At 34.3% G+C, this 60,948-nt stretch overlaps 5 protein-coding genes and 1 long non-coding RNA gene across 13 annotated transcripts in view; 2 read left to right on the top strand and 4 right to left on the bottom strand.

The window, feature by feature from the left end:
- Positions 1-4,645: 4,645 nt before the first annotated feature.
- Positions 4,646-12,054, top strand: LOC114183246 (P-loop containing nucleoside triphosphate hydrolases superfamily protein). Of its 2 annotated transcripts, XM_028070183.2 has the most exons (7): positions 4,646-4,943; positions 5,040-6,398; positions 7,020-7,160; positions 7,290-9,039; positions 9,309-9,592; positions 9,889-10,739; positions 10,843-12,054. In XM_028070183.2, the coding sequence occupies exons 2-7, from the start codon at positions 5,073-5,075 to the stop codon at positions 12,038-12,040; spliced, it is 5,550 nt and encodes a 1,849-aa protein (XP_027925984.2). In that variant the 5' UTR covers positions 4,646-4,943; positions 5,040-5,072; the 3' UTR covers positions 12,041-12,054. The 2 variants fall into 2 exon arrangements, with proteins under 2 accessions (XP_027925984.2, XP_085529816.1); XM_085673690.1 differs by having other exon boundaries at positions 4,646-6,398.
- Positions 12,055-25,518: 13,464 nt separating this feature from the next.
- On the bottom strand, positions 25,519-29,598 carry LOC114183595 (uncharacterized). Of its 7 annotated transcripts, XR_014994830.1 has the most exons (5): positions 29,225-29,598; positions 29,058-29,138; positions 28,287-28,500; positions 27,837-28,030; positions 25,519-27,391 (listed from the first exon to the last, which is right to left on the bottom strand). It is a non-coding gene; the product is annotated as an uncharacterized LOC114183595 (long non-coding RNA). The 7 variants fall into 7 exon arrangements; XR_014994827.1 differs by lacking the exon at positions 28,287-28,500 and having other exon boundaries at positions 25,519-26,637; positions 26,824-27,391; positions 29,058-29,598; XR_014994828.1 differs by lacking the exon at positions 28,287-28,500 and having other exon boundaries at positions 25,519-26,637; positions 26,824-26,987; positions 29,058-29,598.
- LOC114183594 (serine/arginine repetitive matrix protein) lies at positions 25,592-27,080 on the top strand. The gene is made up of 2 exons (XM_028070668.2): positions 25,592-26,173; positions 26,548-27,080. The coding sequence occupies exons 1-2, from the start codon at positions 25,592-25,594 to the stop codon at positions 26,959-26,961; spliced, it is 996 nt and encodes a 331-aa protein (XP_027926469.1). The 3' UTR covers positions 26,962-27,080.
- Positions 29,599-38,021: 8,423 nt separating the features above from the next.
- Positions 38,022-40,714, bottom strand: HCF243 (Serine/Threonine-kinase pakA-like protein). The gene has a single exon (XM_028072742.2). It carries the CDS (start codon positions 40,497-40,499, stop codon positions 38,277-38,279), a length of 2,223 nt encoding a protein of 740 aa, XP_027928543.2. The 5' UTR covers positions 40,500-40,714; the 3' UTR covers positions 38,022-38,276.
- A 9,174-nt stretch (positions 40,715-49,888) lies between these two features.
- LOC114185242 (GroES-like zinc-binding alcohol dehydrogenase family protein) lies at positions 49,889-57,422 on the bottom strand. Its single transcript, XM_028072860.2, has 7 exons — positions 56,993-57,422; positions 56,577-56,804; positions 54,203-54,276; positions 53,880-54,039; positions 53,114-53,233; positions 52,865-52,973; positions 49,889-50,338 (listed from the first exon to the last, which is right to left on the bottom strand). Exons 1-7 carry the CDS (start codon positions 57,212-57,214, stop codon positions 50,157-50,159), a joined length of 1,095 nt encoding a protein of 364 aa, XP_027928661.1. The 5' UTR covers positions 57,215-57,422; the 3' UTR covers positions 49,889-50,156.
- A 2,356-nt stretch (positions 57,423-59,778) lies between these two features.
- LOC114185196 (Polynucleotidyl transferase, ribonuclease H-like superfamily protein) overlaps positions 59,779-60,948 on the bottom strand; it is a 9,401-nt gene continuing 8,231 nt past the window's right edge. The window contains exons 6-9 of the mRNA XM_028072781.2: positions 60,804-60,892; positions 60,635-60,699; positions 60,463-60,541; positions 59,779-60,225 (exon numbers count right to left, since the gene is read on the bottom strand). Coding sequence (XP_027928582.1) covers positions 60,055-60,225; positions 60,463-60,541; positions 60,635-60,699; positions 60,804-60,892 — 404 coding nt within the window. The 3' untranslated portion in view covers positions 59,779-60,054. The remainder of the gene's footprint in view (positions 60,226-60,462; positions 60,542-60,634; positions 60,700-60,803; positions 60,893-60,948) is intronic.

Genomic DNA, 60,948 nt, shown 5'->3' with positions numbered 1-60,948 from the left:
CATTACTTCAATCACTATTAGATTTTCTACTTTGATTCTTTTTAATGATGTGATGTGATGATCTAAAGGTGATTAAAGTGGTGGGTTAAAAGTGGATGAAAAAAAAAGTTAAAATCCTTCATATATATATATATATATATATATATATATATATATATATATATATAATGGTTATGGTATACTTCATTCACCTTTATTAATACCAGAGTACTTAAACAATTTGAGCATTTTAATACTTGAAATTGGAAAATTTCAAATTTAATCTAAAGATTAATAATTTAAAAATTTATAAAAATATTTTTTTTAGATGACAAAATGTGTTATAGTTTAACTTATTTACATTTGTTCGATAAAATATATTTTCAAACTAAGTTTTAGAATTTTAAATTATTTAAATGAAATTTATTTTTAATTTTTTTTTCACATGATAAATTAATTAAAATTTAAGTTTTAAGTAATATTTAAAATATAATTTTTATTTCTTATTTATATACATTTTTTTGTCAACAAAAAATATATTAATACTAGAGCACTTGGGATCCTAACCTTTTACAAGATTATTTACAAAAATCCATAAATTAAAAGATTTCGTAAAAGACAAAAAAAATAAACGTAGCACTCCAAATATTCTTGTTATTAAGTTTCTACATCTTTCCACTTGTGGTCTTTCTCAATAGAGTGACCTTATGCCTCCTTCCTTTCCTTGCATCTCTTGACGTTTGTTGGTGCATCTTCATATTGATTTTTCCACTGTAACATGTTATTGATATCTTCATTATGGCAATAAGCATCATCCACCACTCTTTTGTGGTGTTCATCTTATAAATTAAAGTTGAAAAATGTTGAATTTGTCACAATCACTATCCCTACAAACTAGAATAACATTGATATGTTTTCTATAGAGTATAGATACTCTGAGTTAATTCTAAGAAAAACAGAAAAACAAGAAAACAAAAGACTTATGTGATAGTGACTTTAAGCATTAAATTGTGCATTCGTGCCAATCATTATATGAGAGAGAATGTTATGTTGGATATTTTATATTTCATCTATGTTCATGCATGCATTTGTGTCATACAATAAATTTCCTCTGAGTCTACCTTTATGTATTTAAATGTTATCTCATCTCTATGTTTCCACATTTCCAAGATAATAACTATCATATCCCTATCCATATTTGATTTTGTTTGTCATTTAATTGCATGAGGAGAAAATGTTAGAAATTAACTATATAATGATTATGATACACTACATTCACTTTTATTAATACTAGAGTACCTAAACTTAAACAATTAGAGATAGAATGGTTGTAGATACTCTCAGTTAACTCCAAGAAAAACAAAAGACTTATGTAATAGTGACTTTAAGCATTAAATTGCGCATTCGTACCAATCATTATATGAGAGAGAATGTTATGTTGGATATTTTATATTTCATCTATATCCATGCATACATTTGTGTCATACAATAAATTTTTTTTTTTGAGTCTACCTTTATGTATTTAAATGTTACCTCATCTCTATGTTTCCACATTTCCAAGATAATAGCTATCATATCCCTTTCCATATTTGATTTTGTTTGTCATTTAATTGCATAAGGAGAAAATGTTAGAAATTAACTATATAATGGTTATGATACACTACATTCACTTTTATTGATACTATAGTACTTAAACAATTAGAGCATTTTAATACTTGAAATTATAAAATTTCAAATTTTATCTAAATATTAAGAATTTAAAAATTCATAAACTCTCTTTTTTTAGGATGAAAAAATTTGCTTGTTTAACTTATTTACATTTGTTTAAAAATATATATATTTTCAAACGAAGTTTTTAAAATTTTAAATTATTTGAATGAAATATAATTTTGAAATTTTTTTCACATGATAAATTAATTAAAATTTAATTTATAAGTAAGATTTAAACTATAATTTTATTTCTTATTTACATACTTTTTTATTGGCAAATATATTGATAATATAGCACTTAGGATGCTGACACTTTTACAAGACTATTTACAAAAATTCATAAAATAAAAGATTTAGCACAAAACAACAAATCGTAACACTCCAAATATTCTTCAAAAGCTTCTATATCTTTCCACTTGTGGTCCCTCTCAATGCAGTTACCATATGCTTATTCCTTTCCTTACACCCCTTGACGTTTGTTGGTGCATCTTCATATAGATTATCTCACTGCAACATGTTATTGATATATTCATTCCAACCCCAATCAACATTATTCATTTCTCTGTTGTGGTGCTAATTTTATAAATTATAGTTGAGGAAGGTTGAATTTGTCAGTCATTGTCTCTGCAAACTAGAATAACACTTGTATGTTATTTATAGAGTATATATATACACTGTGGGTTAACCCCAAGAAAAACAACAGACTTATTTAATAATGACTTTCACCATTTTATTGGAAATTGGTACTAATCACTATATGAAGGAGAATCTTATGCCAAATAGTTTATATTTCATCAATATCCATGCATGCATGCATTTGTATCAAACAAAAAATTTCTTCTAGGTCTAACTTTCCTTATTTAATTTTGTTAATAATTCATTGCTAAAGTTTTTTAACCTAGCTTTAGAAAATTATATCTCTTTGGGATAAACAATTATACATGGTTGAAATTGTTTTTGACCAATACTAATTAGAAAAGTATTTTTAGTCAATATTTATTAATATTTATTGAAAGGTCAACTAAAGAATATTTCAGATGTGATGACAAGAAATAAAATAATGTTAGAGACTTAATACATAAAAAATATCAACCAAAACTGGGAAAAATATTACTAAGTATTTTTTTTATACTTGAAATTATTAAATATGCTTTAGTAATATAATACTTTTATGTTTGATGATAATTAAAATCCTTTATTAAGAAAAGAAATTCGATAGAAATAATGTTATCTAATTTAAAAAATGTTGCAACTTGAATTGAAAATAATTTAATTTTAATGTATTTTAATTTTCTTGAAATGATGAGATTCTTTGTTCAAATATATAGCTTTTACACAGAAGTAAACCAGTTATTATGTGGAACAAGCAATGAATAGTTGTTGAAGCATCCTTGATGAAAGACTTAACAGTTGAAATATTAGTTTTCAAAGCATTGTTTAACGAAACAAAAATTAGGGAGAGTTCGTTAATATAGCTAAAAATAACTGTTTAAAGAAATTATACAACAAACGTTTTTACCTCAACTTAGATAAAATATTTTCTAATCATTTGTATTAACCTGTAAATATTTTTATAATTTTTATTACTTTAGTTTTATTTATTTATTCATCATTGCAAACATATATATATTATACATACACACACTGGAATACAATTATGTAAATTTTGACTTCTAGTTGTATATATATAAAAAAAGTATTAATAACATTTGTAGAAAATTTTAAACTTTGACTTTTGTATCTTGACATTTCAAAATATTGATTTTAGTTCCCATAGTTTTATAAAAACTTGCAATTTTTCGAACTAAAGTTTGAATACTTTAAAAAAATACAAATTATTTATTCAATCACAAAAAGTAAAAAGGAAAAAAAATTAGATACAAATTATTTATTCAATCACAAAAAGTAAAAAGAAAAAACAAATTAGAGACAAAAAACATCATTAAGGAAAAGATATAAAACATTAACTTTTAGTCCAACTATGAAACCGTCTTAAAACTTATATTCTAAGAAAAAAAACATTGTATTTAGGAGGAGTAATTTTAGCTTTAGATAATATATCAAAAACAAAAATCCCCAAAAGTTTATTTCTTTTTAAATATTAAAATTGTAAAAGTATGCATACGTAATTAAAGTAAAACCAAACAAAGAAACATTATGTATTGCCTATTAAAAAAATGTTATAAATAGGAAAATGAAGCATTTTCAAGATGTCTATAACATCCAAACATATCACAAAACCAAGTACAACAAAAGTGGCAAAAAATAGGATTGTAAGATTTGCTTATTTTGGCAAGTACAAAGGTGTCATTCAACTTTGTTGGGATTGCTCATCTAACTCCTTTTGATCAATTTAAAGTCTTCAAATGATAAATATATTTATGAAATGTTTTTGCTTTTTAATTGGTGACCCTTGATGGTGTAATAATAATAATACACACCAAATCCAACACTTTCAATCACTTATAATTTGAATTTGATCTTAATGTTTACTACTATTGGCAATAATAATCTAAAACCTAAAAATGAAGAGAAGTAAAAAAAGTGAAAAATAGGGAAATACTCTCACACCATGCATAGTTGTCCCCACTAAAGTATCCAATACCCAAAATTTTAAATTTTTAAAGAGCCGTTGCCCTTTCAAAATCTTAACATTTCATGCATAACACCGATACCCTCCCAATTTTGCTTTTATATTTGGGGTCATGCAAACTTTCATATTGGCGGCAACATCGTGTGGAGAAAAAAGAAATTAAAACAAAATGTGTGAAAAATACACTATCCACACGCATTCCAACACCTCATCAGGCGCGTGCATCACATTTTCTTTCGGTTTTATTCAAATCAAGGGTCCTTGCTCCTTCAACCCGCACCTACCATCACGTGTGAATCACGGAACATTCTCGCGCGTGTGAAGAAGGATACAAATATCAGAGCCAAAACCCTCTTATTTTTCACTCTCACACGCCCTAGTCTCTCTGTGCACAGAAAACAAATTTCAGAGAACGAAGCACTGAGAAAACGAAGAAACTCTGGGAACCCCAAATCCCAGAAACTCAGTCTTCGCCGGAAAATGGAGAACATGCATTAATCGAACCGAAACCTCGTCGAAGAAGATGCGTCGCTGATTCGATTTCTAGGGTTTCGGTTTCTCTCCCCCGCCTTGGACCAACTGTGGGCAACGTTGCAACGGCCACGGTTTTCTGCCAAATCGGAGTATTTTCGAACACCCAATTGGACGGAGAAGGCAATCGGTGAATGCCCATTTGCTAGTTTCCGAGAGAGCCAAAAACGTTTTTCGTTTTTTCATTTTCCGTATTTTACATTTTTCGTGTAATTTCTTCTTCTAGTTTTCCGTGTGGTGGTTCCTGCGCTTTCTGGTCATGCGATCATCGCCGTCTTCATTGGGTTCGTCGTCTCGATCGGGTTTGCGGCTTCGTAAGAAGCACAAGAGGTTGGATGCAATATGTGAGGAGGAGTACACCCGGAACCATGGTGAGTTGAATGATGATAATGATGGGTTGAATCCTGATGCAGGAGTTCGTCGGAGCTCCCGGGTTCGCCGTGCCCCGGTGCTGCTTGACGCATCTCCCGCTCCGCCGAAGAAACGACGGAGGGTGCGGAAGGGTGGAATTGATGGTGGCGGGGAGAGTCCTACGAGTTTAGGGCGGGAAAATAGAGGTTCAGGTGGGGCTTGGAGTTCTAGGCTGAGATCAAGGGTTGGGAATGTAAGTTTTAGGGTAAAAGAGGAGGGGGAATCGCCACGTGGGAAGAGGAAGCTTTTTGAGGGTGTGGTGGGAAAGAAAGGTGACGATGAGGTTGGTAGGAAGGAGGAGTTGGAAGGTTTGATGCCGAAAGTGGTTAAGTCGAAGAGACCGGGAAGGATTAAAGCCACAAAGCACGATGAAGGGCATGCAGATGATGTGTCTCGTGGAAGTTTGGAGGAGAGTAAGAGTCAGGAAGTGGTGCTTCTGTCGAGTAGTGACGAGGAGAGTGATTCTGAATCGGAAACTGAGTTGTCGGGAGAGGATCAGATGGATGAATCAGATGAAAATGCCCCTTCTATGGTAGGAAGTGAGGATGGGGATCAGATGGCTGATTCGGATGGGAGTGTCCCTCTCCTGGTAGAGAATGAGGAGAGGAACTTATCCAACGATTTGCAAATGAAGGAGTGTGGCGATGACATTGAATCGTCGTCTCAGGTGGAACGTGAAGATAAAGTGGATTATCAGTTAGAGGGTGCGAAGGAAAGTAAAAGTGTTGGTAATGCAGCTGAACAGGTAGATAATGAAGGATTCGTTGGTAAGGAGGTTGATGATGGTGAAAATTTCTTGAAAGATGTAAATGTTGATAAGGAGGATGATGTCAATGAAAATGGCTTGAAAGATGAAAGTGCTGGGAGGAACGAGGAGTTGAAACATGCTTCAAATGACAAGCGTGGTCACCTGCGTATCAAAGAGGGCAGGCGGTGTGGTTTGTGTGGTGGAGGGACCGATGGTAAGCCTCCAAAAAGGTTAGCTCATGATAATGGTGAAAGCGAGAATGAAGCTTATAGTGGATCGTCATCTTCAGAGGAGACTAATTATGATATTTGGGATGGTTTTGATGATGAACCTGGATGGCTTGGTCGTCTGTTGGGTCCTATTAATGATTACCAGGGTATTGCTAGAATATGGGTTCATCTGCACTGTGCTGTATGGAGTCCAGAGGTGCGGTTTTAATTTAATAGTTTCTGAAACATGGCCTGCATCATGAAACTACATATTTATGGAAGATTTCAAAAAATAACATCGCCAACTGACTTGTTGATCACAGTGATGTTTTAGGCCTACTAAAATCTGAGTATTTCTCTGATCATTGTTAATGAAACATAATAAGTTCTAAACTGCTAATAGGTAATACATAGTTGTCTTATAAATATATTCCCCGTTTTCCTTAGGAATATAACATACATAAGGAATATGAAACAACTATGCCCTTTTACAGTTCTTGGCCCTGGTTGTAGGTTAAAACACTACATGCAATATAAGATGATTTTACAGTTCTTTACACTTTTTATAGACTTTTATCCTTAAGTTCTACGTGCACCATTTAAATTTAGTCATCTGTCCCAAAGGAACAGAGACCTTTGTTTTGACCTGAAAGTATAGATTATGTAAAATATTAAGGCTGTGTGATTATGTTATCCATCGTAATGTGTCGACATAGCTAATACACCAACACATACAATTTTTCGTTCCTATTAAATTTTATCAACTTAATTATTTGATGCTCAGAGTTGTCACACTCAAATTTAGCTTGGTAACTCTTGTGTTGACAAAATTTTGCAGGTTTATTTTGCCAACTTTGGATGCTTAAAAAATGTGAGGGCTGCACTTTTCCGAGGAAGGGCATTGAAGTGCACACGCTGTGGGAGGCGAGGGGCCACCACTGGTTGTCGTGTTGATCGTTGTCCAAGAACTTATCACTTGGTTGGTTACGAGTCCTCTTGTTAAGAACAATTGAAATATTTTGAACTCCCTTTATTTTGTTACTACAAGCAAGAAAAAAAATTCTTTTGTAACAATTATCAGAATTAACATTCTGTCTGGGTTTTGCAGCCTTGTGCCAGAGCTAGTGGTTGCATCTTTGATCATCGTAAGTTTCTCATTGCCTGCACTGATCATCGGCATCTCTTCCAACCTCGTGGTAGTAAATATTTAGCCCGGATAAAGAAGTTGAAGGCTAGGAAAATGATGTGGGAGATAAGGAAACGATCAAATGAAGCTTGTAGAAAAGATATTGGAGATGAAGAGAGATGGCTGGAAAATTGTGGAGAGGATGAAGAATTTTTGAAACGTGAGAACAAGAGGCTTCATCGTGATTTATTGAGAATAGCCCCAGTGTACATTGGGGGTTCAGACTCTGCCTGTGAAAATTCATTTCAGGGTTGGGAATCTGTTGCTGGGCTCAAAGATGTCATCGGTTGTATGAAAGAAGTTGTCATTTTACCTCTGTTATATCCCGAGCTATTTGATAATTTAGGGCTTACACCACCAAGAGGTGTTCTTTTGCATGGGCATCCTGGAACAGGGAAAACCTTAGTTGTCCGTGCATTGATAGGTGCATGTGCCCGTGGTGATAAACGAATTGCATATTTTGCCCGGAAAGGTGCAGATTGCTTGGGAAAATATGTTGGCGATGCCGAGCGTCAACTAAGACTATTGTTTCAGGTTGCTGAGAAATGTCAACCATCTATAATATTCTTTGATGAAATAGATGGTCTAGCACCCGTCCGCACTAGGCAGCAAGACCAGACACATAGTTCTGTTGTGTCAACATTGCTTGCTCTTATGGATGGTCTGAAATCTAGGGGTTCAGTTGTGGTCATAGGTGCGACAAACCGTCCTGAAGCTGTTGACCCAGCCCTTAGACGCCCTGGTAGGTTTGATCGGGAAATTTATTTTCCATTACCATCAATTAAGGACAGAGCTTCCATTCTCTCACTTCACACCCAAAAGTGGCCAAAACCAATTACCGGATCCTTGCTTGAGTGGATTGCAAGAAAAACACCAGGCTTTGCAGGTGCTGATCTCCAGGCTCTTTGTACCCAAGCAGCTATTAATGCGTTGAAGAGGAATTTTCCATTGCAAGAAGTCTTGACTTTAGCTGCCGAAGAAAAACATTCTGGTTCTAAGCCAATTCCTATTCCATCCTTTGCAGTGGAGGAGAGGGACTGGTTAGAGGCTGTTTTTTCTTCCCCACTACCCTGCTCCCGAAGAGATGCTGGAAATGCTGCCAATGATGTAGTATGCTCCCCTCTTCCAATCCAACTTACTCCTTGTTTATTGCAGCCATTATGCACTCTTCTTGTATCTCTACATCTTGATGAACGTCTATGCTTACCACTTCCCATATCAAAAGCTGTAACTGTGATAAAGGATGCTACGATTTCTGCACTGGACAAAAATAAAAAGCCTTTTGATCGCTGGTGGTTGCATATGGATGAATTTCTTCACGAGTACAACTCTGTTCATGAGTTAAAGAGAAATCTTACTTGTTCTGGTATTTTATCTGAGGTTGATGGCATTATCGGTTCTAATGATACTGCAGATGATACTAATGATAGCAACTTGAGGCTAGAATCCTCCTCAAGGAACCATCTTGGCATGCGTAGTGGTTTATTTGCATTGACCAACAAATCAGGATTTCGGATACTAATTTCTGGAAATCCTCGATCTGGCCAGAGACATCTTGCTTCTTGTCTTCTTCACTGCTTTATTGGAAATATTGAAATACAGAAGATTGATATGGCAACTATTTTACAAGAAGGGCATGGAGAAGTGGTGCAGGGGATTGCACAAATATTAAGTATGTCTCTTTTTTATAGTTTTGTTGATTTCTGTACTTTTGGTATCACTGTTGGCTAAGTATTATTAATGATAGCTTTGGATATCAAATAAGATGTTGCCAACAGCCTTAGGCTTACAAGATTATGCATTTTTTATTCTATCCACTGAAAGATGCCATGTGTGAGAGGAATTGAATTTGTTTGGTCTATACAAAAATACTGGTTCTCATATGTTTCATAATTGTAGCACTTCTGGTTCTGATACTCACAATTAATTTCTATGTGGCAGTGAAATGTGCTAGCAGGCAATCTTGCGTAGTATTCTTGCCAAAAATTGATTTATGGGCTCTGGAGAAACATTTTCAAGTCTCTGAGAGGACTGATTCGTGTTTAAAGACAGGTAAGTCTTACTTCTCACCAAACCAAGTTGTTGAGAAGGAAAGAGAGATCAATACTGAGAAAAACTCAACTGAGATGGCCAATGGCCAAGCCATCACAAAGGCTTCATTTGCTTGGATGTCATTTGTTGAGCAGGTGGAATCCATTGGTGTATCCACATCCTTGATGATTGTGGTATGATTTTTTTCTTGCTTTTAATATTAAAAATCTCTACGCAATTGGTGCTAGGTTTTTGCTCCTTCTTTTGAAGTTAAATGTTGATTTATGTTAGGGTGCTATTTCTTAATTGTCAGTTTAGAATGTTTTAGTATATAGTCATAGTCATATTAAGTAATTCTTGTGGCTTTTAATATTCATATACAAATATTTGTCCAGCAACACTGTCAGGCAAAATGATACTATTAGCTTGACATTTATAATATTTTGTATTGTTTAGCAGATCCTTATATTTTGTTTTTCATATATTACAGGCTACTTCGGAAGTTCCCTATAAAGAACTTCCTTGCAAAGTAAGAGAATTCTTCAAGAGTTATCAATCTAAAGACAACCAGTCAACTCCATTGGAGCATACTGTTCCTCGTTTCTCTGTGCAGATTGATGGGAATTTTGACCATGACATGGTGATTAATTTATCTGCACTTGAGCTTTTGAGAAATGTAGTTAAGCAGCTGGTTCAATTGATTCATCAGAGATCTCATGTTCATACGGGTAGCCAAAAGCGCCACAGAACCTGTGAATCAATAGAAATTTGTAAAGAAAAGGTATGTCAAAGAAAAGATGGATCAGCCAATGATAAAAAGAGTGAAATCCAACTTGAGTCCTTTACGAAAGTTTCACCAACACCAACCAGCAAGTCACTAAAGGGAAAGTCAACCCTGTTGTTGGCAATATCTACACTTGGTTATCAAATTCTCTTATACCCTCACTTCGCTGAACTTTGTTGGGTCACTTCAAAACTCAAAGAAGGTCCTTGTGCTGATGTAAGTGGACCTTGGAGGGGCTGGCCTTTCAATTCTTGTATAATTCGTCCTAATAATTCACACGACAAGGTTGTAGTTTCTTGTAATTCTGGTAGCATTAAAAGCAGAGAAGCATCTGGTCTAGTCAGAGGCTTGATTGCTGTTGGTTTATCAGCTTACAGAGGTGTTTATAGATCAGTTAGGGAAGTTTCCCTGGATGTAAGGAAGGTTCTTGAGGTCTTAATTGAGAAAATCAATACCAAAATTCAAGCTGGGAAAGATAGATATCAATATTTTCGTATTTTATCTCAAGTGGCTTATTTAGAAGACATGGTCAACAACTGGGCTTACTCATTGCTAAGGTATTTCTGCTTTTCCTTTACTATGCGTGGTTGGTAAGGTATTACTGTTTTTCCATGTCATCATTTTGAGTGTCTTGGTCTCTAATAATTCCTTCCATTTTAGTCTGGAGCAGGATTCCCATGAGCATACAACAAAGGTTACACCAGCAAGTGGTGGGTCGTTAAACAACAGTCATCTCATTAGTGAAAATCACAAAATAGAAGGTGAGGACTGCCATTTTTCTGCTGCTGGAGATGATCATGATTTGAAGACGTTGGAGGAAAGTCATAACGAAATTCCTGCTGAAATGGTGGGATGTATTGCATCTAATAACCAAAATGGTAATTTAGATATTGATTGTGATGATGGAAATGCTAGTTCTGAAGGATCTCTACAGAACCATTATTTTTCTGAAAAGCATATCAACAACTCTGCTGGTGCTGCTATGACTGCAAACCAACCACTTTATCCAGCTACAAGTCAGGAGAATGGAACACTATTAGTACAACGTGAATCTCTAACGGCTAGAAATAATGAAGAGGTGCGTGAAAAACTAGGGACTTCAAATAACTTCGGCAAATCCATGGGCACTCAAACTGTGGTTCTTTCTGAAAATGGAGATCACACTGCTTTGGAACCAGAGACACGGAATATTGAGATTGGTAACCGTGTCGTCTCTGATCAGCCACTTATTGTGTTCTCATCCTCGCAAGACATTAGTGCAACATTAAGTGATGTAAAATCTGATAAACCTGAGAATGTTACAGACAATGATGTCTCTTCAAGCAATGGTAGTGTTCCTGATGATTCGGGGGTTATTTGCTTGTATCAATGTTGCCCTGCATGTCTCCACAGTCTCCATCAATTGACAAAGAAAATGCTTCTTACAGAGTGGGGGATGAACGGTGACCAGTGGAGTGTAGAAGATGTCCATGATGCTGTTGAAACATTGTCTGTGGATCTTATTTCAGCAGTTAGAAAAAGCTTTGTGGCTGAAGATTTCACTGCTTCATCAAATAAAACCTCAAGGCATGAAAATCATGGAACATCTCTTGATTGTTTGAACCCGAGAACGTGTGATGCTGAAAACCAAGGCAAGGATGTTGTGCCTGCCGAATGTATTTCTCACTCTGCAAGCGAAATAGAAGATGCAACTGCAATTGAAGATAGGGCACTGAATGATCTTAAATTTGTTTTCAGAGATGGTGTACTAGTTCATATGGACCCTGACAAGGATGTCTCAGTTCACTGTAAATTTCAGAACTTGTGCCTTTGTTCTCTTAGAGAGTTGATAATAATGACAAAGCGATCTTTTGATTAGGCTCTTGATTCATAGCTTGAATTTCTTGCCAATTTTTTGGTGCTGATGCGGCATTTGTGTATAAAACCTTTTTGAGATTCAAATATAATTTTGACGCGGAAACTACCTTCAACTTTCAACTTCAAGTCAATCCTCTGTGGTCAGCCATGATTATTTCTGTAGAATCTAACCCCCAAAATTTGCTCTTCTCTTTTTTAGAATATTAAGTACTAAATCTTGTTTTTAATCCTGAAATTTGGGCTTAAACCTTGTTACAGTCTATCAAATTTTTAAAACATATAGTTTGATGGGTGTTGCATCCTGCACCCTATCACATTTCTTCGTCCATCCATCAAAATATCTACCGGAAAATCCGTAACAAAAATACAAAAATGGGTGATTGCTGTTCGGAAAAAGATTTCCGGAACTGGTTTTGTACTCCGAAAAATAAATTCGGGAAGTGCTACGATGTAGGAAGAAAAATGATGATGTGGAGGAAGGCAACCCTTGTGATTAGCTCTCCTCAAAATTTTCCCTATTACTTTTATCTCACTAAAATTTATTCATATTTTTTAGGCCTTTATTACTAATAATAACGATATGAAAAATTAGAAATAACCGTTTTAAATCTAATCGATTATAAAATTTAGGAGATAAATTTTGTCGTATCTATCAAGTTTTCTTTTAACCTTATTATTAACATGATTTAAAGGTGTTTTAATTCTAGAAGAAAAGGATATTGTAACTTTCTTTTGGAAAATATATTAAATTTAAGTTTAAAATTTTACATAGACAACGCATTTTATCTTTAGATTTATTGTTTTGGTACTGTGAACTGTTAAATAAAAATAAAATTTAAAGCTTAGACATTAAAGATATGTTTTAAGGAGAAAAGTGAAGAATTATTATTTTTTTATGTTAAAGTTCAATAATGGATTGATAATTCTGTTATAATTTAGAATATTTGGAATTAAAAAATATAATAGCTAAATATTGATTTTCGTTTTCTAATAATATTCCCAAGAAATAAATGCATTGATAGATGTAAAGTCGTTTTTACAATCAAATTAAACTATTTTATCGTGGAAATTATTATGATCAATCGTGTCCTTTAATAGTTGTACATCCCATGTTATCCTCGCACCTTTAAGTTGGCATTGCCATTGACTGAGCTAACTCATAAAAGTCAAACTCATTTGGACAAAAGATAGTGAGGCTAATTTTCTGAAGATGAAAATGATTGTGTTAGTTTTTTCTTTTATCCATAAATTTTAGTTGTTAATTTTTGTTAATAGAAAAAGTTGAATACAATTACTTTCATCCTACTCTCTTAACCTACAACCATTGTGTTAGTATTACTTAATCTCACCCGTATTACCTAATCCCACCAATAATTTTGAAGTTTTTGTGATGTATTTAGACAAGATTTAGGATGAGTGCTAAATGTATTGACTTATTCTTTATGACAACTTAGACAATTTAAAGTCAATTATCCAACTCATAATTTGAATTTAGTTGTAATTTTTGAAGTTTTAAAAATATGAAACATTAGTTTTAGAAGTGTTTAATGATTTGTTCAACCAGAATAAATTAAACTTAAAATAATGAAGAAGGCTAGATTTTTTTTTAAATTATGATTTTGATTTATATTACCATTTACTAAAACAAATATTTAGTTGAAGCTTTAATTCATCAATCATTACATTTTCTACGGTGATGGTCAAAGGACTAAAAAGAGAAATTTAAGTACTTGAATTTATGTATGAAAGTTAAACCAAATAGTCTATGATTTTGTATGCTTCAAATACCAAGTGAAAAAGTTAAAGATTAGAGTTGAAAAGAAAAAAAAGTAGAGTTTGAACAAGATCCTAAAGGAGTGATTAGATATAAAGGAACAATTTTTATACTTGAGGTAGATTATTCTAGAAGGAGTTCAAAGAGTATGTTAAATATTCACTTAGGTAGTTCCACCAATATGTACCAATATACCAAAAAGTTGTTTTGTTGTTCTATAATTATAAGGAAGTAACAAAATATGTTGTACCCTCCAAAGAGGGAAGTCTTACGTGGAACATCATAAATCATTTAAGAACTTTATCTTTAAACCTTCATTATGTTTTTTTATGTGTTTCACAATTATCTCACAAGGATATTTTCCTAATTAAAATCATTTGAAATTGCTACACAAGAATTGGAGTACAAGATAAAGGCCCGTTACCTATTATTTTCTTTGATAAACGAATTTCAGAAAAATAATTTTACAACTCTCACTTTTATTTTAAGATGATTTATAGTTATTTTCTTAATTACGGAGGAATTAAATTAGTGACATTAGGTGACTAATTATGAACCAAGTTAATTTCACTAAATTATATAATACAAAAATTATATACCTAAACAACAACTTAAAACTATCAACAATCTTATTATTTCACACACTCTTCCATGATATAATCATAGTAAGTAAACAAACCACAAAACAATAAAGGATAGGATACGCTAGTGTAATTATAACATATAATTGAAATTATAAGTTTTCTCATAACAATAGTAAATTTCACATTATCATAACCATCTAAACATATACAAACGAATCAAATATTCGTACAAAACTTGCACTCCCTAACATACACATGAAATCATAGTCCATTAGCTCTCAAGACTTAGACATTTTATTCTACTTGTAGAAGACATGTGATTGAGTAGACTCAAAGATTACGCACATGTCACTTCCACCCTTGTCTCACAGGGGCTATAAATAGAGATCTAGAGAGAAGACAAAGAATGGGTTTAGAAAAAAGTTTCGACGAAACGGTGATTCTTATAAGATGAAACTTGATGAAAAGAAAATTTCATTTATAATTTGAATTTTTAAATAATAAAATAATTTGAATGTCATCTCTTAAAACCTACTACTACTCTTAATTATTTTCTAGGTTCTCACAAGATCCAAACAAAATGATAGAATTGTATAGATTTTTAAATAAAATTATGTATTTTTTTTTCCTTTTCAAAGTATTTTTCTATTTCATATGACTAAATTTAATTAATTTGAATCAAACTAACCGTTTTAGTTGGATTTTTAAATTTTTAAAAATTTAAGTCAATTCAAATGAATGAAAATTCATTCATTTAGACTTTATATTTTTCTAAATATAATTCAAAAATATTCTTAAAAACTTATAAAGAAAACTATTTATTCAATCAAGAAATCCTCTCCCTAGATTCTTTCATTAATTTATTTATCTTAAAGATGTTTTTAATTTTTAAATAGTTAGTTGGTTTTAGTTTTAGATGACAGTTTTGTTTAGAATGGTAAGTTAACATCTTGTATTTAATACGTGATTAGTTATTTAATGTCATATTATAATAAAGATTAAAAGTGTCACTTTTCAATTTTAGAATAAAAAATTAAGAATATTTCATAAAAAAATAAAATCAGAACCACTCACATGTATTAAAATGTGTTCAATTTTTTAATTTACGACACCAATAAATATTTTTTAGTAAATTTGGCGTTTAGAGTTTTTAGTTTTTTTTATTGAAAATTGCTTTTACTTTAAAATAAGCTAATAGTTTAACAATTATTATTAAATATACACTTGTAACTACCGTATTATAATAATATAAATATTTGAATCATCGGAAAAAAACCTCATGATGCTTAGCACGAATTTATTAGAAGAGAAAAACAAACAAACAATAAATATATATATATATATATATATATATATATATTAAAAGTAATAGTATATTTCTATAATTTTTCGTTTTTTAAGTGGAAAACGATATTTTGAAAATTTTTTATTGACAAACTTCATATAGCTCATACGTGGCTTATGTTTAAATTTATTTAGTTTTAAATAATTCCATGTAATATGTGTGAAAGAGACAATCTCACTTCTCTTTGTTTCTTTGTGTGAAATTAAAAGTTCCACATCTTCTCTCACTTCTCTTCTCATCCCTTTTGTTCTTTCGCTTCACTTCTCTTCTCTTTCGTTTGTTCTCATCTCATTTGTTACCTGTGACGCTTGCGTTGGTTGTCCTCCATAGGTGGAAATTGCAAAACGACACAAACGTGGAAGAAAGTGGGCTTCCATTTATTGGGTGGCTTTTGTTCTTCCATCAGTGGAGTCTTTTGAAATATGAGATAAAGTTTCATTCTTTCTGTTTAGGGTTTATTTGTAATTTCCTATTTTTTTTGGAATCTGTTGTTGTGGTGTGGTTTGTGTTGATCAATATATCATTGGACAAGGTTATTATTGGTAGGGTTTATGACCTTGGTATGGAATGTTCACCTATTTCCACTACAAGATGAACTCAAACCATTTAGAGAACAATGTATCTATCACTGGGTTTTGGATGAAGAAAATATGCACAACGAATATATTCTTCAACGGTTTGATCTTGATATTCTTAGACATTGATGTAGTTGTATACTTACATGTTTTGCAATGGTCACAAATGATAAATGTATATGTACAACTTTTGGCATATGGATTATGTGATTAAAAATATATACCATCTTTGTGGATAAATGTTAATGTTTAATTGTATTTGTAGGAAAAATAGAAGGTAGATAACCAATCCTTAATTATATTATGAAATATAATCCCTAAATGCATGAATAATAATACCGCAAAATGTAAACTAAAAACAACTCTCTTCACAGAACCATAAATCCTTTTTTTTGTGTACATGAAATTGTTCCCCGCAAACAATATAGCTTACATTAACAACAAATTGCTAGTCAAATTGATTATTCACAAAGAAATGCCTCAAATTCAAGTAACACATGTAAAAGTGCCTCCAAATTGAAGTAAGGAACACATGTCAATAAGTAATATTACCATGTTGTCAAACTTCCTCCAAGGTCAGAACCCACTACACTCAATTGTGGTCAAGATTTGTCCATTTATATCCACAATCATGACTCTGAAAAAAAAAATCACACCATTAAAATAAACCAATTTACAAATTTACGACTTTAGAACTTCAAAAAAATTCCAAACATTGTACCTGTGTGGTTGCAACGTCATATTCTTGTACAACAATTTCTTATCGACATCCAATGAAACGCTTTTTGCTTCAACGAATGGAGCAATTGCTAAGAGACATGTATCTTCGTACTAACAAGGCTCACATACCAAAGGAGTATCTTCTTAATGGCACTATTGAGCATGGTCAACACTATTTAATGAATGGGAGCTTTGACCTTGTTGAGGGCTATGTTGCGAATGCGATGCATGAGGTTCCTTGAGCATCAATTTACAATGGAACTGTTTCGCTACATTAGCACTAAGTTTAAAAGGGCAAGAATGAGGTTTCGCAGAACCACTGGAAGATTTGAAAAAGTCTTCACGCAATTTCTTGAGTTCTCCCCACAACTAATCAATGCAGTTATCATTTCTTTGCACTTTCCTATTTGGGGAATGTGCAGAATGATTATCGCGGGGAACCTCCTCCTCCTGTTCTTCCACCATGCCTTCTTCAAAAACATTGAGTGCAACCCTAAAAAATACCATTGCTTTTATGTTCTTCAATTAGGGACCATTCCCAAATAATCTACAAAAAAAAATTAATAAACAAAGTTTCAAAAAAGGAAAACCTAATAAATATATCAACACAATCTAAAGTAGATAAATGTAGGACTAGTAAAAAACCTTGTTATTTTCAAACGGCAAATTGCAGTTCCATGTTTGGTGAGGGGTTTATAAGGCCCTGGGCTCTTCAAGTATAATAACTACTTTATACGGTGTTGGTCTATGTAGATTATTTTCAAAAAATCTATTAAACAAGAAGCACATGGTCTCTCAATAAAGAATAAGCAACTTCAACAAATTGTTGTTGGGGTTGGAGTGTTCACCCAACATTGGTCAAAGACCCATGACTACACTACACAATTTTCGTCCTCACTATTGTAGTAAAAGTATGATGAGAAAATAAATATGTAAATTCCTGAGGCGTGTTGGAAACATTGCCCTTAAGGATTTATCCGCAGTATATACGCAAATCCCCCAGAATACAACAGGAACATCTCAGATATATCTCGAAGATAGCATAAACTAGCAAGATAAGTACTCTTTCAAGAGTAAGTAACCCAGGATATAAGAGAAGAGAGATGAGAAAGGTTGTGTTTTGGAAGAGGATTTAAGCTCATATTTATAGGTGATTAATGGATTTAAAAAATCCATGCTCTATAACTGAAACCTAGTGTGAAAAAAAATTCCCATAAAATGTGGATGTGGGATCAACATGTGGTGGAGATCTTGCTACAACGACATGCACTATCCTGAAAAGGAGGGAGGCTTGCTAACGTTGCAACAATTGCAACGCTATTATTTTTGCAATATTATTATAAATATATAACAATTCCCCACATATTGTAAAAGATAAGAGATAGAAAGAAAGAAAGAAAATCATGGGTCTCAACTAAGATGTAATGCATCAGAGCTGGTATAACAAGCTATATGAACCAATCTTAGATTGGGAAACTTAACACACAATGTAGTTGGTATAGCAAGCTATATGAACCACAGACACTTGTTGTGTGTTAGTGGTTTATCAATCACAGTGGTTTATCAATCACACTAGGCCATGCGCGTGCCCAGTATTCATGAGTGCTCTAGAAATCATGCCAAGATCTCATACAAGCGGCCCCATTCAACACTCATATAGGTGATTTCATCAAGTATATGCTGCAAATCATACACCACCCGTAAAGGATATGAAAATCATTAAAACTTTGTTTAAGTTAAAATTCTTACATCTTAGAGAATTTTAATTACAAAGTTTAACCTCTCAATAATATAGTCTCTAGCACTTTCACACACATAAACACCATAGGAATGGGCGTAATTGATTAAAATCAATCAATTAATTTAGTGTTATCAGAACTAACAAGTGACTTGTTCTTACCCATATGAGCCTTATTCATGGGATCTCCAATCACAAAGGTTGGGTTACCATCACTTGTTTGTTTCAAGTGGCTCAAGTCTCATTCCCCTCGATGTTTCTATAATAATATTTCATCCTAGGATTTTGTCAGAGGATCTGCTAGATTCCATTTTAACTTCACATTAGATTCCATTTTGACTTCACATACTCAATGGAAATTGTTTCACTCTTCAGTAGCCACTGCCGATTGGCAATCACAATGTATTTTCATTCCTAGTGGAATATTAGCTAAAAAGTTCGTTAACTACTCAGCTTCACTATTAGCTCTTTTCAAGAACAACATACTCATATTTCTTGTTGATCTAGCAATATCATTTGCCTGGCTGATCTCCAAGGAATCACACTATCCCTAAGATTTTATCTCGTCTGAATCAGAGATTCAGTTAACATCAGTGTACCCTTATAGAACAATGGAAGAATCCACTATATTCGATGACATCTTCCATTGAATCTCTTAAGCATCTCATAAGTCTCAATATTCCTAATTAGAATATTAAGTGTATCTTCTTAGTTTACTTACTGCATAAACAACACATGGTCTAGAAAAGACCATCACAAGTAGTAAACTCCCAATTATTTGGGCATACTGAGATTGAGAAAATAATTCTTCTATATTTTTCTTTAATTAGTATCATAAGGAATATTCACTCAATTATAATTTCTAAACTTTCTAAGAAGTTTCTCAAGAACACTTTTGGGATAGTAATCAAGTGAAAAGCCATCACAATTTTTTTTCACTTAATTAAATAATATTACCTTAATTAGGTTCCTCGTACTTTAAAAAACTTTGAATTGAAAGCTGACCTTTACGATAGAAAAGGATCACATGCCACAACTTTATATTATCATCCCAATAATCAAGTAACTCTAAAAACATAACGCATTGCAGACAAGGGTTTGGAACCATCCTTCACATTTTGTCTCATTTAAGATGTTGGTCAGGTCCAACTCCTCTTTCACCCTCATCGTCGTTGTTTCGCCTTCCACTGCCAACCAGAGTCAGATTCGATGACACTGATATCTATTGGAAACATTGCCGGCGAAAACCAAGGGATGCGTGACCCCCCTATTTGCTTCGCCAAATTGCAAAAAAAAAAAAACTGTTGAGCTTCCCCATTGTGACACTCATCATTGTCTTGCTTCATATTCAAGCCGTTTTCGCTGTTAGACCCTCCCTAGAGTGGGTCTCCTTCGATGTGAGACATCGTGCGTTGCCTCTGTGCCAGCTGTTGCAGCCACCTTGTGCTTCCACGCCATTTCACTCAACCTTCATCTCCTTTCCGTGCGTAAGAGAACAGAACAGCCCCAAATGCAACTTCTTCCACAGTTGTGTTCCTTCGTCAAACTCACCCGCCCCTATGTTGTTGAACGTCGCTGCAGCCATTGTAGCCTCCCCACACGCGTCGTGAGGAGTTTTTGCTCCGTCGAGATGTGCACCAACACGGGAAATGTGATGATGGAAACCGCCTTAGGAGAGCTAAAGAAGAGAAAGGAGAGACACACAGACCCAACAACATCATGGTAGAAGCGTTTTATCAGGATGCCGTTGGCGGAGCATGCGCCTCTACACAAAAGAGATGCGAAAAATTAACAAGTGTTGAATATGAGCCCGACAATTGTGTTGACAATTGTGTTCGTTACAGCAACATCAGACATTTGAACATAGGGGTTTTGGTTCTAATCCATCCAGGTTCCTTTCTTTCCAAATTTAGATCACGTTCCCAAACGTTTTACGTAGCCCAAGTAGCCCAAGCAAAAGAAGCTAAGGTGAAGATAATACAGAGACCACGATCAGTTTGGAGTTGTAGTGTCCATCATTTCACAGAATAAATCCTTGAGATTGTAGTAAAAGTATGATGAGAAAATAAATATGTAAATTCCTGAGGCGTGTTGGAAACACTGCCCTTAATGATTTATCCGCAGTATATGCACAAATCCCCCAGGATACAACAGGAACATCCAGATATATGTCGAGGATAGCAGAAACTAGCTAGATAAGTACTCTTTAAAGAGTAAGTAACCTATGATATAAGAGAAGAGAGATGCGAAAGGTTGTGTTTTGGAAAAGGATTTAAGCTCCTATTTATAGGTGATTAATGGATTTAAAAAATCCATGCTCTATAACTGAAGCCTAGTGTGAAAAAAAATCCCATAAAATGTGGATGTGGGATCAACATGTGGTGGAGATCTTGCTGCAACGACATGCACTATCCTAAAAAGGAGGGAGGCTTGCTAACGTTGCAACAACTGCAACGCTATTATTTTTGCAATATTATTATAAATATATAACAACTATTCCCTGAAGGTTTTCTCCACGACAACACCTATCCCGAAAGTCATTAACACCTCCCTAAACTTTATCCTCCTTTACAATAACCATGGAAACAACATTCTAAAAAAAAAACTTACATCGTTGCAAAAACAGGGGTTTCAAAAACTGCCAAACCTTAAACCTCTTCAAAATACATAACCACTAAGAACAAAAAAATTGACGACCAAAAATGAAAACTTACCTCCTTCAATGGCTTCCAATTCCAACTCTGTAAAACCGCAATCACTGATAGAGATGGCAAATAAACCCGCCCTCGTGAGTATTGCTCGAACCTGTTCCCATTTTGACGAAGAATCCCCACATTGACTGCGTATGGGTATGGAGAATCCCCAACTTTTTCAATTAGATATGGGAATGTGCATATCTCCGCCATAATACTCATTCCCGCCATATCTCTGTTCTCGTTTAAATTATTAAAATATTCACAATTAATTAAGTAACCAAATATATATATATATATATACATATATATATATATATATATATACATATATATATATATATATACATATATATATATATATACATATATATATATATACATATATATATATATATATAATTTTTATTTTTTATTTCTTCTAATTATTTAGTTTGTTAGGAAACTCATTCGCATCTCCAATATATTTTTCATCTTATCATAACCTTTATGTAATTATGTTAAAATGATGTAAGTCAATTAAAAAAATTTTATGTCTCACATTTGAATATTTCTATTATTTTTGAATATTTTTTATTTATTATATATATTTTTTTCATATGAAAATGTTTAGTACTATCAACTTAAGTGTTTAATAGCATAAACAATGGGGAATCTTGGACCAATATTTTAGGGGTGCCAAAATTTTGGTTGAATTACTCTTTTGTTTCGTTTTTTGTTAAAAAATGTTAAGTTGGTCTTTTAGTTTTTTTAGTCTCAATTTGATATGATTTTTTTTAAAATTGATGCAATTTGGTTATTTTCGTTAAATTTCTTGAAGCGGAGCAAGGATTTTTCATCATGACTGACTCTAAGATTATGTCGGTTACACCAACAAAACAAATCATCCTTATTCACAACTTCAATTTTGATTAAAAAACCTTGATCTAATTCAGAAAATTTAACGAAAAATGACCAAATTGCATCATTCTTTAAAATACCGAGATCAAATTGGGACTAAAAAAATCTAGATGACTAACTTCACATTTTTGAACGAAAATAAAAATCAAAAGAGTAATTTCAAAATATTTATATAAATCGGTAAAAACACTGTATTTACTTTTTTTAAGATAATAAAAAGTATTAAAATTATAATTATTGTTATCATTATACTTATAAAATAAATACAAATAAATTTTATAATTTTACTATAATTAATTTTCATTTATAATGATTAAGTTTCAAATAAAAATAGTCAAATAAAAAGATGATTAAATTAAATAAGTGATCACTTAAAAGATAATGTTAATAAAATAATTAATTTTATTTTTAAAAATATTAAAAAGGCGAAATTGAAAATGTCAAAAAAAAAAGAAAGAATAGAAATATATTACATATAGATATATAAAAAAAATTAAAATATCAAATATATTAAAAATATTAATTTTTAAAATATATTTAAAATTATATATTAATTAAATTATGTAGAAATAAAAATTTTGGGGGAGCCATGACCCTCTGTGTCCTTTCAAAGGTCCGCTTCTGAGTATAAACCTTTCAATTACTAGGTAATATAAAAAAAATTCTTTACTTATTATTATTATTATTTTCATTTGAAGAACTCTTTTGTTTCACTAAAACAATTTTTGTTTCGCTAAAACAATTTTTGTTATTTCTCAACCATTGAGTATATATGTTGATATTTGAAAAGTTTTCTTAGATCTCTAAAGTATTTTTCATCTTATCATACCGTTAATTATACATTTGTTTTTCTTTGTGTGATTTCTTTCAATAGTCTCTCAAATTGTTTTTAAGACACACATTTGTTAACTTTTTAATATTTTTATTTGTTGTTTATTTTCATTATGTAGAATATTATTTCGATATATTTTATCTAATTATTTTTTATTTTCTAACTCATTATCAATCATACTATAATTTTTTCACTATAATTGTATAAATAACTTTTATTTACTATAATATAAAAATTTAATGTAATTGCTATGAATATTTTTTTATCACCATCCAACATATAGAGTTTAAAATATACAAGATCTATATCAAAATTTTATTATGATGTTTATTATTTGTTCTTTGTGTTATTTTGATCAAGTGATGTATTATAATTTTTATTAGTGTATAAAAAAAGAGATTCATTAGCATTAAAAAAATTAAAGTAAACAAACATTTAAAATATATTTTAATTTGAATATTTGTTTTCCTTTTATATTTTTTTAAAAAATATTTTTAAATTTTATCAACTAGGTTTCATTAATGTTTGCAATTTGCAAATTTAATAAATGTTTTGGTTCTCATAAAATTTTATTTGGTATTCTAATCTAAAATGTAAAAATTATAATTTATTTCACAGTATTTGATATCCCCTACTAAACATTATCATATTACATTGAAATTTTCTTGCAAATTTGTTGAAAAAATTTGTAAGAAAAGACTTTTTCCTTCTATTTTTTCTAAGAATTTTAATTGGCAGATAATTTCTTTGTGGGTAATTATTTCCTACAAAATTATAAAATTCGCAAGTATTTTCTACAAAGTTTGTTGCGAAAAGTGTTTTATACAAAATATTTTACAAAAAAATTGACAGCAATTTCCTACAAATTTTTTTCATAACAAAACTTATAAGTATTTTCTATAAAAAAATTTCAAAACAAAATTGGAAGGAAATATGAGTTTTTTTAGTAATGATCGAAGAAACAACCATCCTTTTAATATTGAATATTTGATAATATTATGTTTCCTTTACCGTAATTTTTTATTATTTTATAAAAATTAATTAAAATTAATATTGAAATAGTAAGAAAATGGGTATGAATATGGATATGAGATTATACTCGTTACCCTGTGGGGATTCATTCGAACAATTTATTGTCTTAATTTTTTTAGAGTTAAAAACAAAAGAATAAAATAAAAAAACATCAAAATCCTTTTTTGCGAATCAAACTCAATAATAGAAACAAGGTAGAGGAACCAATCAATTTAAGAGTAATTTTATCCAACAAGAATACACTTACAAATTTAACCAAATTGGTCAAGATTCTAGAGTGGTAAATCGATAGTTAACAACAGGTACAAGAAAATAATTCAGAGTTTTTGGCGTCTTCCTTAACTAAGCATCAACCTAGATTTGATTAAATAATTGGTTTCATTCCTCTACCAAACTCAACTAAACTAATAGTTTAAATCGAATTAGTTTTCTAAAAGCTCATAATATTTAGACAGCTAAGAACACCGATGGTGTGAATTGTTGTGGAACACAGCAAAAGTCATGAACACTACATATAGCCACACAGACACCTGGAGAAAAGAATGAAGGTCATGCTAAGAAGTATTATGATTAATGAGTTTTAAGATTTGAATATGTTTGAAGATATTTATTAAATCTAAAAGAAAATAACGTAATAATGGAACCTTTTCACACCATTACCAAATGATGTTGCAGTAGTCAAATAAAACCAAACACAATGATTAATTTAACTTGTTTGTGATGTGAAGTGGCTGCATAAACAAAAACCAGAGCACATGGGGATGTGCTGGCATGATAAAGGCAATCCCAAAGAAATCGTCCCTATCTATTATTTTTTGTTGTGAAGCTTGAATGCTCCATGACCCCACTTGCTCTCTCTGCACAAATCCATCTCATAACTATTATTTCACTTCTTGAAATGCCAAAGGGAGATCCATTTTTGTATTAAAATAACACTTGGTTTTTGGACACCAAGCACTTTGTACCTAAACAATGAATAAGGACATTTTAAGGCACATGGTGTCATATCTCACATGGTTTATCTAGAAAGCGAATTTGGATTCTCTTATGAATTTTACGTGCTGTTCCTGTGTTTTTAAAATATATTGATGGACACTGAAATTTTTAAATATATTACAATTTTTTTAAAGTATTAATATCAGTGTATTTTTAATATTCGACAAAAAATAATACCGAGAAACTCAACTGAGAATCTGAACTTAAAGAAAGTTCGGTTTGAGGATTTTTATTGGTAAAATCTTTGGCCTGTGTGTGCACAATATTCGGTTAATTTAATAAGAATTCAATGACTGCAGAAGCAGAAGTGTGCATATAAGCTGAGAACATATTAAGGGGTGACAGTTGGAAAAGTGGAAACTGATGGAGCCAATTGGCAACTCTTGTGAGTCTTCTTTCTGCAGAGATGAAAAAATGGAAGCTGCAGATCTTCTGGAAGAGTGCTGGTTCTTTGACAACTTGTTAAAGATAACACCAAAGATGACAAGGTGTCACTCTGATCCTTACCCTTCCACTGGCCTAATCAGCCCCCCGGATTTTACACTGAAGGACTCTTGTGTGTGTTCATACTCCTCACCAAGGAAACCACCAAACAATGGTGCTTTTGTTCATACCAAGAAGATCCAGAGAGCACCATCCATGCCACCATTGAGATTGAGAGAAGAAAAAGAAGAAGAAGGCCAAAAAGGAAGCAAATTTGTGCACCAGACACACGATCCTGTGGTGTCTCATTCAGCTAGTAAACCTCGTAGTGCACAGATGAAAGGACAGCATGAGAGTGATTGTAGTAGAAGGAAAAGCAAACTGCTAAGAACACCATCTTTGCCTCCATCCATAGGGAGAGAGGAAAAGTTCAGAGTAAATGATTCTAGAACTGGCAGATCCAACAAGCAAACATCAACACCTACCCATTATGATATCCTGCCCCCCAGGCAAACCTCTAAGGTACTTCAGTCATCTGCTTTTGTAAGATATTAAGAAATAGACTCCTTTTCATTTAAAGTCCAAATGTATAAGATTCCTGTCCCTTCTAAAGTTTATGATTGCTTTTAGTGTGGCCAGCACCAATCACAGCATGGCCAAAAAGGCCAAAGTTTTTGGCATAAATAAACTCATATCATAGGAAAAGGACAGGAAGCACACACACATATGTGTGTATGTGTGTGTAGCTTGCTGCTACAATGCTACTTTAAGAAAAGTCCATAGTTCTTTGCGAAGTAAAGTTCAAAACATATACATATACTTCCAAATTCAGATTGATTTGAAGGTGTTGATGTTAACTATTCAGTCCTCACATTATGTCATCTTTTCTTTGACAGACTTGTAGCATTCCAAGATGTAGACCAGCGAGAAAGACTGAGGTTGAAAGCTTCAACACAGAGGGTGTTATGGAGATGAGGCGTAGGTACCTGAATCAGAAAACAATGAGGAGAAGCCTGAGTGATCTTGAATATGAAGAGGTTCAGGGATTCAAGGATTTAGGATTCTCATTTGAGAAAGAAACCTTGAGTCCAAGTTTAGCTAACATACTACCTGGTTTGCAAGAGAAAAAAAGAGACGAGACAGAAGAAGATAAGGCCGTGAGAAGACCATACTTATCCGAGGCATGGTTGGTGCAAAGTTGTGCTCCTCCTATTCCAAACTGGGTTTCTAATAAGTCTGCAGGTGACATGAAACAGCAGATCAAGTTTTGGGCTAGAGCAGTGGCTTCAAACGTACACCAGGAATGCTGAGAAAACCCATTGATTGCATTCAAATCCTGAACCTCAGGATCATAATCATACTTTACTGATCAATTCTTTGTAACAATTGCTAAGAAGAATAGCAAAAATAATAATGGTGATAATAGTAACTCTTGGTTTTTGTTCTGCTATAGAAATCAATTTACTTAATCATGTATGCTCTTTCTATGAGCATATATGCTGATTATCCAAAACAATCTACCGATTTATAATATATAAATCCTGAACAGCCACTCATGACTTTCTTTTGTTATTGTGAATACTTCTAGTTGTTCTAGTAGAAACGAAAGAAAGAACCAAAAACAAAAGGGTGGTTTAGATCAAAAGAGGCTCAGTCAAACTTTGATGATTACAAATTGCTGCATAACATCTCTATAGGAAAAAGATTTCTGCACTTAAAACTGTACTTGGTTCTCCTGCTCTGAAAAGTATCCATAAGAACAGATCAGTTAATTTTAGTTAACGATTAAAATACTTTAAAGTGAAAGTAAAATTGTACTATCCAGAGGAAATCCTGAATATAATCGATGTTTCTACTACAACTATAACCAGCTCTGTTAAATATTCGTATCACATATTGGCATATTTTCATAATATTCATAGTTCACAAAATCACTAGACCGCAAAACAAGGTTTATTTGTTGGAATTAAAAGGTTCACGTGCAAGAGTAAAAGTCAGAGAACACTTTAACAGCATTCTAGATTGATAAGGTGCAATGGTGTGATACGGATACCAACAGAAGAGTCCTAATTATATACTAGGGTAGGGTGAAAGCCCAAGCAAAAGCATAAGAAAATGTATAATAATGGATTCTCCTAAACAAAAAACTAAAACAGAAGACAACTAAGAGAAAAGAGAAAATTACTTGAGCAAAGCTTCCCAATATTAGCCCACCAAATAAAATTCACTGTTCAACTCAGCAAACATTTGTTAATCATTAGAACTTCCAGCTGATGGGAACGTTGAAGCAGCAAGTAAACTAAGAAATCCAAGAATAGCTTCCAAATGGATTAACTTGTCAAACACCAACAGATCAATGGTAGAAGCATGATTCAGACACTGCATATAAAAGTTATGAGAAAAGAATATATCCAAAAAAATAAGTATTAAATATAATAAAACTAGGTTTAAGATTAATCTTTCTTATGTAGAAAATACACATAGGAGTTGTATTTATAATAAAAAGAATATGGACTAAGTTCAAAATACTTACAACAACGAATAACAATAGAAACTGAAAATAAGATAAAGATAACATGATATCTTAACAATAAGTAGGGTTTAGGAAAACTGGCACTCTTCCCTAGAGTATTACATGTTTAGTGTGGTGTTACCAGAGGATTCTCCATCACAACCACTCAAATTATTGCAACATTTAATCATGTTAGGCAGAAAATGAACTTTGGGATCTTCATTGAATTTGTTGAACTCCCTCTACTTGTAACTTCTGAATCTTTAGCTATATATGCATACAGTCAAAATCATGTGAACTTCCGCTTGCCATCTTGAGTTCAAACAAAGGTTATAAACTGTGGACAGCGACACTTACAACAGTGATAATATAAATTGTTAATAATGGGTCAGTGTAGTGGTCAGAAACCAGGGTCCGTGACCAGGGTCAATATAATTGATTGAAGCATGATTTCAGTGTTGTAAAATGATGGTACCCCTTTTACCAATATTAAATATATACTGCTATGCATCCACAATTGAAAGATGAAGAAATGAGAAAAATACAAGTAGATCTTACTTCATTACATTTATCATAACAAGAAAATGGAAACTATAAATGTTGCAATATGAGAGCAGGAAATGAGAGGAAGAAAGCAAACAGAAGTGATACAATGTCAGCAAAGTGATGGGGTGTAATGTGTGAAGTTATTAATTACTACAAAGGAAGACAATATAGTTAAGCAGGGAAGTGGTAAAATAGAAAAATCAGACTTCTAGTTTTTTTTTTGGAACAAGGAAATTTTGCAAGTATCGGCAGTTATGAAAGAGTCAGCAGACATAAATTCTGTAACTGAGTTTTAAGTTGCTGCAATAAGTTATATTGGAAAGACAAAAGCACTTGTTAAACACTTACGGAATCGAGGATACCATTGGTTCTTGGTAGCTTATGAGAGTGACTTTGTTCTTGGTTTCAATCATAGGGTTCTTCTACCATCTAATATCGTTGAGCCATACTGGAATCACATATCAAGGGAAAATAAATAAAAAATCATAAGAGGCATTGCAGGATCGTGTACCTACCTGGAATGAGGACATGAGATTTTTTCTGATGGGTGGGCGATAATATAAATCGAATTGAGACTTTAGGACTAGGAAAAAAAATCGAGCTTATAAGTCCCACATCGGAAATATTTCACTATTTACACTAGTTTATATATCATCATTTGGAGGTCCATTGTCAATTGGGATGTGGGGTCGGGTACAGCTCGTACTTTGTCAAACCCTAAACACTTCAGGGTTACGGGGTGTTTGTCCAATGTTTTCCCCGGGTTTCAACAAACAAAGAAACGTTGATGCATTATACGGGTTTGATATCCATGATAGAACCTGGAGCGGTTTGTAGGTAGTGGTGCTGTCACTAATTTGATGAGTGATTTGCGCTTACTCTTCTCCTCGCCTCTCCACCACATCCCCCGTTTTTTCAATATTTATTACGTTTAATGATTTCAAAATTCCACTGTGTAAGAGAATTTCCCATATGATCAACTTTAGCTTCTAAAGCCAATGAAGTACAGTAGTCCAGTTTTTCATTATTCTGTCAAAGTAGGAATCTCAATTGTTGTGTGTATACAGTGAGCACTTTACCTTGTGTCATATTCATTCATGGAATTGCTACCACAAATGAATGATAGAATTCATACAAAAGCAGTTTATTGAATTAGTAGAGAAAAAATGGCAGCAGCTCATTCACTTTTTTTTTAACTGGAACCCTTCTGTTTTTTTTTTTTTTTTTCTTAAAGCACTTGGCAATTTGTTACAGGACTTCAGTGAATGGCTTCACATATCTTGCAACATTTGTTTTTGGCCAAATTCCCTTGGTTTATTCTGGCCAGCTTGCAATCGAATACATCATCAAACTGAGGTAACAGTGATGGTCTTTTGAGAGGGAATTTAGTCAAGAGAGTAACTGCCCAAGAGACACAAGTCTCATTCATATAAAAATCGACACCGTCTTTGATTCAAAACTTTAAACTTTAAAAAGATTTACTCATTTTTTTTATTTTTACTGAATGTAGGATTTAGTTAATCTAAGTTTGAGCTTAAATCTCTCGGGAATAATTTACATTGGATAAAAAATAAAATTAAACACTAAATAAAATAAAATATTTATGAATTTATTATTTTAAAATTTTGGGTCGGAAGTGGTGTTAAATAATCATTCATATACATAAGAGTGGAGTATTGTAGGGGTTGGAAGGGACTGCGGCCACTCCAAAAATTTTAGAATTTCTTTTAAATTATACACATTTTGAAAATTTTTAAATTTTTAAATTTTTTTTAAATTATAAGTAATATATTTTATAAATGGACGAAAATTAAATTATTTGTCTTTTTATTTCTTTTATAAAACACAACAATAAATGTTAATAGATAATAAAACATAAAATTAAATATATAAAGAATAAAAATATTTAAGTTTAATTAATTTTTTAATCATTATTTTCATCTAAAAATGTCAAGATGTTATTCATTACAAAAAGCTTGAAATTGGAACCTTTGCTAAGGCATGTCTTGAACTCTAAGTTGCATTCATGGCAATATCTAAATTAAACTCAGAACTCCAATAGAAGACTCCACTCGTGCCTTGAGCCTGTAGAAATGATAGTCGTGAACTTGGAAGATCTGTTTTGAGTAACCTAGTTAGAGATGCTTGAGTTTGTGACATTCATCATAATTTGCTCAATCCTAAAAATTATTCAAGATTTTGAATGGTAAGCATCAAACGAGTAATGTTTGGTATACGAACACCTAAAGAAGGTAAAATCAATCAAGTAATTTCTATGATATTGGTATTATCCGTATCAAATATATCATTAGTAAATGTACATGTTTTTACACGCAATAATCCTTTTTATAGAATTTTGTGCGTGAAATCTAGTTTCTATTGAATATAAATAAAAAAAGTTAAACAGTATATGTTTATCTTAAGGAATCTTTTATTTTATATGGGTTATTAACAATACAGTAATAACAATTTTTCATTATATATTCCTTTCGAAATATTGAATAATAAATAGAGTTAAGCTTAAATTATTTTATTGTTGTTGTTTCCATATTTTTTTTAAATAAATACAAAAAGTTATAAAAAAAATAAGAAAAAAAAGTAGAATAAACTAGTATTAATTTAGCCATTTTATTTATTTTTTTTAATATGAAAAACATTTAAAGTGTAACTATAATTTATAAAATAAGTAGTTTTTTTTTTTTGCTATGACATTTTGTATTTAACAAAATTGTATTGTACATTTTTTCTATATAAATATTATAAAACATTTATTTATTCTCACGAAAAAAGTATTTCTCAATAGGTCATATACATAGGTGGAAATTGGTGGGGGGACCTTGCATATTCTCTCTTTCTCCAAAAGTGGCAAATCAATAATATGCTAACATGTCTTTGATTAATTATTCAATCATATGTAAGAGATCAAAATAATGTTTAAGAAAAATAAATAATGACCATTCACACAAATTGAATATACAATAAGATTAGTATACTCTTTTGTATATACACTTTTAACATAGACAACATAGAGATTTATTTTCCTAAGTAAAATATACAACTTATGTGGTTTTAAAAAGAATTAACTTTTAATGTAACAATTTTTTTGTATGAAAAAAAGAAGTACCTTTGACTAATAGTTTTCTCTTGACATATATAAGAAAGGGGGCAAAAACTTTGTGTGATAGGGTTTGGGAAGGCCAATTTCATTATTGATTTTGTGGAATCCATGTGCCAAGGAGCAATGTCTATGCCCCATTCCCTACACCATTTTCAATCTGTTCAAAAAGTTTGCACCAAAAGCACTTTATGTTACCAGCTTCCATTGTGTTTCTCTGTTCGTCCTTTTTTTTCAACTCAAGATTCCCAATCACAACTACCTTTTTCTCATCATCAAACTTTCTTAAGCAATAAGCAAATATCTCTCAACCCTGATTTGGTTTTACACATATTCCACCCTCATAGGGTTTTAACACTTCTTATTTAAAAAAAAAAAAAAAAAAGTAGAGTTAGGCAGATAATTTTCTTGTTTTGGTGCTGATTGTGAAATGGGGGTCTTTATCAAATTAAAACAAGTTGAAGAGTACGTTTTGAAACTAGCTTTTGTGTAATATTACAGTAAGTGTTTACGTTAAATTTCAAGTTCACAAAATAAAGTTGGATATTTTTAATTGAGTTTGTATTAATTGTATTAGTTTATTAAATATTTAATATTTTTATATTTTTCAATTGAGTTTGTTTTGTATGATCTTTTGTTGACCGAATGATGTGATTGTGATTTTATCTGATCATCTTGTTTTTTATCTTCATGACTAAAAAATATGAAATGTATAGTATGGATTGATCGGGAGATTAGTCAAAGCCATAAATTTGAGCCATTAGATGCCAAGCGGCCACACGTCATGCAAGACCTAAAAGCTAGGAAGCTAGAAAATACCAGTTCAATAGATGAAGATGGTAACAGAGCATCTGTAACATCCCAAAGACTGGATAACTTCAGATTAATAAAACATCATATACATGAATATTTAGAGACTATAGAATTTGAAGTATGAAGGTACACAGGACACCAAACATACCCATTTTATATAAAAAGAGGCTCCATACGACCCAAAACAAAATACACAGGTGAAAATTAATTATACTAGGTCTTGTACGGACAAGAGAATCATAACTAATAAAATCCTTCAGCGATGGACCCCATAGTGGGCCCAATACCCGTCCAATCCATCAAGCTGCAGCATCCCTATTATCATTACCACTGTTAGGGGTTCTCACATCTGCTCACATCAATAGAATCGATGATCATCGCAAAGGAGTAAACCACACATAATCATATAAACAAGCAAAGGGGTAAACTAGTGCAAAAAAAATTCTTATATCATAACACTCAACATACGAGTTTAGAGTCAAGCATAATTAACGTACATCCACACAAGAAGTACCAAACTACATAAGGCACCAAGACTTGACTATCCAGATACATACGATGAGGCACCACCACGAGGCCTTCGTGGAATTATGTCGTGGCCGCACCACCACGTACTCTCGTGGAATTACGTCCTAGGAGGAGGCACCACTACGTACCCTCGTGGAATTACGTCCATTAGATGAGGTACCACCATGAACACTCCCTACGAAGGTCATGGGATTATGTCCTACCCGCACTTTACCCATGTTTCACCAACCACTCTTAGAGTTCTCATACACATCAATCTCATGCCAATATGTATATATATTTACCAAACCAATCAAGCATATATCACACCACGCCCATGCTAAACACATCAACTTACAGTCCCAATATAACATATACAGTACATATAGCATCATGGCTTGAACTGTCTTAAGCGTACATCAACCAATCATGTGAGACATACATATATATATATATATATATATATATATATATATATATATATATACACACACACACACATACTTAGAAATGCCCAAATCTTGCTCAAGCTAAAGAGACCTCGCTCAGGCGAGAGGAACCCCTCGCTCAAGCTACCTGCTCTCGCCTAGGCGAGACTGCAATAGGGAGCACGTCGAGATCTCGCTCAAGCTAGCCCAACTCGCTCAGGCGAGTGGCCTTCGCTTAGGCGAGCCTTCGAAACAGAGATGGGAGGGAGTTACTGTTGTTCTCGCTCAAGCGAGAGCTCCTCGCTTAAGCGAGAGCTTTCGTTTTGAGCGACCAACCTGCTCGCCTGGGCGAGTTTAGCAGAGCTCACCACTCTCTTTCGTGCAGAAACAGATACACATCATTATAGCAGTATAATCCATGCATTGTCACACAACCAATAACATATATCAACCTTCCAGTACATAAAATCAACCAAACAGGCATCGAAAACTTAAAACAATAAAGCCCTAGCTTCCCTTACCTGGAAAGAGGCTAATAACAGACTGTGACCTTAAGCCGATGAATCCAGCAGCTCCAAGAGTAGGGTTACGAACTCGAACAGTGGCATAGAGAGAATAACAGGGTTACTACAGTGAACCCTAACAGAAACCACAAAAACAACTTCGAAAGGAGGGCGTACGGTTCAAGGATCAACTTACGTGAGACGAGGTGAGCTTTTGAGCTAGCACGAACGAGAGGGAACCAAACCCTAGCAGAGCTTCTGTTGATAGGGAAAAGGGAGAGAGTAAGGTACTGTTTTCGCAAGAATGGAAGAATTGAGAGGGTTTAGGCTGCCTTAGGGGCTTTGGACACCCTATGGGTCAGTCCTTAGGCCCAACAAATAGGGCTAGGCCCCTTTAAATTTTAGGGCAGAAAAATAGGGTTTTACAACATCGCGGGGACGTGTTTCGTTATATTATACTTATATTATCTATGTAGAAAAAATGTATCTTCTTTTTCATATTTAAACTCAACGGATATCAAATTTTTGTGTCATTTCCATTCGTATCGATTAATAAGTATAATCTCATATTCATACCCATACCCGTTTTATTAGTACTTCAATATTAATTTTAATTAATTTTTATAAAATAATAAAAAATTACGATAAATGAAACATAATATTATCAAATATTCAATATTAGGAGGATGATTGTTTCTTCGATATCAAATACTTTGAAATAAATTATAATTGTTGTTTACATTTTAGATTAGAATACCAAATAAAATTTCATGAGAACCAAAATATTTATTAAATTTACAAAAATTAATGAAACCTATTTGATAAAATTTAAAAATATTTTTTTAAAAATATAAAAGGAAAACAAATATTCAAATTAAAATATATTTTAAATGTTTGTTTACATCAATTTTTAAATTCTGATTAATCTATTTTTTATACACTAATAAAAGTTATAATACATCACTTGATCAAAATGACGCAAAGAACAAATAATAAAATTTTAATATATATCTTGTATCTTTTGAACTTCAATATATGTTGGATGGTGATTAAAAAAAATTCATGACAATTACATTAAATTTTTATATTGTGATAAATAAAAGTTATTTATACAATTATAATGAAAAAGTTATAGTATGATTAATAATTAGTCAGAAAATAAAAAAAAATAGATAAAATATATTGAAATAATATTCTACATGATGAAAATAAACAACAAATAAAAATATTAAAAAGTTAAAAAATGTGTGTCTTATAAACAATTTGAGAGACTATTGAAAGAAAATAAATGTATACTTAAGGGTATGATAAGATGAAAAATACCTTAGAGATCTAAGAAAACTTTTCAAATATCAACATATATACTCAATGGTTAAGAAATAACAATTTTTTTTTTTTAGTGAAACAAAAATTAATAATAATAAATAAAGAATTTTTGTTTACATATTACCTAGTAAATGAAAAGTTTATGCTATTAAACACTTAAATTGAGAGTATAAACATTCTCATGTGAAAGAAAAATACACAATAAATAAAAATATTAAAAAATAATAGAAATATTTAAATGTGAGACATAAATTTTTTTTAATTGACATACATTATTATAACATAATTATATAAAGGTTATGATAAAATGAAAAATATATTAGAGATAAAATAAGTTTCATGACAAACCAAATAATCAGAAGAAATAAAAAATAAAAAGTATATATATATATATATATATATATATATATATATATATATATATATATATATATATATATATATATATATATATATATGAGAATTTCCCTTTAAAACGGGGATAGATTTGGGCGATACCACGGAGGTGAGTTTGTTTGTCATCTCTAGATGAAACGTCAAATACTGTATGACATATTTATGGACAAGAAGGTCGATAGGTGCCATTAAATCAATCTAAAAATAGGTTAACATAAATTAGTCTAGTAATCGTATTAAGGTATCACTGTGATTAGATCAGTGGTCAGATCAGTGGTAAGTAAAAGCCTATTACAAATAGTATAAATAGAAGATCCAAGTAAGATAATTGATTAAATTGATTATTGCATAAACTTTTCCCGACTTAAGTAACAAAGTGCCTTATGCAGATACCATCCAAGCAGATTCCATCGAACAAGAAATCTTGAAAACAAATCAACTAAAGGACGAGTGGACGAAGAACCAGTTAGTCAGGAGTTAAGAGTACTCAATCAATCCAATAAAAACATGAAATTTTATTGTTAATATAAAACAATATTACGATCAAGGTAAAAGGTAAAACGATAGGTGACTAAGCCAGTTTCTTAGTCCCGCTAGATAATAACATAAAAATAATTAAAAAACATAATGACCTCATTGTCTAACACATTTTCAATAAAAATAATAAAATTTACTAATCATTTTATATTAGTCGGAATATCATTTCAAATTAGCAATAAAATATTAAACCTTTTTAATACATGAATATAAACAAGAAAAATAATAAGACAAAATAACATTACGTCATCCGATTAAAAAAAATTAAAGAACAAGAATTCAACTGAAAAGATAAATAGTTTAAATATTCAATAAACATAATAAAAAATTAATAAAAGCTCAACTGAAAATAATTGAAAGATAATTAAACCTACTATTATCAAACATATAATAAGCAGCTCAAACTCAATGTCTTTGAAAATTAAAAAAAAAAAAAAACAGCTTTTTAGGTAGAATCTTAATATTTTGATAAATTAGTTCACTTTTTTACTCGGATAAATCTCACTTCACCTTAGATGAAATAGTGTGTATTTCTGGGAAGAAAACCATCGAAAACAAAGAGGGAATGAGCTTGCATGAGATAATGATACTATCTATAGTTTTGCTTCCTTGGGAGCTGAGTGTGCTGCACACTGTATTATTGACTGAGGAAACAGTTTTGAAATTCTGCTATTGCAAACAAGTTTTAGAGAAAGACAAAATGCCAACTTTACAGCTTATCTTCCTGCAGTTCCTTTCAAAACCTGTCACTAACCTATTAACTAATATTTATCTCAAACCAATTCAATATTATGAGTACACTCACAAATCAACACACTTTTACAAACCAAAAATGCTTGCTTTGCTAAAACATCATAAAGCCTCTTGCTACTACTTATAAAGTTCATTAATAATCTTTGTCTTTAGCAGATATTATTAAAAAAATTTCATTTGATTCCAAAATCAATTCTCAGTATTAAAACAATGAAATTCATACTTCGTGGACAGAAATTAGTCATCGGTTGTTAGTAGATACTATTGTGATCTGATCTGATCACTGTTTTGATTCTTTTTTTTTTTTCCCAACATGATAGTAACATGATTTATGAAGGTTATTTATGCACAAAAACCAAAAGGCAATTTACTTAAAAAACTAAAAAAACACATAAAAGTATACCTAATAAAAAAGATAATTAGTAAAATTTTGATGTTGAAAAATAAAAAGTACCCAAAAACATGATGATGATTAAAAGTGAGAAAGGAATAAATTCAAGTGCACCACTAATGACTAGTCAAACTTGTGGTTTGACTGTTTTCCCTGTAATTAAATGCAGCACCTTGGAATGAATTCCCCATTACACATGCAATGCAACTACCATGAAGACTTGTTAATTACAACGACACATTACAGAAGCTTAATCACAGAGCAGTAGTGCTTTAAAACGATGAGCCACGACCATTGACCAAAGTCCACAGAAATTCCAACCTAATTATGGCATTAGACAACCAGACACAACAACCTTAACAAAATGTCCCACTCACTTTGTCTTCATGCCCTCAAGAACACGCATATACACATACTTCAAGCCTTCCACCACTTCCATTATCTCCTTCATAATATGTTCCAACTAAGAAATATACCAACCATCACAGAAATAAATACAACATGCACCACATCATACCAGAATACTGGTTAACACTGCACAGGTAAATTAAAACTCTTATTATAACTTCACTAACGAGTAATAATGGACCCCAAAACAAATACCATCACTAAAACTATTTATACAAAGGATTACATTCTAAAAACAGCAAAATAGGAGTATAATCAAAATCCTAGTTTAACAAAGCAGCCCAAAGTTTAGCAGTAATCTACACATAATAATAACAACAGTTGATTATTCTGTCAATTAAAAAAAAAAGAAATTTGAGAGTTTTCAGGAAGAGAGAATTAAAATGAAAATCAAAATCCAACACCAGCCGGCGCGCCGACCCCAAGCTGAGCGGCGGGTGGATGCGGCTCAAGCTTCCTGTTGTTCCAAAAGCAAGCCTCCGGAGCTAGCTTAGCCGATGACCTCATCGGCTCCGACTTGCAGCGCGTGAGCACAAACGGCTCGTACCCATTACCTGATTTCGACCCCACCAGCTTCTGCTCAATCATTGTCGCCATTGACACTCCGGCGGCACCGCCCATCGCCGGGAACGAACACGACGACCGTGGCGGCTGCATCAGCGGTGGAGAAGGCTTCGGCTTCGGCTTGGTCTTTGTAAAGGTCTCTCCATTCAGCCTTTTGCCGCCGCCTGCGGCGGCAGGTCTCTCCGGTAGCCACCGTATGAAGTCGGTGCTGCAAACCCACGTTTCCTTGGACACCTCCATTGACAGCTTGGGCTCGCACATCATCAGTAACAAGCACTCCGGCAACGTTTCCCTTTCTCTATCTTCGCATTTTGACCCATTTTCTCGCTCCTTTGACTGTGGATCCGAATTCGGGTCTCGGGTCGGCTCTTGCGTTTCGGTCTCCGTAGTCACTTTCTCTTCTTCCTCCTCCGTTGACCCTTCTGAAGTTTCGGTCGTCACTGCTTCCGTTTCTGGCTCTCCGTCGTCGTTTTCCGGTTCTGAAGCTGTGAACGTTTCTGGGGTGGGTTCTGAAGCTGTGAACGTTTCTGGGGTGGGTTCTGAAGCTGTGAACGTTTCTGGGGTGGAAGAAAGTTCTGAGCTTTCGTTGTTTTCTCTCACTTCTATAGCCTCTTGGAGATTAACCTCTTTTCCTTCGGTTTTAAGGTTGTGGAGATCTGAATGAGCTTCAGAATGTGTTAAAGTTTCACCTTTTTCGATGGCATTTTCATTTGCTTCTTGGTCACTCTTTTCTTCCTCTTCTTTTACTTCATGAAACTCTCTGCTTTCTATGTTTCCTACGCTTTCAACTTCATAGCTTTCCTTCCCGGCTTCTTCTTCTTCTTCTTCACTGACCACCACCATAGTTTCTGTTTCTCTTTGGCAAATGGTATCTTCTATGGTTTCTCTTTCAACTTCTTCTTCTTCTTCTTCTTCTACTTCTACTTGTTGCTCATCCTCTTTCACTTTGATGGGTTGCTGTGTGTCATCATCTTCTACTTCTTGTTCATCTTCATCCACAATGTCTTCTTCATCATGTTCTTCCCCTTCTTTTTCTTCTTCTTGACATTTGGTTTTGTGAACAGGTGATTCCCAAAAACGGTTAGCCAGAGCTGCCATTTTGACTGGATCAGATCTGCATCTCATCAATAAAAGAGCATTTTTGGGAGGAATACATATGCTAACTCTTGCTTTCTCTTCTTCCTCTCCCACCACCTCATCATTCTTCTTCTCTTCTTCCTCTCCAACCACCAAATCAACATCAATGTCCTCAAACACATGCCTCCTCTGGCTGCGGCTCCTCTCACCTCTCTCTCTTCCATCCTCCATTTCTTCCTCCATCACTAACTCAATCCCCCTTCCCTTCCCATCCCCATCCTGCAAAGCCACCAGCCACCTTCCAAGTCCATTCCCACACGAACCCTCTCTCACAAGTCCTCCTCCTTCCACTCCACCACCCTTTTCCTTCTCCTTCTCACTTGACATGCAAGAAGACCTGCAAGGAAAGAAGCAGCTGAACTCTCTCAAGGCCTCACATATTGTCAAGGGGAGATGCACCCATCTCTGATTCCGATGCTTCAAGCAGTTCTGGTGATGCTGAAACCCTTGGCTGTTTTGTCTAGTTAGATCTGCATTAGGATTTGCATTTCCATTGGCATTTGCACCACCTTGTTCACCCTTCCTAAAGCTAGCCTCTCCTCTCCTCTTAGACCTTGCCCTTATCTTCTTCCCTTGCTTCTTGGTCTTGACCCTCACCTGGCCAATGCAAGTGACTTTGGGAGAAGAAGGTTCAGGGTTCTCAAAGCCACACCCTCTTCTCTTGCCAGCAGTTGGGAACATGGGAGAGGCTTGGCCTCCCTTCATGCTGCCATTGCTCTTGAGCCTCCTGCTGACGGAAGAAGAGAGGGAAATCTGAGGAGGGTCTCTGCTGCGGCTTGGGCTGAGAATGGACTTAGAAGAGAGCTTCATGGATGAAGAGGACAAACGGGAAGTGAAGCAAACAAACAACTCGCTTGTGCTACTGCTATTGCTACTTGTGCTGCGATGGGGTCTCTCTCTATCTGTCTCCATTTTTTTCTTTTTTCTTTTTATTTGGTTTCAGAATAACACTTGCCAAGTCATGCCATGGCCATTGTGTGACACAAGAGTTGATTTTTTGGGATGGTAGCTCTATAAAAGCACAGTCAATAAATGAAAGATTGCTTAGCGTTGCTTGGTTGTGAGGTGGAGTGGCCTATTATCCTCAGTAACAGATTGCAAGGTGGCTACTATTTGTGAGTGAGAGTGTGTCCGATAGAATGAGAGAGAGAGAGATACTGAGAGAGAGGAAAGTGTTTAATGGAAGATGACGAAATGCTGTTTGTCTTTATCAAAATGTAACCCACTGTGGCTAGAGTGTAGGGTAGGGTCTTGTTGCCAACTGGTGCTTTTTCTTTATTTTTTATTTCTTACAGACATATTCTCATTAAGTTAGTTCTATATCTTAGTAAAACAAAACTTACTTTCATTTTTCACATTTTTTCACATAATCTGTCACCTTATCTTGCAACTATGCACTACGGAGGAATAATAATCCATTCCCCCAGATTCATCGATTCACAAGTGGTTTCTTCTAAGATGACTATAATATTTTTCTTTGGACTTGGTATTTGGGAATGGGATAGTGTGGTATGAATCATATGTGTGGTGAAATGAAGTGGGGGGTGAATCTTGAATGATACTTGTTATTAGTGAAGTACTCAAGTCTCAAGGTTCGTCTCCGTGTTCAGCAGAAAAGGAAAAATCATCTGCGTGCACGAGACTTTTGGCAGATCAACAACTTTGGTAAAGACAGAAAGCAGTGGGAAAATAATAGAAAAAGAAAGGTTGTGTGTGAGAGTGTGAGTGGAAAAGAAATTTGACAGGAAAAGGAATAGATAAAGAGTTTATATTCTTGTAAGACTAGCATAAAGGAGATTTTGGCCTCATGTCGTGAATAATATATGTGTTTACTATTAGACGTTTCGGTAAAATCAATGCTACTATTTTAGATCATGATTGTTAAAATTTTCTAAAATAGTTTCTGGATATAATGGGATTTTTATCCCCTAAATATAGATAACTTTTGCCTTAATAAAAACCTATGTGAAAACACTAGCACACTACCAAATAATGGTACGATAATCTTAACCAACAACTAGCAAACACAACTACCAATAAAACTTGGAAAACAAAACCTACCCAACGGCTATTTATGAGAGGAAAAAAATAGAAAAGCCCACCTAACGGTATAGTATTTGTCAATATCAGAAGCATTATCAGCCGCAATGAATGTGAAAGAAATCTCTCAAATAATAATTTGATTAGCTTCGCTTCTTGTATTCTTAATACGTAATTAATGCCCACAAACTACAAAAATGATGAAGAAAACAGTAGATGTTAGGTTTCTTAGAGCTAGAAACCCAAGCTACTCGGGCAGAACTCACTCACACCAACACAGAAAGAAACAGAAATAGACTTTTATTATTCTCTCAAAGAATGCGTCCAGGGAAAGACAACAATTCCCCCCTCACAGGATCTGTTATGACTCCTGTTTACACTTACAAAAACAAAACGAATACCCCCTTTTACAACACTACCCCCCTTCTTATTTATACTTTTCCTAAAACAAACTTTCATTCCCAAACAACCTACTAACAGACTAACTAACTAACTAACTCAGTTCTTATTTCTTCTCACATACACCTTTAATATTCTATCATTACTCCCCTCTGGCTGAGCAACCTTGTCCTCAAGGTTGAAGTCAGGGAACTGCTGTTGGATAGTTGTGACGTCTTCCCAAGTAGCTGTTTCTACCCCTTTATCCTTCCACTGAATTAAGACTTGCGGTCTTGCATCTTCCTTCCCTGGTATAGGTCCCCATCTGTTATCCAATATCTTCTCTGGGAACCAATTAGAGGTCCTGCCTTGCAAACCTTCTGGCAGGTCTTTCTCAACTTGATGAGTGCCTACTGCTTTTTTTAATTGTGAAACATGAAATACTGGGTGGATCCTGGCAGTTTCTGGAAGTTGTAATCCAAAGGCTACTGGACCTACCTGTTTCAGCACTAGAAAAGGACCATAATATCTAGCAGATAGCTTTGGGTGCAGTCTGGTGGCCATTGAGACCTGTCTATGGGGGCGAATTTTCAGAAAAACCCAGTCCCCTACTTGGATGGAGGATTGTTTCCTGTGTTTATTCGCATATTTCGTCATATGCTCTTGGGCTCTTGCGAGGTGGAACTTGAGTTGGCTCAAAGCTTCATCTCTGGTCATGAGATCATGTGCTACTGCTTCCACAATGGTTTCTCCTGGAATAAATCTGCTGATGGAAGGAGGTGGTCTGCCATAAACTATTTCAAAAGGGGATTTTTGGGCTGCCCCGTGAAAACTGGTGTTATACCAGTATTCTGCCCATGAGAGAAAGTGAGACCAAGATTTGGGTTGTTCTGAGCTAAAGCATCTCAAGTATGTTTCTAAGGTTCTATTTAAGACTTCAGTTTGGCCATCTGACTCAGGATGGTACGCAGTGCTCATGTTTAACTGTGTTCCCTGCATTCTGAATAACTCCTTCCAGAAGAGACTTAAAAATGTAGGGTCTCTGTCACTAACAATAGATGCAGGAATCCCATGTAGTCTCACTATTTCTTTGGCAAACACCTCTGCTATGCTCTTGGCTGAATAAGGATGTTTAATTGGTATGAAATGCCCATATTTACTTAGTCTATCCACCACCACCAAGACTGAATCATACCCATTGGATTTTGGTAGCCTGACAATGAAGTCCAAACTAATGTCCTCCCATACTGCATTGGGTATGGGTAAAGGTTGTAGCAACCCTTGTGGTGAAGATGCTAGGTACTTGTGTTGTTGACACACCAAACAAGCAGCCACAAAATCTGTTACCATCTTCTTCATTCCAATCCAGTATAGTGATTGGCTTATCCTCCTGTAAGTTCTGAACACCCCTGAGTGACCTCCTGTAGATGTGGTATGGTATTCAGCCAGCAGTCTTGGAATCCAAGCAGAGTTGGCTGATAGCACGAGCCTGCCTTTATGATGAAGTCTTCCATGTTCTAAAGTATACTGCCCCTGCTTCCCAGGATTCTCTTTCAGCCCTTTTATGATCTTCTGTAATTCTGCATCTTCTTCCACTTCTGCCAATATCTTCTGGAAGTCCTGCCAGAATGGTATGGACATTATAGTCAATTCTTTGTCATCCTCCTCATTCTCCCCCCTTCGAGAAAGGGCATCAGCTACTTTGTTGGATGCTCCAATTTTATAAACAATATTAAATTCATATCCCATCAATTTGGCCAACCAATTCTGCTGGTTTTGTGTGGTGATACGCTGCTCTAACAAATACCTTAGACTCCTCTGATCTGTATATACTGTAAATTTTTGCCCCAATAAATAAGGTCTCCAATGCTGTATGGCTAAAACTAAAGCCATCAACTCCTTTTCATAAATGGACTTAGTTAAGGAAGTGTCCGATAGGCCTTTGCTGAAGAAAGCAATAGGACGTTTGTCCTGTGTTAGCACAGCACCCAGCCCACTGCCTGATGCATCACACTCAATGGAAAAAGGTTGGCTGAAGTCTGGTAGTTTTAGAACAGGGGCTGTTGTTATAGCTTTCTTTAGAGCCTCCATAGCCTTAGTGCTTTCTTCATTCCAGCAGAAACATCCCTTCTTTAATAGACGTGTTAATGGTTTTGCTACTTTTCCATAGTCTCGGATGAATCTTCTATAATACCCAGTCAACCCAAGAAAACCCCTCAAGGCTTTAAGATTTTTTGGCAAAGGCCACTGATGAATTGCTGCCAGCTTGTCTTGATCCATCTCTACCCCTTTTTTAGATATTACGTGGCCCAAATATTTCACCTCTTGTCTCCCAAACTCACACTTCTTTTTATTTGCAAAGAACTGTTGCTGCTGCAGTGTATGCAACACCTGTTTTAAGTGACCCATGTGATCCTCCCATGATTGGCTGTAGATTAAGATGTCGTCAAAGAACACCAATACGAACTTCCTTAAGTATGGCTGCAAAACTGTGTTCATGGCACATTGGAAGGTTGCTGGCGCGTTGGTTAGCCCAAAGGGCATGACCAAGAACTCATAGTGGCCCTGATGTGTGCGGAAAGCTGTTTTCTGTATATCCCCTTCATACATCCTGATTTGGTGATAACCTGCCTTCAAATCAACTTTGGAGAAATAGGTAGCACCATGTAGTTCATCCAATAACTCTTCTATCACGGGTATTGGAAATTTATCAGCCACAGTGACCTTATTCAAGGCCCTATAGTCTATGCAAAACCTCCAACTCCCATCTTTTTTCTTTACTAGGATGACTGGACTGGAATATGGGCTATTGCTGGGCCTGATGATTCCAGATTTCAGCATTTCCTCCACCTGTTTTTCTATCTCAGATTTCAGCAGATGAGGGTACCTATATGGTCTCACATTGACAGGGTTTTCACCTACTTTGATAGGTATTTTATGATCAATCCCCCTCCTTGGTGGCAGCTCCAGTTTTTCTTGGAAAATGATCTTATGTTCCTGCAAAACCTCCTCCAATTCCTCCTGCTGCTTGGCTGACAATCCTTTCCCCCCTTCTTCCTCTTCGTGACTGGTTAATCCCAACTCCCACACTAAGGAGATTGCTTCAATTTCAGTTTCCTTCAACAGGGCTTGTGGTGTCACAATTCTTTTTGTCAGAGTGGGATCCCCTTGAATGTTCACCACTTTTCCAGCCACATTAAAACTCATGGTTAAGGTGTTCCAATTTACCTTAACTTCTCCTAAAGATGCTAGCCATTCCACTCCTAAAATCACATCAACTCCTCCTAATTCAAACAGGAAAAATGTCTCTTTAACAACATGATTCTCCAAATTAACTTCTACATCTTTGCAACACCCTTGTGTTTGCTTCTTGTGTCCATCCCCTAATCTGACACAGTAAGGAGGGGTATCTTCCACCATTAATCCCAATTCTGTCACCAATTGTGCTGAAACAAAATTATGACTCGCCCCACTATCAATTAAAATTAATACCTTTCGCCCATTGATATCTCCCTGCAATTTCATGGTATTATTTTGCGTTAAGCCTCCTGCTGAGAACAGAGATAGCTCCATTCTTTTGTTTTCCAACACTCCAATTCTCTCCTCTCCTCCATCCTCCTCTCTGCCCTCACTATTCTCCTCATCTTCTGCTAGAATTACCACTCTCAAGCTTTTTTCTGGGCAGCGGTGGCCTGGCCCAAAAGCTCCTCCACAATGAAAACATCTTCCTTCTTCCCTTCTCTTTAGGTACTCTGGGTAAGGCAAGTTTCTGACTGCCCTGTTTTTACTCCCTCCTGTTGTTGGATTTCCACTTGTCCTAGAGCCCATAGATGAGGTTCCCCCTCCTTCTTTCCTTGCTGTACTCATATTGCTGGGAGAAGACTGAGAGTTTCCAGCCCCTTTAAAAGTCTCAGTTCTTGATACCACACCCATTCCTCTCTGAAATCTGGTGTCTGCTGCTGATGTTGTCCGATAGGTGTTTGTTCTTCCTGCCCATGATTCATTAAGAGACTCCTCCACATCCCTAGAGATCTCCATTGCCCTCATTAAATCCCTTGGATCATGTGGCTTTACTTGGCTTCTGATCCGGCTTTGTAATCCTGCAAAAAAATACCCCAGTAGTTGTTCTTCTGATAAATCTGGAATTTGAGCCACCAATCTTTCAAATTCTTGTACGTATTCTTCTACTCCCTCATTCTGCCTTATGGATGCTAATTTCTCAAAGACTGTACTCCTATCCTTGCCTCCAAATCTTTTATTCAAAGCTTCGACAAAACTCTCCCAAGATGGGTTCTTGGATTTCTTTTTCCAGAAGCTAAACCAATGACTAGCGTTTCCTTCCATACTTATGAATGCTAATCGTAATTTCTCTTTTGGAGAAATATTTTGAATCTCAAAGAACTTTTCTGCTCTAGCAATCCAGCCCATAGGATCACTGCCTTCAAAAGTTGGTAACTCTACCCTTTTCATCCACTGCTTCTGGACCTCTTCTTCACTGTCAGAATCAGACTCCTCCTTTCTGATCATCTTTACAACTCCTTTCTTGTTGTTAACAGAATTCTCCCCATTTTCAGAACTCTTCTCAGACCCTTCTTCTGATTTCTTGCTATTCTTAATCATATTTCTGATTTCGTGAAGATTTTCTTGAATTTCCAAGATAATCTTCCCATTCTCGCTGGTCCACCTTTCCAACGCAGCAACTCTTCCCTCCATGATAACAGGCCCTTGGATCCGGCAGGTCGGACCAATTGTTAGGTTTCTTAGAGCTAGAAACCCAAGCTACTCGGGCAGAACTCACTCACACCAACACAGAAAGAAACAGAAATAGACTTTTATTATTCTCTCAAAGAATGCGTCCAGGGAAAGACAACAATTCCCCCCTCACAGGATCTGTTATGACTCCTGTTTACACTTACAAAAACAAAACGAATACCCCCTTTTACAACACTACCCCCCTTCTTATTTATACTTTTCCTAAAACAAACTTTCATTCCCAAACAACCTACTAACAGACTAACTAACTAACTAACTCAGTTCTTATTTCTTCTCACATACACCTTTAATATTCTATCAGTAGATGTATTTAATAAATACAACAAGCGCTGCCATAACGTGATAGAAAGAAAGAAAGAAAAAAGTGTGAATTGACAAAGACCCAAATTGGATTGGAGTGTCTATATAAAAACATAATCATATTTTGAGTGGTTTTCTTGAATACGAAACTATTGCATACCGAGCCCTTAACATGTTCCTCAACTTTGTTAATTCAGCTGTCAAGGATTCCCATTTTTATAAGATTCATGAAATGTGATTCTACAATAATGGAGTTTATTGTAGGTGGCAGGTAGCCTGATGGGAAATGGTTGGAATAAGGGACAAGAATGAATATGCAGCAGATAATGTATATATGTATGTGATCCAAATTGAGATGCAAAAATGTTATAAAGATGTATTGTGATAGGTGGTAGGAAGCAGTAAAATAGTGTGGGGAGGAACGTGGGCAGATAGATTGATAGATGATAGAAGGAGATGAAGGAAAATGAAAATGGGGGAGAAAGTTTTGGTGTTGGGAATACAAAAGTTGATGACACTTTCACAGAATTCATGTGTCCATCCGTGTGGTGTGAGAACTCAGAGCTGCAGTGATAATACTATTGTTTTGTAAGTGTAGATGTAAATACCAAATAACTAAAAACCTGTACCCTTATGGTACAGTGTCTGTCTGTAACATATGCCTGCCTTTTCTGCTTTCTCACCTCTCTCTCTCTCTCTCTCTCTCTCTGTTTTCACAATACAAACACACTATTATTGTTATTATGTCTTGTTTTTCAGACTTCTCATCATTTGTCAGGGCACATTAGATATATTTAATCAACATTAAGAAGATGGTAAAATAATAATTAGGTTGTTTGGAAATGAAGAAATGATGGGTTGGGAGTGGCAGATACGAAATAAGAAAGCAGAAGAAGGGTGTGTGTGAAAGACGTCACGTGGGAATAAGACAGGAAGAGATGAAAAGAAGAAGGAAGAAGGTGCACCGCACGTGACCACACGATACATACAAGCTTAGCAATTTCATTGCTTTTAGCTGTTGCTCCCCTATCTCACTCATCACTGCTTTCCTTTTACGCCACGCGCCTTTTACTGCATTTCACCATATTTTTCTGTTTTCATTTCACCATACTTTCAACTTTTTGTCCGGTACTCAGAGTACCATCCTTTTAATAATGGAATACATTTGCATGCAAGAATTCCATTAGAAACGAATGCATGGGTTGACGATGGTGATTGAAGCTACCTAGAAGAATATGGAAGTTGAGTGTAAGATGATTTTGTACTAATGAATAATTACATATTTTTTATTTTATATTTCAATAGATTAAACATTATTTATTATTTTATAAAAGTCAACAACTTTACCATGTTTGAATTGAATAAAGAATGTAAAGGAGAGACCCGGGGAGAAAAAAAAGGGAGAAAAAAAAGTGTGTGCAGGCACGCGCATGAAAAGGAGAGTAGATGCAAGATTCCGAAACAAACATATGGACCCATTTGCGAAGGAGTGTGCCGTTTACTATGCTTCCCATGGATATCATAGAAATCTGCGCACATGTGACGCGTGGCAGAGAAATCCATTCATTCATTTCATTGCCTTTGCCAAAATATTATCGACTGATATTAATAAAATGAAGCTAATTGAATAGGTCAGTCACTTGCCTGCCAAATAATGCAAACAAACTAGCACATATAGACCACCATTAATTTGAAAATGAAAAGTTTTTTTAATAAATTAAACTTTCTAGTTATTGATAATATTTTATTTCATAATACTGTTACTGCATTCATTAGTTGGATACTTAATTCAATTTTGGTGTAAAATCAGAGATTGGTAAACACCCTTCAACCATCATCTCAACACTCACGTCACATGCAACAAGGTAAAGCATTTAATAGGGTTAGGTTAGAGGTGTGGTCCAGCTACATGGAAACCCACTCAGAGAACCACGCACAACTCTTTGTTCATATGATCCTAACTCCAAAGCTGAATGATAACCAACTTAATAAGTGGGTCAAGGTTACTTAAAAAGAATGGGTTTGACCATACATTTACACAACTTGACAAAACTGATACTAAGAACGCATATAGAAAGACATCTATAAAAAGCAGATTGTGCAATAATATTTTTTTATGGACTTACATTGAAGGGCACTTTAACTTTGTCTGGTTTTTTGGGCTTTTCTGCATGAGGCCCGGTTGAGGTAAAGCCGATGCCGTAAAGTGGGCAATGAGCCTTTTTGAGGTACCTTTACATTTTTTCTAAACTATGATAATTACGAAGTTGATTAGGGTAATATTATAATACAAAGAGTAACTAAAGAGGTGAAGACCTAATTTATAGTGTTACAATCAAAATAATTGCTGGTTTGGTGACCAGTGTTAGGGGGTTGTCAAAGTGTGTAATGCAGTCCATGTTAGATTGTGTCCCACCAGACCGTAAATAATTGAATAGTTGTATCCAAGTGAGGTTACAAGTTTTAATTCATTAACATTTGAATCACGAATGCCACACGTGATCAAGAAAGGAGAATAGGCTGTTCCTAGCAGTTCAAATAAATTAAAAGGTAAGCAGACAAATGCTGCCCGATAATGTTCCTAAGATCTGGCCATTTCAACAGCAAATGATGCCTACCTCTCCGCTCCCTAGTAGCACAATACGTCAATACAATGAACAAGCTTTCTGCTAATAATTTACCAATGTTCTCTTTCGATGTCACAATTCAAGCGAACATGGATAGGCTACTGATAGTGAGTGCAACTGACACATGGGGGTTATGAAGGTATAACGTCATGTCAACACCTTCCACGACAACACAAATGGACATGACTAAAACTTGAACAGTTGTAAAGGTAAAGAAAGGTCGTCATGTGTCACACAGACTTATCAATTTACAGACTTTCATGACCGGATATATTCTGAATCAAAAATTTACAAAGAGTTTCCACTTTCTATCATATAATGAAAACCCAGAAAAAAAGAAAAAAGAAAACTATCAATTCGTCAATTAATTGTGGAACATTCCATTGAAAAGAGAACCCAAGAATGAAGGGGAAAAAACCTAGTTTAAGCGGCTGCTATCAGCTTCGGGACGTCAATCAAATTCCAGAACTATTTTACCTGGAATGAGCTTCTTGTCTTTTGCCTCATGTGCCTCTTTTACTTGTGTTATGGGAAACGTTGTATGCACAGGTATCTTCATCTTCCCAGCTTCACATAGCTTTCGAATCTCATTTAAACCGTCTGAGTCAGCCCTCATGTATGTCCATGAGTATTCTGTAATCACAATGAACGAAAGAGTTTTGGCTCCACATTAAAAAAAAACTTCACCAGGAATTTGTCAGTACAGGTAAAACAAGGAAATAAACACCACCCTTGGTTTCTAACTTACACCAATAACAATTTAAATTAAATCTAAAGGGAACACCAAGCACAAAACAATTAGACTGTTAAATCAAAAATGTGTTTTTCACTTTTTCTACAAGGAAGGTGGACATGCGAGAAAGGGTTTTACTTCAGGATATCTTTAATTCTGCTTCATTTACATAACAACCAGCAAGAAAGCTTGATGTCAATCTCGCTACCTTAAATGGAATACCAGATGCATAGAGTACAAGGAAATTACAGCAGAACCCATTTTCAAAATTTCTATTCCTTTAATTAAGTTGGTTCAGCTCCAGATCTTATCAATGCTTGAGAGTTCTACTTAGGTCACCTAGGTATGAGAAAGAAAAAATTTCCAGTAATACAATGTTAGATTAAAAACAAATATCATATCAATCAGCATAATATAAAATTTTTTCACTCCATCTAAACTACTCCTTTAGCCTATAGTGAACTACGGACGACGAAAGGGGAGTAGCATGTATGCACATTAGGCGTGGTAAAAAGACTATAAGTTTGTTTGGACAAACTTCTTCGCAAACACTTTTCGGAGAAAAAAATAAGAAAAATGAAATGTTTTCTCCATAAACTAAAATTAGCTTATGTACAGATTAACTTACACGAGTTAATTTTGGTTTATGAAAAAGCATTTTTTTTTTTCTGTTGTAGATGTGCTTAGATAGAAGTCTACCAAAAAAGGTCTAATGTATACATATCCATTATTTATGTCAATTATGTTAGTAAAGAGTTAGATAAGACTTTGTTGTTGTTGTATGTTAGTACCAAGTTAGTTAGGTTAGTCAACAAAATAAAGGGTTTCTGTTAGAAAGAAGGTAAATGGGCTTGCAACTATGTAGGTCCATCAAGGTGGGTTTCAGTTATGAACTGTAGACCAGTAGTTTCCTACAAATAAGAATAACTATAGACAGTTCAGATAACCTTTGTCCTTGAGAAAGCAGTGTAAGGAGTGGATCCAGACCTCTTCAAATATCTAGAATTTTGTTTTTCTTCTTATGGGCTTTCATCCCTAATTTCATTCAATGAAAACTGTCCTTTCTCACTGCTATGATACAAGTTCTATCAATTGGTACAAGAGAAATTGAGCCCAGAGTTGTGGGCGCATTAACGACAGATTCTTGGAGCATTTGGAATCATTGGGGAGCAGGGAATAGAATCTTTGAAGGAGATGACGAAATAACTCAGGCAAAAGGTACAGGTGATCCTCAACGTATAAAATGATCATGTTAATTAAGGGAAGTAGAAGTTTCAACCAATAGGTGGATGGAAAAATCACAGAATTTGTCTCCAACGTTTATAGGAACAGGTATCGTCAATAAACAGAAAAGTATGAACAATATTTCATGTTGGATGAAGAAAATAGAAGTAAAGATGAAAATCAAGAGCCAAGAAAAGAACCGCGTGGAAAGAATAGTTAGTGGATGGACCTAGAAAAACAAATAAAAACAGCAACAAAAGGACAATCAAAGGGAGAAAAAGAGGCTGGAGCAATGCGGGCTAAGAACAACTAGAATCATATTCCGACATGGAAGGTGTAGAACTGGAACCCTGGAGAAATAAATGGTGTTTTTTCGGAATTAACAAATCCAACCCACTACAATAAAATGGGAAAAGGAAAAGAAAACAGGAAGTCACGGGAACTGAGTGTTCCTCACATCCTAGTCAACCAGACCCAACAGAGTAAGATAGATGACCTATGAAGGTCATGGTAATTCCTCATAACCTTTGGCTGTAAGGCTGCAACTACAACACTCAGTTTCATGGTAAAAAATGCCTCAGAAAACACAGTATTAGAGATGAATGGCTACAATCACATTGGTATTTAACCTAGGAGGATTGAAAGTTAACTTTGGTAAAAAAAAAAAAAAAAAAAGACTTTATTCTTGTTGACTTGGTCACCACCATGATTCTGTCGTCAATAAGAACACCACGGGAACTTTATTTCAGCATTCAGAAGCAGTTCACCTTGAGGAAATGTTGAAATTTTAGGGGAGAGTATGATAGATACCCATTAATTAGTTTTGTAGTGGTTAGCTAAGTTAGTTAGTCAAAGAGATACACAAGCTTATGTTAGAAAGAAGGGCAGTGTATTTGTATTGCAACTAATTAAGCCAGTTAAGCATGGGTTTCAGTTATAAACTGTAGACCAGTAACTTAGGGGATTCTGTGATCGGAAAGCAGTACAAGGAGAGGATCTAGACCTCTTGAAATATTTGGAATTACGAATGAATGAATTCACAGACTTCTTCATAGTTTCATTCAATAAAAACCCAGTTTTTTCTTGTTGCTATGATACCAGTCCTATCAATGTCAAACAAAAGATAGAAATTACAAAGGAAAGGAGTAAACATACTTCCAGGTTATCAAAGCAAAATAGAATGATAATTTGGACATTTCTACCTATTCCATGAGTGCACCGGTATAGAAGCTGTTTATTCAATAAAAGAGCTGTAGCTGCTGGAAGCCCAATAGCAAGTCCATACCTATCAGCCAAGGATGCTGCCTCCCCCTTCAATGAAATAGCAAACATAGGAGATTGAAGCACAAGCATTGCTTTTTAAGAAAGACATCTAAAAGGTCACTCTGCCAACGAACTAAGTACATCTGCAAAGTGTGATAAGGATGAGAAAGGTGACATTCATATCCTACCTGAAGTGTCATGTAATGTCCACCTCGTTTCAGAAAACTAATGCCTATTCGTTCTGTCTCTGAGACACCAATAGTATCCAAAACAGCATCAAACCTCCCCTTTATAGCCAATTCAACATCCTGTCAATCCAGAATAAAGTTATAAGAAAACCACTGATTTTCATATATATTTGTCTTGGATTGCATTTGGGCTTGGGTTTTATGTTAATTAGGTCTTATTGGTACATATTCTAAACCTCAAATTTCACTTTATGGATAGTATTACAGAATAGAGTCAATCCTTATGGATTAGGATTTATTTGTATTTCTTAGAGAAAGAAGTTAAATTAAGATAAGACCTTAGCTGCCATCACTCTTCCATATAACTTTATTGAACAATTAAAATTAAATAGATATCTTGTTTAGATTTGCAATCCCCAATCGCCCCCTAAGTTCTCACTTATCCACATTTATAATTATTTTCACTAACTTCAAACTTAAATATAAAAAATTAGTTTGAAAAGAAAAAACATCTTACCAATGACCACGTGCCAACGGCCAGTTTCCACATTCATCAAATGGCAACTATTTTCTGTTTTAAAATCTCTATTTTATTTCAGTTTTTAGCATCTTATTCTCTGTTTTTTGATAAACTGGTACACCAAGTATTTGTTATTTTCCCTTTCATGATCTTTTTTTTCAAACAAAAAGCTTCAATAGCAATATTTGGCACAGTTTAAATAACTGAAGACTGGAAAAAAGTATACAAAAGAAGTTTCAACACCACCTCAGCAACATAATCAACAGCTTGCTCCGCACCAGCAGCTAACAGTCTCTCTACGCTTTGACCTCCACAAGTAGTTACAACAGAGCATCCAGCAGCTACTGCAAGCTGAATTGCAGCCAACCCTACTGCTCCTCCACCTCCCACTACTAATATCCTTTGTCTGTTTGAGATAAGCTAAAGGATATAAGTTAGTGGAACGAGAGCTTTTAGCAAGCTGAACTTATAGTGTGATAAAAATACAAAAAAAAAATATAGAACAGAAAATAATATGCAGAAATTAATTTCCACCCATTGAAATCATAATCTCATCAATATAAACATACCCCTCACTTATTCTCGCTGTACATTTTAGTCCACGCCAAGCTGTCAATGCAGCAAAAGGAATGGCACTGGCTTCCTACAAGATTAAAATGGGAAAAAAAGAAGAAAAAAGCATGGGTTCAATTATCAAAGTAAACAAGGGAAATTATAACCAATTGCTAAATGTAGAAACCACTAATTTTGTAAAGAATGAGTTATAAGATTGAAAGAAAAACCAACGGATAGGGCACAAAGAGACAAATATTATTGCCATAGTTATAGAAACTGAATCAGAAACTATGAATGGGAAAGAAAACTCAAACAAAGAGACTGAGAATTTCGTATAGAAGTTTCATAATTAATACAGAAACACCTTTGGCACTTCGAGGGTTCAGAATCCTCCCACTATTTACTAATTTTCCTAATACCTTCAAGACCTGAAAACACACCTACATATATACAAGCTTCCCAACACAACAACAAAGTTAACTACTAACAGATTTTACAGCTGTTTAAATTAAAAAAAAAAAAACAGCTGTATTTTTCCTTTACCCTTGTTTCTTCTTTAATAGACCTTCGTAATAGGAAGTCGTGTCCTAACAATACCCAGGCCAATAAGATTCACCTTGTCCTCAAGATGGAATTGTGGGAAAAGTTCAGCAATTACAAAAACATCCACCATTTCTATGCTCTTCTTCTTCCTTGTGCTCTTCTATTAACATGATGATGTTGAGTTGCTTGTTCTTGCAAACATGACTCACGCTATATTTTTCATCACAATGAAAACATTCTCCTTTTATGCTCTTTTCTTAAAGCTCTGACTGTGTGAATATTTTAAAATTGCCTCTATTGTGGCCAGACCATTAGCCTTTACCTCATTACTGCCTTGCAGGTACCAGGTTGAGAAAAAGAATTTGCTTCAGCCAATAAATTGGGTGGTGTTGAATTAGTTGTTGCCATTGATCTTGGAGGTGTTGTTATCCATTCCTTTGTTCCTCTTTGAATAGGAAAACTCCTACCCCCTCCTCTGTCTCCATAATCCCCTACTGCCTTTGCTACCGCTACATTCTTCCCTTCAATAGTGTGGGATTTATTCATATTTCAGAAAGATTATTTGTATTATACAGTTTCAATTCTGCTCTGAACTCCTCCCGTAACCCATTAAAAAAAATCTCATCAAATATTGTTCATCCAACCCCTTAATAACTCACACAAATCTTTCAAATTGAGTGATGAATTCATTCACAGATTTCTCCTGCTCAATAGGCAGCAATGACTCAAAAGGATCTCCCATTAAAATCAGTTGGAATCTTTGAATGAGGGCATTCTTGAAACCAAAACAAGGCTGGTTTGGGTTGCATGTTTCCTACCACTGAAACCAAGATAGCGATTTCCTTCCATTGCCACCATAACCTCTTCCATTTTCTCCTCTTCTCGTACCCCTCTCAAATGGAAATAATGCTCAACTTTTCCTATCCAACCCATTGCATCTTCTCCCTCAAAAACAAGACTATCCAGCTGCCTCCATTTGTCACAATTCTTGTTTCCCAAGAATGTTGCACTCGCCAATTCTTCTGGTGCACCTTTATCAGAAACTCTCTGGTTTATAGAAGTTGCTGCACTTGCACCTTTCCTACATCCCTCTTTCACAAATTTTCCACCAGCCTCTCCAACCGAGCCAAGCAAAAATCTTTTAGTAAAAGTCGAGCTTCTAAATCTGCATCCATTTGGGATAGTCTTGCATTAAGTCTTCCTTCAAAATGTTCCGGTTATTGAATTCCCCAGCTAGAGTCTTCTCCAATGCTTCCACTAGTGATTCCATCATTCTTGTAGGCACCATGTGTACTAACCCACAGAGCTCGAATCGAGCTCTAATAACAGTTTATAGAAACTGGATCAAAAACTCAGAACGGAAAAGAAAACTCAAACAAAGAGACTGAGAATTTTAAATAGAAGTTTCAGAATTATTACAAAAACACCTTTGGCACTTCGAGGGTCCAGAATCCTCCCACTATTCACTAATTTTCCTAATACCCCAAGACCTGAAAACAGGCCTATATTTATATATACAAGCTTCCCAACGCAACAACAAAGTTAACTACCAACAGATTTTGCAGCTGTTTGAATTAAAACAATCAGCTGTATTTTTCCTTTCCCCTTGTTTCTTCTTTAATAGAGCTTAGTAATAGTAGTAATAGGAGGTTGTGTCCTACCACATAGCTATCACTTTAGAGAGCTAAACGGGTGTACAATATGAAAATAATGGCATCTAATTACTGTTATGAATTGATCATAGTAAATTTAATCCCTCACACATATTGATTGCAAACAGCTTCCACAGTCCAACATAGACACAAATATACCTAACTATATAGTGATCATGACAATACAACATACCACGTGAGTAAGTGAATCTGGCTTCGGAGTAACCTCATCCTCTGAGAGAATCGCATAGTCCGTGTAAGTGCCCCTCACAGCAGTGGGATGCAGAGCCCCAAAAACCTGTTCTCCCACACTCACCGACGTCACAGAAGCTCCAACCGCCGCAACCTCACCACTGATGTCGCGCCCCAAAATGAGAGGCAACAATCTCTCGAAAATGGAACGCCCGTAACCGGCACGCATCTGAGACAAACAATAAGAAATTCTCAAAAGAGCTCAGAAAATTCTCAACACAGTTAAAAAAAAAATCCCAAAACATCAACAAATCTTCACAACAGTTCAAGAAACTCTCAGAACAGCTCAAAACCTCTTCAAAACAGGCGAGTTCAAGAACATTTCAAGGAAAGCAATGCAACTGCAAGACAACTCACACGAGTATCCAAGGGGTTGACGGAAACGGCACGCGTGTGGACGAGGACTTCGTGCGGCTTCAGCGGAGGGACTTGCACGTTCGACCGAAGCTCAAGCAGGTCGGGTCCACCGAAGGAGGGAAGAAGCACGGCTCTGCAGTCTGAAACGTAGGATTTGAAACGGTGATAACTGAAAGCAGAGGGCGTTATTCTCGTGAACGCGCGATTGCTCGGAATCCGCATCTTCTCAGTATTTGAGGCTGAATTTCAGAGCATTGAGATTGGGTTGGATCTCAATGATTTAGGGTTTAGGGTTTTTGAAGTGAAGGTGAGGAGTGTGTGTGCATGTGCACCATGTGAATGAGAGAGAGAAGGGAACGTGTCTGTGTTTTGATCCGCAGAGATAGAAGCGGTGGTTGTTGCGTTTCGTTTAAACTTTTGGTCATAGTCGCGCCTTGGTCGTTGCTAATGCTTATTTGTAAGAAAAAAACATTCTTTAATAAGGATTTTGGCAACTAAATACTTGTCATCAAGTTTTACCATTGCAGAAAAATAAATTTAGAATTTATTAAATAGTGTTGCATTTCCTTATTAAATAGTGTTGCATTTCCTTATTAAAAAAAAATAGTATTATAGTTTGTTTGGATATAAAGATAACAAAGGTCTTAATAGTTTATTTATCAAGGAAAACTGTATACTTTTAAAAACTTTAAACTGTGTACAGAAATAGATTTGGAGCAAAGGAACTTTTACTCACTACATTTTTCTTCTTAACACAGTCTTACAGAAGAAAAAAATTTAGAATAGAAAATAATCCTAATTGTAATTTCTTTTTTCTGTTATACCATATGTACATCCTAATCTTTTTTTCCTCTAGAGTGAAGATTAATCATGCTAATAGTATTTTGGTGTCACACTCACACACAGCATAATCAGATATTAATTTATTCCAGAATAGTTCATTCCCAAGAAAAAATACACAGGCTAGGGTGTATTTGAATAAATAGTTGCAATGTTAATTTTTATTTTTGAATACAATAAAATCTAAAGTTGTTTGTATTTCATTGAAGAGCATTTATTCCCTGCACCCCCTTTTTTCTACCAGCACACCTATAAAATGTTTTATCCCATCTTATCCGTGAATAGAATATATTAAAAATCTTAATTTTTTTTTCTTCTATCTTTATGCCGACGGCCCCTCTTACTTTCACGTTGTCATCTTCGTCATCTTTTTCATTCATCACCAATTTCATCTCGACAACTATTTTTGGATTGACTAATCCTAAATGCACTCTCAAATTTGGTAATGCTAGATTGTTTAATTCGGAACTAAATTTTTGGATTTGTCAATTCAGTATGCTTCGAAAGTGTATATCAGATTACCCAATCTGATTTTATATATCAGATTGGCTAATCTGGTATGTAAATGTAAATATCGGATTGGTAGACATCATTGGAGTTGGTTGTTATTCTTCGAAGGACTTGTGGACATGGGAACATGAGGGGATTGTATTGGCAACATATGAAACAAATGAAACCAATGATTTGCACACATCTAATGTGCTTGAGAGGCCAACAGTTATTTACAATGAGAGTATAGAAAAATATGTGATGTGGATGCATATTTATGATGCCAATTACACCAAAGCAACTACTGGAATAGCAAACAACAAGAGCTCAAACTTTGTTCAAACATGAGAGCACATATTACATGATCACTTCAGGTTACACAGGATGGATGCCAAATGAGGTGTTAGCTCATGCAGCTGAGTCCATTTTAGGGCATGCATAACAACCTATGCATAACAAACTTGAATAAAAAAAACAACAAAAAAGCACTTATTGATTGATCAATCTAGTATGCATTACTATATTTGAAAGTGTATACGAATTATCCAATCCAGTATGCATTATTGGATAAAAAATTGTATATCGGATTAACCAATCTCATATGTAAGGTATGTAAATTTACATACCAAATTGGGTAATCTAGTATACACTCTCAGATCTAATAATGCATATTAGATTGACCAATCCAGAAATTAAGTACCGGATTAAACAATTAAGTATGTATTACCAGATTCGGAAGTTTGGATTAGTCAATCCAAAAAATAATGAAGATGAAATTGATGATGGATGAGAAAGATGATAGAAATGAGAACGTAAAGATAAAGAGACATGTCCGTGTGAAGAAAGAAGAAAGAAATTTAAAATTTTAATTATATTTTACTCAGGGGTATATATGGGGATAAAATATTTTATGGGGGAAGTGTGAAAAAAAAGGGTGCATGATTGAATTGTAAGTTTAGTATCCATTCCGCACCATGAGACTTGACATTTAGATTTTCTACAGACTAAATTAACTAATATCTCAACATAACTTTAGATAATTCATCGTAAATCCAAACACGAGCTTTTAATCGATAATGATATATGTATCTCAATCAAAAAAAAAATTATCAGTCTAAATAAAAGTTCTCTAACGTAAACTGTTGATTTAATTTAAACTAAAGCATAAATTTTACTATATTATACACCACTATTATGGTTATACAATATATATTTGATACCACGATACAATCAATTTAAAAATAATAAAATATGATACATTATATATGTATATTAAAAAATATTAATTTTGTTTAAAACATAATAAAAATATATAATATTTTTTAAAAATATAATAAATATATAATTATTATTATATAAATCAAAATCAAAATAATATGTATATTAAATATTATCAAAATAAATTATAAATTATCATCATAAAAGTTCCAGAACTTTATAAATGAAATACATGATAGTACTTTATAAATGAATTACTTCTTTAATAAATATCACTAAAGTATTATGAAATACAGTACACGACATATAGATCTGTGTAACACAAATTGAATAATGGGTACATAATAACTTACCATAACTTCTACTCAATAAAACTGAGATCAGCTTTTCCCTACCAATTATACTTAGATGCAAAACTGTTTCTTTTAACAGTACTTGGAGTCCAAATCTAAGCAATACAACAAGTATTGAAGGGGAGGTCCCCTGACCAGATGTTTTCAAAAGGGCACGCAAATCTAGGATTCAATTTCAACATGGTTTGCATTTGAAGCATCTTCAATCTTGTGCTTCTTTTTCTGCTTCGATTTCCTTTGCTTCTGCTTGAACCGAAATTGATCTTTTATGCTCTTTTCCCAGTCCTTCTTATGTCTTTGGTAAAGCAGCATAGCAGCACGAGCATCTTCTATCTGAAACATGGTTTTGTTAGATTTTTTTTTTTCATGTTTTAGAGATACAGCGACACAACAAAAAATGCAGGTTTGCATAAATGAAAAACAAAAAGTCAAACTTTTGAGAATGGCACAAGCAATTAAAGCGAGTGCAACTTTTAGCCTAGAAAGACAATTATCATTTACTCAACACAGTAATAGTCTTGTATTGGTCACTGATCAATCATATAAGGAAAAAAATGAAAATAAACTAACTGGGCAGTGCTCTCCTGTTTGGATCTGCACACCAAGATGTTCGGCAGCAAGATGTCGCAGTGCTCTTCTGCTACTTGATCTGCTTAAACCCAAATGCAAATTTATTATAATGAATAACAGGAATACTTAGAAATGTAAACCTAAGGTAGATGAAGCAATTAGGTCACAGCACCCTAGAAATGGTTGGTACTCGGAGGTATCTCTTATATCCTTCTTGGGATGAGTTAATAACAATGCCTGCAGAAATACAGTCCAACTCTTAGTTTTAAACACCAAAGGCTGAAAAGAGAAACATACACACAAATCAAGAACGTGGAAGAAATAATCACTCAAGTGTAGACCTTAAAGTCATTGGACAAGGCATGACCAACAAGGATCCTTCCGTTGATCAACTCTGACACTTTCTTCTGAGCAGTCCAAAAATCCTTTGCTACAAATTTAATGATCATGTTGAAACTTGTATTAGTTTATTGGCATAAGTATCAT

The sequence above is a fragment of the Vigna unguiculata genome, chromosome 5 (genome assembly GCF_037176805.1).
Source record: "Vigna unguiculata cultivar grain cowpea cultivar isolate G323 ecotype 2 chromosome 5, ASM3717680v1, whole genome shotgun sequence".
Classification (NCBI taxonomy): Eukaryota; Viridiplantae; Streptophyta; class Magnoliopsida; order Fabales; family Fabaceae; genus Vigna; species Vigna unguiculata.
The sequence above is the reverse complement of the archived record's forward strand: the minus strand, read 5'-3'. Positions and strand labels throughout refer to the sequence as shown.

Excerpts from the sequence above, each read along its gene's own strand:
- LOC114183246 (XM_028070183.2), top strand. The coding sequence starts at position 5,073 with ATGCGATCATCGCCGTCTTCATTGGGTTCGTCGTCTCGATCGGGTTTG. Across the intron at positions 7,161-7,289 it reads GTCCAAGAACTTATCACTTG|CCTTGTGCCAGAGCTAGTGG; the intron begins GTTGGTTACGAG and ends TGGGTTTTGCAG. Across the intron at positions 9,040-9,308 it reads GGGGATTGCACAAATATTAA|TGAAATGTGCTAGCAGGCAA; the intron begins GTATGTCTCTTT and ends TCTATGTGGCAG.
- LOC114183594 (XM_028070668.2), top strand. The coding sequence starts at position 25,592 with ATGGAGCCAATTGGCAACTCTTGTGAGTCTTCTTTCTGCAGAGATGAA. Across the intron at positions 26,174-26,547 it reads CCCCCAGGCAAACCTCTAAG|ACTTGTAGCATTCCAAGATG; the intron begins GTACTTCAGTCA and ends TTTCTTTGACAG.
- HCF243 (XM_028072742.2), bottom strand. The coding sequence starts at position 40,499 with ATGGAGACAGATAGAGAGAGACCCCATCGCAGCACAAGTAGCAATAGC.
- LOC114185242 (XM_028072860.2), bottom strand. The coding sequence starts at position 57,214 with ATGCGGATTCCGAGCAATCGCGCGTTCACGAGAATAACGCCCTCTGCT. Across the intron at positions 54,040-54,202 it reads ACAGCGAGAATAAGTGAGGG|ACAAAGGATATTAGTAGTGG; the intron begins GTATGTTTATAT and ends TATCTCAAACAG. Across the intron at positions 52,974-53,113 it reads GACATTACATGACACTTCAG|GGGGAGGCAGCATCCTTGGC; the intron begins GTAGGATATGAA and ends ATTTCATTGAAG.